This window comes from Oryctolagus cuniculus, chromosome 1 (assembly GCF_964237555.1).
Source record: "Oryctolagus cuniculus chromosome 1, mOryCun1.1, whole genome shotgun sequence".
Classification (NCBI taxonomy): Eukaryota; Metazoa; Chordata; class Mammalia; order Lagomorpha; family Leporidae; genus Oryctolagus; species Oryctolagus cuniculus.
Genome location: NC_091432.1, coordinates 132,179,774 through 132,251,862, shown reverse-complemented (window position 1 = coordinate 132,251,862; position 72,089 = coordinate 132,179,774).

The following is a 72,089-nucleotide window of genomic DNA, read 5'->3' as shown; positions in this document are numbered from 1 at the left end:
GTGTGTGTCTGTGTTTTCTGGACATTCTCTATGGACTTTAAGGTTTTGAATGCATTTTAGCAGGACCCTTTTTGTTTTCTGCTGGCAAACGCTAATTGGTTCCACCTGGAGTCAAATCCTCCACACAGTGCAGTTTTCTAGGAAGAAAGCACCAGAAACCTGAGAAAACATGATATTTGTATTTGTAAACATGACATTGGATTCATTCGCTGAACAGAAAGATTGTGCTTTTCTCCAAAACCACTTTCACGGTGATTTTTGGTTAAATTATACTTCAAAAATACAACAATTTGTCCAGATACTCCTGGATGAAAACAAAACTATCTGGTGATTTGTAGCTATCTCAATCCCAGATCTTGCTACAGCCTCTGTGTGTGTTTGTGTTTTCTGGACATTCTCTATGGACTTTACGGTTTTGAATGCATTTTAGCAGGACCCTTTTTGTTTTCTGCTGGCAAACGCTAATTGGTTCCACCTGGAGTCAAATCCGCCACACATTCGAGTTTTCTAGGAAGAAATCTCCAGAAACCTGAGAAACCATGATATTTCTTTCTGTAAACATGACATTGGATACATTTCCCAAACAGGAAGATTGTGCTTTTCTCCAAAACCACTTTCACGGTGATTTTTGGTTAAATTTCACCCGAAATCCACAACAATTTGTCCAGATACTCCTGGATGAAAACAAAACTATCTGGTGTGTGGTGGATATCTCAATCCCAGATCTTGCTACAGCCTCTGTGTGTGTTTGTGTTTTCTGGACATTCTCTATGGACTTTACGGTTTTGAATGCATTTTAGCAGGACCCTTTTTGTTTTCTGCTGGCAAACGCTAATTGGTTCCACCTGGAGTCCCATCCTCCACACATTCGAGTTTTCTAGGAAGAAAGCTACAGAAACCTGAGAAAACATGATATTTGTATTTGTAAACATGACATTGGATTCATTTGCTGAACAGAAAGATTGTGCTTTTCTCCAAAACCACTTTCACGGTGATGTTTTGGTTAAATTTCACTTCAAAGCTACAACAATTTGTCCAGATACTCCTGGATGAAAACAAAACTATCTGGAGATTTGTAGCTATCTCAATCCCAGATCTTGCTACAGCCTCTGTGTGTGTCTGTGTTTTCTGGACATTCTCTATGGACTTTAAGGTTTTGAATGCATTTTAGCAGGACCCTTTTTGTTTTCAGCTGGCAAACGCTAATTGGTTCCACCTGGAGTCAAATTGTCCACACATCCGAGTTTTCCAGGAAGAGAGCTGCAGAAACCTGAGAAAACATGATATTTGTATTTGTAAACATGACATTGGATTCATTCGCTGAACAGAAAGATTGTGCTTTTCTCCAAAACCACTTTCACGGTGATTTTTGGTTAAATTATACTTCAAAAATACAACAATTTGTCCAGATACTCCTGGATGAAAACAAAACTATCTGGTGATTTGTAGCTATCTCAATCCCAGATCTTGCTACAGCCTCTGTGTGTGTTTGTGTTTTATGGACATTCTCTATGGACTTTACGGTTTTGAATGCATTTTAGCAGGACCCTTTTTGTTTTCTGCTGGCAAACGCTAATTGGTTCCACCTGGAGTCAAATCCGCCACACATTCGAGTTTTCTAGGAAGAAATCTCCAGAAACATGAGAAACCATGATATTTCTTTCTGTAAACATGACATTGGATACATTTCCCAAACAGGAAGATTGTGCTTTTCTCCAAAACCACTTTCACAGTGATTTTTTGGTTAAATTTCACCCGAAATCCACAACAATTTGTCCAGATACTCCTGGATGAAAACAAAACTATCTGGTGTGTGGTGGATATCTCAATTCCAGATCTTGCTACAGCCTCTGTGTGGGTCTGTGTTTTCTGGACATTCTCTATGGACTTTAAGGTTTTGAATGCATTTTAGCAGGACCCTTTTTGTTTTCTGCTGGCAAACGCTAATTGGTTCCACCTGGAGTCAAATCCTCCACACATTCGAGTTTTCTAGGAAGAACGCTCCAGAAACCTGAGAAAACATGATATTTGTATTTGTAAACATGACATTGGATTCATTCGCTGAACAGAAAGATTGTGCTTTTCTCCAAAACCACTTTCACGGTGATGTTTTGGTTAAATTTCACTTCAAAGCTACAACAATTTGTCCAGATACTCCTGGATGAAAACAAAACTATCTGGTGATTTGTAGCTATCTCAATCCCAGATCTTGCTACAGCCTCTGTGTGTGTCTGTGTTTTCTGGACATTCTCTATGGACTTTAAGGTTTTGAATGCATTTTAGCAGGACCCTTTTTGTTTTCTGCTGGCAAACGCTAATTGGTTCCACCTGGAGTCAAATCCTCCACACAGTGCAGTTTTCTAGGAAGAAAGCACCAGAAACCTGAGAAAACATGATATTTGTATTTGTAAACATGACATTGGATTCATTCGCTGAACAGAAAGATTGTGCTTTTCTCCAAAACCACTTTCACGGTGATGTTTTGGTTAAATTTCACTTCAAAGCTACAACAATTTGTCCAGATACTCCTGGATGAAAACAAAACTATCTGGTGATTTGTAGCTATCTCAATCCCAGATCTTGCTACAGCCTCTGTGTGTGTCTGTGTTTTCTGGACATTCTCTATGGACTTTAAGGTTTTGAATGCATTTTAGCAGGACCCTTTTTGTTTTCAGCTGGCAAACGCTAATTGGTTCCACCTGGAGTCAAATCCTCCACACAGTGCAGTTCTAGGAAGTAAGCTCCAGAAATCTGAGATAAGATGATATTTGTATTTGTAAACATGACATTGGATTCATTCGCTGAACAGAAAGATTGTGCTTTTCTCCAAAACCACTTTCACGGTGATTTTTTGATTAAATTATACTTCAAAAATACAACAATTTGTCCAGATACTCCTGGATGAAAACAAAACTATCTGGTGATTTGTAGCTATCTCAATCCCAGATCTTGCTACAGCCTCTGTGTGTGTTTGTGTTTTCTGGACATTCTCTATGGACTTTAAGGTTTTGAATGCATTTTAGCAGGACCCTTTTTGTTTTCTGCTGGCAAACGCTAATTGGTTCCACCTGGAGTCAAATCCTCCACACATTCGAGTTTTCTAGGAAGAAATCTCCAGAAACCTGAGAAACCATGATATTTCTTTCTGTAAACATGACATTGGATACATTTCCCAAACAGGAAGATTGTGCTTTTCTCCAAAACCACTTTCACGGTGATGTTTTGGTTAAATTTCACTTCAAAGCTACAACAATTTGTCCAGATACTCCTGGATGAAAACAAAACTATCTGGTGATTTTTAGCTATCTCAATCCCAGATCTTGCTACAGCCTCTGTGTGTGTCTGTGTTTTCTGGACATTCTCTATGGACTTTAAGGTTTTGAATGCATTTTAGCAGGACCCTTTTTGTTTTCTGCTGGCAAACGCTAATTGGTTCCACCTGGAGTCAAATCCTCCACACAGTGCAGTTCTTGGAAGTAAGCTCCAGAAATCTGAGATAAGATGATATTTGTATTTGTAAACATGACATTGGATTCATTCGCTGAACAGAAAGATTGTGCTTTTCTCCAAAACCACTTTCACGGTGATTTTTGGTTAAATTATACTTCAAAAATACAACAATTTGTCCAGATACTCCTGGATGAAAACAAAACTATCTGGTGATTTGTAGCTATCTCAATCCCAGATCTTGCTACAGCCTCTGTGTGTGTTTGTGTTTTCTGGACATTCTCTATGGACTTTACGGTTTTGAATGCATTTTAGCAGGACCCTTTTTGTTTTCAGCTGGCAAACGCTAATTGGTTCCACCTGGAGTCAAATCCGCCACACATTCGAGTTTTCTAGGAAGAAATCTCCAGAAACCTGAGAAACCATGATATTTCTTTCTGTAAACATGACATTGGATACATTTCCCAAACAGGAAGATTGTGCTTTTCTCCAAAACCACTTTCACGGTGATTTTTGGTTAAATTTCATCCGAAATCCACAACAATTTGTCCAGATACTCCTGGATGAAAACAAAACTATCTGGTGTGTGGTGGATATCTCAATCCCAGATCTTGCTACAGCCTCTGTGTGTGTTTGTGTTTTCTGGACATTCTCTATGGACTTTACGGTTTTGAATGCATTTTAGCAGGACCCTTTTTGTTTTCTGCTGGCAAACGCTAATTGGTTCCACCTTGAGTCAAATTGTCCACACATCCGAGTTTTCCAGGAAGAAAGCTGCAGAAACCTGAGAAAACATGATATTTGTATTTGTAAACATGACATTGGATTCATTCGCTGAACAGAAAGATTGTGCTTTTCTCCAAAACCACTTTCACGGTGATGTTTTGGTTAAATTTCACTTCAAAGCTACAACAATTTGTCCAGATACTCCTGGATGAAAACAAAACTATCTGGTGATTTTTAGCTATCTCAATCCCAGATCTTGCTACAGCCTCTGTGTGTGTCTGTGTTTTCTGGACATTCTCTATGGACTTTAAGGTTTTGAATGCATTTTAGCAGGACCCTTTTTGTTTTCTGCTGGCAAACGCTAATTGGTTCCACCTGGAGTCAAATCCTCCACACAGTGCAGTTTTCTAGGAAGAACGCTCCAGAAACCTGAGAAAACATGATATTTGTATTTGTAAACATGACATTGGATTCATTCGCTGAACAGAAAGATTGTGCTTTTCTCCAAACCACTTTCACGGTGATTTTTGGTTAAATTATACTTCAAAAATACAACAATTTGTCCAGATACTCCTGGATGAAAACAAAACTATCTGGTGTGTGGTGGATATCTCAATCCCAGATCTTGCTACAGCCTCTGTGTGTGTTTGTGTTTTCTGGACATTCTCTATGGACTTTACGGTTTTGAATGCATTTTAGCAGGACCCTTTTTGTTTTCTGCTGGCAAACGCTAATTGGTTCCACCTGGAGTCCCATCCTCCACACATTCGAGTTTTCTAGGAAGAAAGCTACAGAAACCTGAGAAAACATGATATTTGTATTTGTAAACATGACATTGGATTCATTTGCTGAACAGAAAGATTGTGCTTTTCTCCAAAACCACTTTCACGGTGATGTTTTGGTTAAATTTCACTTCAAAGCTACAACAATTTGTCCAGATACTCCTGGATGAAAACAAAACTATCTGGTGATTTGTAGCTATCTCAATCCCAGATCTTGCTACAGCCTCTGTGTGTGTCTGTGTTTTCTGGACATTCTCTATGGACTTTAAGGTTTTGAATGCATTTTAGCAGGACCCTTTTTGTTTTCTGCTGGCAAACGCTAATTGGTTCCACCTGGAGTCAAATCCTCCACACAGTGCAGTTTTCTAGGAAGAACGCTCCAGAAATCTGAGATAAGATGATATTTGTATTTGTAAACATGACATTGGATTCATTCGCTGAACAGAAAGATTGTGCTTTTCTCCAAACCACTTTCACAGTGATTTTTTGGTTAAATTTCACTTCAAAGTGACAACAATTTGTCCAGATACTCCTGGATGGAAACAAAACTATCTGGAGATTTTTAGCTATCTCAATCCCAGATCTTGCTACAGCCTCTGTGTGTGTTTGTGTTTTCTGGACATTCTCTATGGACTTTACGATTTTGAATGCATTTTAGCAGGACCCTTTTTGTTTTCTGCTGGCAAACGCTAATTGGTTCCACCTGGAGTCAAATTCTCCACACATCGGAGTTTTCCAGGAAGAAAGCTGCAGAAACCTGAGAAAACATGATATTTGTATTTGTAAACATGACATTGGATTCATTTGCTGAACAGAAAGATTGTGCTTTTCTCCAAAACCACTTTCACGGTGATGTTTTGGTTAAATTTCACTTCAAAGCTACAACAATTTGTCCAGATACTCCTGGATGAAAACAAAATTATCTGGTGATTTTTAGCTATCTCAATCCCAGATCTTGCTACAGCCTCTGTGTGTGTCTGTGTTTTCTGGACATTCTCTATGGACTTTAAGGTTTTGAATGCATTTTAGCAGGACCCTTTTTGTTTTCTGCTGGCAAACGCTAATTGGTTCCACCTGGAGTCAAATCCTCCACACAGTGCAGTTCTTGGAAGTAAGCTCCAGAAATCTGAGATAAGATGATATTTGTATTTGTAAACATGACATTGGATTCATTCGCTGAACAGAAAGATTGTGCTTTTCTCCAAAACCACTTTCACGGTGATTTTTGGTTAAATTATACTTCAAAAATACAACAATTTGTCCAGATACTCCTGGATGAAAACAAAACTATCTGGTGATTTGTAGCTATCTCAATCCCAGATCTTGCTACAGCCTCTGTGTGTGTTTGTGTTTTCTGGACATTCTCTATGGACTTTACGGTTTTGAATGCATTTTAGCAGGACCCTTTTTGTTTTCTGCTGGCAAACGCTAATTGGTTCCACCTGGAGTCAAATCCGCCACACATTCGAGTTTTCTAGGAAGAAATCTCCAGAAACCTGAGAAACCATGATATTTCTTTCTGTAAACATGACATTGGATACATTTCCCAAACAGGAAGATTGTGCTTTTCTCCAAAACCACTTTCACGGTGATTTTTGGTTAAATTTCACCCGAAATCCACAACAATTTGTCCAGATACTCCTGGATGAAAACAAAACTATCTGGTGTGTGGTGGATATCTCAATCCCAGATCTTGCTACAGCCTCTGTGTGTGTTTGTGTTTTCTGGACATTCTCTATGGACTTTACGGTTTTGAATGCATTTTAGCAGGACCCTTTTTGTTTTCTGCTGGCAAACGCTAATTGGTTCCACCTGGAGTCCCATCCTCCACACATTCGAGTTTTCTAGGAAGAAAGCTACAGAAACCTGAGAAAACATGATATTTGTATTTGTAAACATGACATTGGATTCATTTGCTGAACAGAAAGATTGTGCTTTTCTCCAAAACCACTTTCACGGTGATTTTTGGTTAAATTATACTTCAAAAATACAACAATTTGTCCAGATACTCCTGGATGAAAACAAAACTATCTGGTGATTTGTAGCTATCTCAATCCCAGATCTTGCTACAGCCTCTGTGTGTGTTTGTGTTTTCTGGACATTCTCTATGGACTTTAAGGTTTTGAATGCATTTTAGCAGGACCCTTTTTGTTTTCTGCTGGCAAACGCTAATTGGTTCCACCTGGAGTCAAATCCTCCACACATTCGAGTTTTCTAGGAAGAAATCTCCAGAAACCTGAGAAACCATGATATTTCTTTCTGTAAACATGACATTGGATACATTTCCCAAACAGGAAGATTGTGCTTTTCTCCAAAACCACTTTCACGGTGATGTTTTGGTTAAATTTCACTTCAAAGCTACAACAATTTGTCCAGATACTCCTGGATGAAAACAAAACTATCTGGTGATTTTTAGCTATCTCAATCCCAGATCTTGCTACAGCCTCTGTGTGTGTCTGTGTTTTCTGGACATTCTCTATGGACTTTAAGGTTTTGAATGCATTTTAGCAGGACCCTTTTTGTTTTCTGCTGGCAAACGCTAATTGGTTCCACCTGGAGTCAAATCCTCCACATAGTGCAGTTCTTGGAAGTAAGCTCCAGAAATCTGAGATAAGATGATATTTGTATTTGTAAACATGACATTGGATTCATTTGCTGAACAGAAAGATTGTGCTTTTCTCCAAAACCACTTTCACGGTGATGTTTTGGTTAAATTTCACTTCAAAGCTACAACAATTTGTCCAGATACTCCTGGATGAAAACAAAACTATCTGGTGATTTGTAGCTATCTCAATCCCAGATCTTGCTACAGCCTCTGTGTGTGTTTGTGTTTTCTGGACATTCTCTATGGACTTTACGGTTTTGAATGCATTTTAGCAGGACCCTTTTTGTTTTCAGCTGGCAAACGCTAATTGGTTCCACCTGGAGTCAAATCCGCCACACATTCGAGTTTTCTAGGAAGAAATCTCCAGAAACCTGAGAAACCATGATATTTCTTTCTGTAAACATGACATTGGATACATTTCCCAAACAGGAAGATTGTGCTTTTCTCCAAAACCACTTTCACGGTGATTTTTGGTTAAATTTCATCCGAAATCCACAACAATTTGTCCAGATACTCCTGGATGAAAACAAAACTATCTGGTGTGTGGTGGATATCTCAATCCCAGATCTTGCTACAGCCTCTGTGTGTGTTTGTGTTTTCTGGACATTCTCTATGGACTTTACGGTTTTGAATGCATTTTAGCAGGACCCTTTTTGTTTTCTGCTGGCAAACGCTAATTGGTTCCACCTTGAGTCAAATTGTCCACACATCCGAGTTTTCCAGGAAGAAAGCTGCAGAAACCTGAGAAAACATGATATTTGTATTTGTAAACATGACATTGGATTCATTCGCTGAACAGAAAGATTGTGCTTTTCTCCAAAACCACTTTCACGGTGATGTTTTGGTTAAATTTCACTTCAAAGCTACAACAATTTGTCCAGATACTCCTGGATGAAAACAAAACTATCTGGTGATTTTTAGCTATCTCAATCCCAGATCTTGCTACAGCCTCTGTGTGTGTCTGTGTTTTCTGGACATTCTCTATGGACTTTAAGGTTTTGAATGCATTTTAGCAGGACCCTTTTTGTTTTCTGCTGGCAAACGCTAATTGGTTCCACCTGGAGTCAAATCCTCCACACAGTGCAGTTTTCTAGGAAGAACGCTCCAGAAACCTGAGAAAACATGATATTTGTATTTGTAAACATGACATTGGATTCATTCGCTGAACAGAAAGATTGTGCTTTTCTCCAAACCACTTTCACAGTGATTTTTTGGTTAAATTTCACTTCAAAGTGACAACAATTTGTCCAGATACTCCTGGATGAAAACAAAACTATCTGGTGATTTGTAGCTATCTCAATCCCAGATCTTGCTACAGCCTCTGTGTGTGTCTGTGTTTTCTGGACATTTTCTATGGACTTTAAGGTTTTGAATGCATTTTAGCAGGACCCTTTTTGTTTTCTGCTGGCAAACGCTAATTGGTTCCACCTGGAGTCAAATCCGCCACACATTCGAGTTTTCTAGGAAGAAATCTCCAGAAACCTGAGAAACCATGATATTTCTTTCTGTAAACATGACATTGGATACATTTCCCAAACAGGAAGATTGTGCTTTTCTCCAAAACCACTTTCACGGTGATTTTTGGTTAAATTTCACCCGAAATCCACAACAATTTGTCCAGATACTCCTGGATGAAAACAAAACTATCTGGTGTGTGGTGGATATCTCAATCCCAGATCTTGCTACAGCCTCTGTGTGTGTTTGTGTTTTCTGGACATTCTCTATGGACTTTACGGTTTTGAATGCATTTTAGCAGGACCCTTTTTGTTTTCTGCTGGCAAACGCTAATTGGTTCCACCTGGAGTCCCATCCTCCACACATTCGAGTTTTCTAGGAAGAAAGCTACAGAAACCTGAGAAAACATGATATTTGTATTTGTAAACATGACATTGGATTCATTTGCTGAACAGAAAGATTGTGCTTTTCTCCAAAACCACTTTCACGGTGATGTTTTGGTTAAATTTCACTTCAAAGCTACAACAATTTGTCCAGATACTCCTGGATGAAAACAAAACTATCTGGTGATTTGTAGCTATCTCAATCCCAGATCTTGCTACAGCCTCTGTGTGGGTCTGTGTTTTCTGGACATTCTCTATGGACTTTAAGTTTTTGAATGCATTTTAGCAGGACCCTTTTTGTTTTCTGCTGGCAAACGCTAATTGGTTCCACCTGGAGTCAAATCCTCCACACAGTGCAGTTTTCTAGGAAGAAAGCACCAGAAACCTGAGAAAACATGATATTTGTATTTGTAAACATGACATTGGATTCATTCGCTGAACAGAAAGATTGTGCTTTTCTCCAAACAACTTTCACAGTGATTTTTTGGTTAAATTTCACTTCAAAGTGACAACAATTTGTCCAGATACTCCTGGATGAAAACAAAACTATCTGGAGATTTTTAGCTATCTCAATCCCAGATCTTGCTACAGCCTCTGTGTGTGTTTGTGTTTTCTGGACATTCTCTATGGACTTTACGATTTTGAATGCATTTTAGCAGGACCCTTTTTGTTTTCTGCTGGCAAACGCTAATTGGTTCCACCTGGAGTCAAATTCTCCACACATCGGAGTTTTCCAGGAAGAAAGCTGCAGAAACCTGAGAAAACATGATATTTGTATTTGTAAACATGACATTGGATTCATTTGCTGAACAGAAAGATTGTGCTTTTCTCCAAAACCACTTTCACGGTGATGTTTTGGTTAAATTTCACTTCAAAGCTACAACAATTTGTCCAGATACTCCTGGATGAAAACAAAACTATCTGGTGATTTTTAGCTATCTCAATCCCAGATCTTGCTACAGCCTCTGTGTGTGTCTGTGTTTTCTGGACATTCTCTATGGACTTTAAGGTTTTGAATGCATTTTAGCAGGACCCTTTTTGTTTTCTGCTGGCAAACGCTAATTGGTTCCACCTGGAGTCAAATCCTCCACACAGTGCAGTTCTTGGAAGTAAGCTCCAGAAATCTGAGATAAGATGATATTTGTATTTGTAAACATGACATTGGATTCATTCGCTGAACAGAAAGATTGTGCTTTTCTCCAAAACCACTTTCACGGTGATTTTTGGTTAAATTATACTTCAAAAATACAACAATTTGTCCAGATACTCCTGGATGAAAACAAAACTATCTGGTGATTTGTAGCTATCTCAATCCCAGATCTTGCTACAGCCTCTGTGTGTGTTTGTGTTTTCTGGACATTCTCTATGGACTTTACGGTTTTGAATGCATTTTAGCAGGACCCTTTTTGTTTTCTGCTGGCAAACGCTAATTGGTTCCACCTGGAGTCAAATCCGCCACACATTCGAGTTTTCTAGGAAGAAATCTCCAGAAACCTGAGAAACCATGATATTTCTTTCTGTAAACATGACATTGGATACATTTCCCAAACAGGAAGATTGTGCTTTTCTCCAAAACCACTTTCACGGTGATTTTTGGTTAAATTTCACCCGAAATCCACAACAATTTGTCCAGATACTCCTGGATGAAAACAAAACTATCTGGTGTGTGGTGGATATCTCAATCCCAGATCTTGCTACAGCCTCTGTGTGTGTTTGTGTTTTCTGGACATTCTCTATGGACTTTACGGTTTTGAATGCATTTTAGCAGGACCCTTTTTGTTTTCTGCTGGCAAACGCTAATTGGTTCCACCTGGAGTCAAATCCGCCACACATTCGAGTTTTCTAGGAAGAAATCTCCAGAAACATGAGAAACCATGATATTTCTTTCTGTAAACATGACATTGGATACATTTCCCAAACAGGAAGATTGTGCTTTTCTCCAAAACCACTTTCACAGTGATTTTTTGGTTAAATTTCACCCGAAATCCACAACAATTTGTCCAGATACTCCTGGATGAAAACAAAAATTTCTGGTGTGTGGTGGATATCTCAATTCCAGATCTTGCTACAGCCTCTGTGTGTGTCTGTGTTTTCTGGACATTCTCTATGGACTTTAAGGTTTTGAATGCATTTTAGCAGGAACCTTTTTGTTTTCTGCTGGCAAACGCTAATTGGTTCCACCTGGAGTCAAATTGTCCACACATCCGAGTTTTCCAGGAAGAAAGCTGCAGAAACCTGAGAAAACATGATATTTGTATTTGTAAACATGACATTGGATTCATTTGCTGAACAGAAAGATTGTGCTTTTCTCCAAAACCACTTTCACGGTGATGTTTTGGTTAAATTTCACTTCAAAGCTACAACAATTTGTCCAGATACTCCTGGATGAAAACAAAACTATCTGGTGATTTTTAGCTATCTCAATCCCAGATCTTGCTACAGCCTCTGTGTGTGTCTGTGTGTTCTGGACATTCTCTATGGACTTTAAGGTTTTGAATGCATTTTAGCAGGACCCTTTTTGTTTTCAGCTGGCAAACGCTAATTGGTTCCACCTGGAGTCAAATCCTCCACACATTCGAGTTTTCTAGGAAGAACGCTCCAGAAACCTGAGAAAACATGATATTTGTATTTGTAAACATGACATTGGATTCATTCGCTGAACAGAAAGATTGTGCTTTTCTCCAAAACCACTTTCACAGTGATGTTTTGGTTAAATTTCACTTCAAAGCTACAACAATTTGTCCAGATACTCCTGGATGAAAACAAAACTATCTGGTGATTTTTAGCTATCTCAATCCCAGATCTTGCTACAGCCTCTGTGTGTGTCTGTGTTTTCTGGACATTCTCTATGGACTTTAAGGTTTTGAATGCATTTTAGCAGGACCCTTTTTGTTTTCTGCTGGCAAACGCTAATTGGTTCCACCTGGAGTCAAATCCTCCACACAGTGCAGTTTTCTAGGAAGAAAGCACCAGAAACCTGAGAAAACATGATATTTGTATTTGTAAACATGACATTGGATTCATTCGCTGAACAGAAAGATTGTGCTTTTCTCCAAAACCACTTTCACGGTGATGTTTTGGTTAAATTTCACTTCAAAGCTACAACAATTTGTCCAGATACTCCTGGATGAAAACAAAACTATCTGGTGATTTGTAGCTATCTCAATCCCAGATCTTGCTACAGCCTCTGTGTGTGTCTGTGTTTTCTGGACATTCTCTATGGACTTTAAGGTTTTGAATGCATTTTAGCAGGACCCTTTTTGTTTTCAGCTGGCAAACGCTAATTGGTTCCACCTGGAGTCAAATCCTCCACACAGTGCAGTTCTAGGAAGTAAGCTCCAGAAATCTGAGATAAGATGATATTTGTATTTGTAAACATGACATTGGATTCATTCGCTGAACAGAAAGATTGTGCTTTTCTCCAAAACCACTTTCACGGTGATTTTTTGATTAAATTATACTTCAAAAATACAACAATTTGTCCAGATACTCCTGGATGAAAACAAAACTATCTGGTGATTTGTAGCTATCTCAATCCCAGATCTTGCTACAGCCTCTGTGTGTGTTTGTGTTTTCTGGACATTCTCTATGGACTTTAAGGTTTTGAATGCATTTTAGCAGGACCCTTTTTGTTTTCTGCTGGCAAACGCTAATTGGTTCCACCTGGAGTCAAATCCTCCACACATTCGAGTTTTCTAGGAAGAAATCTCCAGAAACCTGAGAAACCATGATATTTCTTTCTGTAAACATGACATTGGATACATTTCCCAAACAGGAAGATTGTGCTTTTCTCCAAAACCACTTTCACGGTGATTTTTAGTTAAATTTCACCCGAAATCCACAACAATTTGTCCAGATACTCCTGGATGAAAACAAAACTATCTGGTGTGTGGTGGATATCTCAATCCCAGATCTTGCTACAGCCTCTGTGTGTGTTTGTGTTTTCTGGACATTCTCTATTGACTTTACGGTTTTGAATGCATTTTAGCAGGACCCTTTTTGTTTTCTGCTGGCAAACGCTAATTGGTTCCACCTTGAGTCAAATTGTCCACACATCCGAGTTTTCCAGGAAGAAAGCTGCAGAAACCTGAGAAAACATGATATTTGTATTTGTAAACATGACTTAGGATTCATTTGCTGAACAGAAAGATTGTGCTTTTCTCCAAAACCACTTTCACGGTGATGTTTTGGTTAAATTTCACTTCAAAGCTACAACAATTTGTCCAGATACTCCTGGATGAAAACAAAACTATCTGGTGATTTGTAGCTATCTCAATCCCAGATCTTGCTACAGCCTCTGTGTGTGTCTGTGTGTTCTGGACATTCTCTATGGACTTTAAGGTTTTGAATGCATTTTAGCAGGACCCTTTTTGTTTTCAGCTGGCAAACGCTAATTGGTTCCACCTTGAGTCAAATTGTCCACACATTCGAGTTTTCTAGGAAGAACGCTCCAGAAACCTGAGAAAACATGATATTTGTATTTGTAAACATGACATTGGATTCATTCGCTGAACAGAAAGATTGTGCTTTTCTCCAAACCACTTTCACGGTGATGTTTTGGTTAAATTTCACTTCAAAGCGACAGCAATTTGTCCAGATACTCCTGGATGAAAACAAAACTATCTGGTGATTTTTAGCTATCTCAATCCCAGATCTTGCTACAGCCTCTGTGTGTGTCTGTGTTTTCTGGACATTCTCTATGGACTTTAAGGTTTTGAATGCATTTTAGCAGGACCCTTTTTGTTTTCTGCTGGCAAACGCTAATTGGTTCCACCTGGAGTCAAATCCTCCACACAGTGCAGTTCTAGGAAGTAAGCTCCAGAAATCTGAGATAAGATGATATTTGTATTTGTAAACATGACATTGGATTCATTCGCTGAACAGAAAGATTGTGCTTTTCTCCAAAACCACTTTCACGGTGATGTTTTGGTTAAATTTCACTTCAAAGCTACAACAATTTGTCCAGATACTCCTGGATGAAAACAAAACTATCTGGTGATTTTTAGCTATCTCAATCCCAGATCTTGCTACAGCCTCTGTGTGTGTCTGTGTGTTCTGGACATTCTCTATGGACTTTAAGGTTTTGAATGCATTTTAGCAGGACCCTTTTTGTTTTCAGCTGGCAAACGCTAATTGGTTCCACCTGGAGTCAAATCCTCCACACATTCGAGTTTTCTAGGAAGAAATCTCCAGAAACCTGAGAAACCATGATATTTCTTTCTGTAAACATGACATTGGATACATTTCCCAAACAGGAAGATTGTGCTTTTCTCCAAAACCACTTTCACGGTGATTTTTAGTTAAATTTCACCCGAAATCCACAACAATTTGTCCAGATACTCCTGGATGAAAACAAAACTATCTGGTGTGTGGTGGATATCTCAATCCCAGATCTTGCTACAGCCTCTGTGTGTGTTTGTGTTTTCTGGACATTCTCTATTGACTTTACGGTTTTGAATGCATTTTAGCAGGACCCTTTTTGTTTTCTGCTGGCAAACGCTAATTGGTTCCACCTTGAGTCAAATTGTCCACACATCCGAGTTTTCCAGGAAGAAAGCTGCAGAAACCTGAGAAAACATGATATTTGTATTTGTAAACATGACTTAGGATTCATTTGCTGAACAGAAAGATTGTGCTTTTCTCCAAAACCACTTTCACGGTGATGTTTTGGTTAAATTTCACTTCAAAGCTACAACAATTTGTCCAGATACTCCTGGATGAAAACAAAACTATCTGGTGATTTGTAGCTATCTCAATCCCAGATCTTGCTACAGCCTCTGTGTGTGTCTGTGTGTTCTGGACATTCTCTATGGACTTTAAGGTTTTGAATGCATTTTAGCAGGACCCTTTTTGTTTTCTGCTGGCAAACGCTAATTGGTTCCACCTTGAGTCAAATTGTCCACACATTCGAGTTTTCTAGGAAGAACGCTCCAGAAACCTGAGAAAACATGATATTTGTATTTGTAAACATGACATTGGATTCATTCGCTGAACAGAAAGATTGTGCTTTTCTCCAAACCACTTTCACGGTGATGTTTTGGTTAAATTTCACTTCAAAGCGACAGCAATTTGTCCAGATACTCCTGGATGAAAACAAAACTATCTGGAGATTTTTAGCTATCTCAATCCCAGATCTTGCTACAGCCTCTGTGTGTGTCTGTGTTTTCTGGACATTCTCTATGGACTTTAAGGTTTTGAATGCATTTTAGCAGGACCCTTTTTGTTTTCAGCTGGCAAACGCTAATTGGTTCCACCTGGAGTCAAATCCTCCACACAGTGCAGTTCTAGGAAGTAAGCTCCAGAAATCTGAGATAAGATGATATTTGTATTTGTAAACATGACATTGGATTCATTCGCTGAACAGAAAGATTGTGCTTTTCTCCAAAACCACTTTCACGGTGATGTTTTGGATAAATTTCACTTCAAAGCTACAACAATTTGTCCAGATACTCCTGGATGAAAACAAAACTATCTGGTGATTTTTAGCTATCTCAATCCCAGATCTTGCTACAGCCTCTGTGTGTGTCTGTGTGTTCTGGACATTCTCTATGGACTTTAAGGTTTTGAATGCATTTTAGCAGGACCCTTTTTGTTTTCAGCTGGCAAACACTAATTGGTTCCACCTGGAGTCAAATCCTCCACACATTCGAGTTTTCTAGGAAGAACGCTCCAGAAACCTGAGAAAACATGATATTTGTATTTGTAAACATGACATTGGATTCATTCGCTGAACAGAAAGATTGTGCTTTTCTCCAAACCACTTTCACAGTGATTTTTTGGTTAAATTTCACTTCAAAGCGACAGCAATTTGTCCAGATACTCCTGGATGAAAACAAAACTATCTGGTGATTTGTAGCTATCTCAATCTCAGATCTTGCTACAGCCTCTGTGTGTGTTTGTGTTTTCTGGACATTCTCTATGGACTTTACGGTTTTGAATGCATTTTAGCAGGACCCTTTTTGTTTTCAGCTGGCAAACGCTAATTGGTTCCACCTTGAGTCAAATTGTCCACACATCCGAGTTTTCCAGGAAGAAAGCTCCAGAAACCTGAGAAAACATGATATTTGTATTTGTAAACATGACATTGGATTCATTCGCTGAACAGAAAGATTGTGCTTTTCTCCAAAACCACTTTCACGGTGATGTTTTGGTTAAATTTCACTTCAAAGCTACAACAATTTGTCCAGATACTCCTGGATGAAAACAAAACTATCTGGTGATTTGTAGCTATCTCAATCCCAGATCTTGCTACAGCCTCTGTGTGTGTCTGTGTTTTCTGGACATTCTCTATGGACTTTAAGGTTTTGAATGCATTTTAGCAGGACCCTTTTTGTTTTCTGCTGGCAAACGCTAATTGGTTCCACCTGGAGTCAAATCCTCCACACATTCGAGTTTTCTAGGAAGAAATCTCCAGAAACCTGAGAAACCATGACATTTCTTTCTGTAAACATGACATTGGATACATTTCCCAAACAGGAAGATTGTGCTTTTCTCCAAAACCACTTTCACGGTGATTTTTAGTTAAATTTCACCCGAAATCCACAACAATTTGTCCGGATACTCCTGGATGAAAACAAAACTATCTGGTGTGTGGTGGATATCTCAATCCCAGATCTTGCTACAGCCTCTGTGTGTGTTTGTGTTTTCTGGACATTCTCTATTGACTTTACGGTTTTGAATGCATTTTAGCAGGACCCTTTTTGTTTTCTGCTGGCAAACACTAATTGGTTCCACCTTGAGTCAAATTGTCCACACATTCGAGTTTTCTAGGAAGAACGCTCCAGAAACCTGAGAAAACATGATATTTGTATTTGTAAACATGACATTGGATTCATTCGCTGAACAGAAAGATTGTGCTTTTCTCCAAACCACTTTCACGGTGATGTTTTGGTTAAATTTCACTTCAAAGCGACAGCAATTTGTCCAGATACTCCTGGATGAAAACAAAACTATCTGGAGATTTTTAGCTATCTCAATCCCAGATCTTGCTACAGCCTCTGTGTGTGTCTGTGTTTTCTGGACATTCTCTATGGACTTTAAGGTTTTGAATGCATTTTAGCAGGACCCTTTTTGTTTTCAGCTGGCAAACGCTAATTGGTTCCACCTGGAGTCAAATCCTCCACACAGTGCAGTTCTAGGAAGTAAGCTCCAGAAATCTGAGATAAGATGATATTTGTATTTGTAAACATGACATTGGATTCATTCGCTGAACAGAAAGATTGTGCTTTTCTCCAAAACCACTTTCACGGTGATGTTTTGGTTAAATTTCAATTCAAAGCTACAACAATTTGTCCAGATACTCCTGGATGAAAACAAAACTATCTGGTGATTTTTAGCTATCTCAATCCCAGATCTTGCTACAGCCTCTGTGTGTGTCTGTGTGTTCTGGACATTCTCTATGGACTTTAAGGTTTTGAATGCATTTTAGCAGGACCCTTTTTGTTTTCAGCTGGCAAACACTAATTGGTTCCACCTGGAGTCAAATCCTCCACACATTCGAGTTTTCTAGGAAGAACGCTCCAGAAACCTGAGAAAACATGATATTTGTATTTGTAAACATGACATTGGATTCATTCGCTGAACAGAAAGATTGTGCTTTTCTCCAAACCACTTTCACAGTGATTTTTTGGTTAAATTTCACTTCAAAGCGACAGCAATTTGTCCAGATACTCCTGGATGAAAACAAAACTATCTGGTGATTTGTAGCTATCTCAATCTCAGATCTTGCTACAGCCTCTGTGTGTGTTTGTGTTTTCTGGACATTCTCTATGGACTTTACGGTTTTGAATGCATTTTAGCAGGACCCTTTTTGTTTTCAGCTGGCAAACGCTAATTGGTTCCACCTGGAGTCAAATCCTCCACACAGTGCAGTTTTCTAGGAAGAACGCTCCAGAAACCTGAGAAAACATGATATTTGTATTTGTAAACATGACATTGGATTCATTCGCTGAACAGAAAGATTGTGCTTTTCTCCAAACCACTTTCACAGTGATTTTTTGGTTAAATTTCACTTCAAAGCGACAACAATTTGTCCAGATACTCCTGGATGAAAACAAAACTATCTGGTGATTTTTAGCTATCTCAATCCCAGATCTTGCTACAGCCTCTGTGTGTGTTTGTGTTTTCTGGACATTCTCTATGGACTTTACGATTTTGAATGCATTTTAGCAGGACCCTTTTTGTTTTCTGCTGGCAAACGCTAATTGGTTCCACCTGGAGTCAAATTCTCCACACATCGGAGTTTTCCAGGAAGAAAGCTGCAGAAACCTGAGAAAACATGATATTTGTATTTGTAAACATGACATTGGATTCATTCGCTGAACAGAAAGATTGTGCTTTTCTCCAAAACCACTTTCACGGTGATGTTTTGGTTAAATTTCACTTCAAAGCTACAACAATTTGTCCAGATACTCCTGGATGAAAACAAAACTATCTGGTGATTTTTAGCTATCTCAATCCCAGATCTTGCTACAGCCTCTGTGTGTGTCTGTGTTTTCTGGACATTCTCTATGGACTTTAAGGTTTTGAATGCATTTTAGCAGGACCCTTTTTGTTTTCTGCTGGCAAATGCTAATTGGTTCCACCTGGAGTCAAATCCTCCACACATTCGAGTTTTCTAGGAAGAAAGCTGCAGAAACCTGAGAAAACATGATATTTGTATTTGTAAACATGACTTTGGATTCATTTGCTGAACAGAAAGATTGTGCTTTTCTCCAAAACAACTTTCACGGTGATTTTTGGTTAAATTTCATCCGAAATCCACAACAATTTGTCCAGATACTCCTGGATGAAAACAAAACTATCTGGTGTGTGGTGGATATCTCAATCCCAGATCTTGCTACAGCCTCTGTGTGTGTTTGTGTTTTCTGGACATTCTCTATGGACTTTACGGTTTTGAATGCATTTTAGCAGGACCCTTTTTGTTTTCTGCTGGCAAACGCTAATTGGTTCCACCTTGAGTCAAATTGTCCACACATCCGAGTTTTCCAGGAAGAAAGCTGCAGAAACCTGAGAAAACATGATATTTGTATTTGTAAACATGACATTGGATTCATTTGCTGAACAGAAAGATTGTGCTTTTCTCCAAAACCACTTTCACGGTGATGTTTTGGTTAAATTTCACTTCAAAGCTACAACAATTTGTCCAGATACTCCTGGATGAAAACAAAACTATCTGGTGATTTTTAGCTATCTCAATCCCAGATCTTGCTACAGCCTCTGTGTGTCTGTGTTTTCTGGACATTCTCTATGGACTTTACGATTTTGAATGCATTTTAGCAGGACCCTTTTTGTTTTCTGCTGGCAAACGCTAATTGGTTCCACCTGGAGTCAAATCCTCCACACAGTGCAGTTTTCTAGGAAGAACGCTCCAGAAACCTGAGAAAACATGATATTTGTATTTGTAAACATGACATTGGATTCATTCGCTGAACAGAAAGATTGTGCTTTTCTCCAAACCACTTTCACAGTGATTTTTTGGTTAAATTTCACTTCAAAGTGACAACAATTTGTCCAGATACTCCTGGATGAAAACAAAACTATCTGGTGATTTGTAGCTATCTCAATCCCAGATCTTGCTACAGCCTCTGTGTGTGTCTGTGTTTTCTGGACATTCTCTATGGACTTTAAGGTTTTGAATGCATTTTAGCAGGACCCTTTTTGTTTTCTGCTGGCAAACGCTAATTGGTTCCACCTGGAGTCAAATCCGCCACACATTCGAGTTTTCTAGGAAGAAATCTCCAGAAACCTGAGAAACCATGATATTTCTTTCTGTAAACATGACATTGGATACATTTCCCAAACAGGAAGATTGTGCTTTTCTCCAAAACCACTTTCACGGTGATTTTTGGTTAAATTTCACCCGAAATCCACAACAATTTGTCCAGATACTCCTGGATGAAAACAAAACTATCTGGTGTGTGGTGGATATCTCAATCCCAGATCTTGCTACAGCCTCTGTGTGTGTTTGTGTTTTCTGGACATTCTCTATGGACTTTACGGTTTTGAATGCATTTTAGCAGGACCCTTTTTGTTTTCTGCTGGCAAACGCTAATTGGTTCCACCTGGAGTCCCATCCTCCACACATTCGAGTTTTCTAGGAAGAAAGCTACAGAAACCTGAGAAAACATGATATTTGTATTTGTAAACATGACATTGGATTCATTTGCTGAACAGAAAGATTGTGCTTTTCTCCAAAACCACTTTCACGGTGATGTTTTGGTTAAATTTCACTTCAAAGCTACAACAATTTGTCCAGATACTCCTGGATGAAAACAAAACTATCTGGTGATTTTTAGCTATCTCAATCCCAGATCTTGCTACAGCCTCTGTGTGTGTCTGTGTTTTCTGGACATTCTCTATGGAGTTTAAGGTTTTGAATGCATTTTAGCAGGACCCTTTTTGTTTTCTGCTGGCAAACGCTAATTGGTTCCACCTGGAGTCAAATCCTCCACACAGTGCAGTTTTCTAGGAAGAACGCTCCAGAAACCTGAGAAAACATGATATTTGTATTTGTAAACATGACATTGGATTCATTCGCTGAACAGAAAGATTGTGCTTTTCTCCAAACCACTTTCACAGTGATTTTTTGGTTAAATTTCACTTCAAAGTGACAACAATTTGTCCAGATACTCCTGGATGAAAACAAAACTATCTGGAGATTTTTAGCTATCTCAATCCCAGATCTTGCTACAGCCTCTGTGTGTGTTTGTGTTTTCTGGACATTCTCTATGGACTTTACGATTTTGAATGCATTTTAGCAGGACCCTTTTTGTTTTCTGCTGGCAAACGCTAATTGGTTCCACCTGGAGTCAAATTCTCCACACATCGGAGTTTTCCAGGAAGAAAGCTGCAGAAACCTGAGAAAACATGATATTTGTATTTGTAAACATGACATTGGATTCATTCACTGAACAGAAATATTGTGCTTTTCTCCAAACCACTTTCACAGTGATTTTTTGGTTAAATTTCACTTCAAAGCTACAACAATTTGTCCAGATACTCCTGGATGAAAACAAAACTATCTGGTGATTTGTAGCTATCTCAATCTCAGATCTTGCTACAGCCTCTGTGTGTGTTTGTGTTTTCTGGACATTCTCTATGGACTTTACGATTTCGAATGCATTTTAGCAGGACCCTTTTTGTTTTCTGCTGGCAAACGCTAATTGGTTCCACTTTGAGTCAAATTCTCCACACATCGGAGTTTTCCAGGAAGAAAGCTGCAGAAACCTGAGAAAACATGATATTTGTATTTGTAAACATGACATTGGATTCATTCGCTGAACAGAAAGATTGTGCTTTTCTCCAAACCACTTTCACAGTGATTTTTTGGTTAAATTTCACTTCAAAGCGACAACAATTTGTCCAGATACTCCTGGATGAAAACAAAACTATCTGGTGATTTTTAGCTATCTCAATCTCAGATCTTGCTACAGCCTCTGTGTGTGTTTGTGTTTTCTGGACATTCTCTATGGACTTTAAGGTTTTGAATGCATTTTAGCAGGACCCTTTTTGTTTTCTGCTGGCAAACGCTAATTGGTTCCACCTGGAGTCAAATCCTCCACACATTCGAGTTTTCTAGGAAGAAATCTCCAGAAACATGAGAAACCATGATATTTGTATTTGTAAACATGACATTGGATTCATTCGCTGAACAGAAAGATTGTGCTTTTCTCCAAAACAACTTTCACGGTGATTTTTGGTTAAATTTCACCCGAAATCCACAACAATTTGTCCAGATACTCCTGGATGAAAACAAAACTATCTGGTGTGTGGTGGATATCTCAATTCCAGATCTTGCTACAGCCTCTGTGTGTGTTTGTGTTTTCTGGACATTCTCTATGGACTTTAAGGTTTTGAATGCATTTTAGCAGGACCCTTTTTGTTTTCTGCTGGCAAACGCTAATTGGTTCCACCTTGAGTCAAATTGTCCACACATCCGAGTTTTCCAGGAAGAAAGCTGCAGAAACCTGAGAAAACATGATATTTGTATTTGTAAACATGACATTGGATTCATTTGCTGAACAGAAAGATTGTGCTTTTCTCCAAAACCACTTTCACGGTGATGTTTTGGTTAAATTTCACTTCAAAGCTACAACAATTTGTCCAGATACTCCTGGATGAAAACAAAACTATCTGGTGATTTTTAGCTATCTCAATCCCAGATCTTGCTACAGCCTCTGTGTGTGTCTGTGTTTTCTGGACATTCTCTATGGACTTTAAGGTTTTGAATGCATTTTAGCAGGACCCTTTTTGTTTTCTGCTGGCAAACGCTAATTGGTTCCACCTGGAGTCAAATCCTCCACACAGTGCAGTTTTCTAGGAAGAACGCTCCAGAAACCTGAGAAAACATGATATTTGTATTTGTAAACATGACATTGGATTCATTCGCTGAACAGAAAGATTGTGCTTTTCTCCAAACCACTTTCACAGTGATTTTTTGGTTAAATTTCACTTCAAAGTGACAACAATTTGTCCAGATACTCCTGGATGAAAACAAAACTATCTGGAGATTTTTAGCTATCTCAATCCCAGATCTTGCTACAGCCTCTGTGTGTGTTTGTGTTTTCTGGACATTCTCTATGGACTTTACGATTTTGAATGCATTTTAGCAGGACCCTTTTTGTTTTCTGCTGGCAAACGCTAATTGGTTCCACCTGGAGTCAAATTCTCCACACATCGGAGTTTTCCAGGAAGAAAGCTGCAGAAACCTGAGAAAACATGATATTTGTATTTGTAAACATGACATTGGATTCATTCACTGAACAGAAATATTGTGCTTTTCTCCAAACCACTTTCACAGTGATTTTTTGGTTAAATTTCACTTCAAAGCTACAACAATTTGTCCAGATACTCCTGGATGAAAACAAAACTATCTGGTGATTTGTAGCTATCTCAATCTCAGATCTTGCTACAGCCTCTGTGTGTGTTTGTGTTTTCTGGACATTCTCTATGGACTTTAAGGTTTTGAATGCATTTTAGCAGGACCCTTTTTGTTTTCTGCTGGCAAACGCTAATTGGTTCCACTTTGAGTCAAATTCTCCACACATCGGAGTTTTCCAGGAAGAAAGCTGCAGAAACCTGAGAAAACATGATATTTGTATTTGTAAACATGACATTGGATTCATTCGCTGAACAGAAAGATTGTGCTTTTCTCCAAACCACTTTCACAGTGATTTTTTGGTTAAATTTCACTTCAAAGCGACAACAATTTGTCCAGATACTCCTGGATGAAAACAAAACTATCTGGTGATTTTTAGCTATCTCAATCTCAGATCTTGCTACAGCCTCTGTGTGTGTTTGTGTTTTCTGGACATTCTCTATGGACTTTAAGGTTTTGAATGCATTTTAGCAGGACCCTTTTTGTTTTCTGCTGGCAAACGCTAATTGGTTCCACCTGGAGTCCCATCCTCCACACATTCGAGTTTTCTAGGAAGAAAGCTACAGAAACCTGAGAAAACATGATATTTGTATTTGTAAACATGACATTGGATTCATTCGCTGAACAGAAAGATTGTGCTTTTCTCCAAAACCACTTTCACGGTGATGTTTTGGTTAAATTTCACTTCAAAGCTACAACAATTTGTCCAGATACTCCTGGATGAAAACAAAACTATCTGGTGATTTTTAGCTATCTCAATCCCAGATCTTGCTACAGCCTCTGTGTGTGTCTGTGTTTTCTGGACATTCTCTATGGACTTTACGGTTTTGAATGCATTTTAGCAGGACCCTTTTTGTTTTCTGCTGGCAAACGCTAATTGGTTCCACCTGGAGTCAAATCCTCCACACATTCGAGTTTTCTAGGAAGAAATCTCCAGAAACCTGAGAAAACATGATATTTGTATTTGTAAACATGACATTGGATTCATTCGCTGAACAGAAAGATTGTGCTTTTCTCCAAAACAACTTTCACGGTGATTTTTGGTTAAATTTCACCCGAAATCCACAACAATTTGTCCAGATACTCCTGGATGAAAACAAAACTATCTGGTGTGTGGTGGATATCTCAATTCCAGATCTTGCTACAGCCTCTGTGTGTGTTTGTGTTTTCTGGACATTCTCTATGGACTTTAAGGTTTTGAATGCATTTTAGCAGGACCCTTTTTGTTTTCTGCTGGCAAACGCTAATTGGTTCCACCTTGAGTCAAATTGTCCACACATCCGAGTTTTCCAGGAAGAAAGCTGCAGAAACCTGAGAAAACATGATATTTGTATTTGTAAACATGACATTGGATTCATTTGCTGAACAGAAAGATTGTGCTTTTCTCCAAAACCACTTTCACGGTGATGTTTTGGTTAAATTTCACTTCAAAGCTACAACAATTTGTCCAGATACTCCTGGATGAAAACAAAACTATCTGGTGATTTTTAGCTATCTCAATCCCAGATCTTGCTACAGCCTCTGTGTGTGTCTGTGTTTTCTGGACATTCTCTATGGACTTTAAGGTTTTGAATGCATTTTAGCAGGACCCTTTTTGTTTTCTGCTGGCAAACGCTAATTGGTTCCACCTGGAGTCAAATCCTCCACACAGTGCAGTTTTCTAGGAAGAACGCTCCAGAAACCTGAGAAAACATGATATTTGTATTTGTAAACATGACATTGGATTCATTCGCTGAACAGAAAGATTGTGCTTTTCTCCAAACCACTTTCACAGTGATTTTTTGGTTAAATTTCACTTCAAAGTGACAACAATTTGTCCAGATACTCCTGGATGAAAACAAAACTATCTGGAGATTTTTAGCTATCTCAATCCCAGATCTTGCTACAGCCTCTGTGTGTGTTTGTGTTTTCTGGACATTCTCTATGGACTTTACGATTTTGAATGCATTTTAGCAGGACCCTTTTTGTTTTCTGCTGGCAAACGCTAATTGGTTCCACCTGGAGTCAAATTCTCCACACATCGGAGTTTTCCAGGAAGAAAGCTGCAGAAACCTGAGAAAACATGATATTTGTATTTGTAAACATGACATTGGATTCATTCACTGAACAGAAATATTGTGCTTTTCTCCAAACCACTTTCACAGTGATTTTTTGGTTAAATTTCACTTCAAAGCTACAACAATTTGTCCAGATACTCCTGGATGAAAACAAAACTATCTGGTGATTTTTAGCTATCTCAATCCCAGATCTTGCTACAGCCTCTGTGTGTGTTTGTGTTTTCTGGACATTCTCTATGGACTTTACGATTTTGAATGCATTTTAGCAGGACCCTTTTTGTTTTCTGCTGGCAAACACTAATTGGTTCCACCTGGAGTCAAATCCGCCACACATTCGAGTTTTCTAGGAAGAAATCTCCAGAAACCTGAGAAACCATGATATTTCTTTCTGTAAACATGACATTGGATACATTTCCCAAACAGGAAGATTGTGCTTTTCTCCAAAACCACTTTCACGGTGATTTTTGGTTAAATTTCACCCGAAATCCACAACAATTTGTCCAGATACTCCTGGATGAAAACAAAACTATCTGGTGTGTGGTGGATATCTCAATCCCAGATCTTGCTACAGCCTCTGTGTGTGTTTGTGTTTTCTGGACATTCTCTATGGACTTTACGGTTTTGAATGCATTTTAGCAGGACCCTTTTTGTTTTCTGCTGGCAAACGCTAATTGGTTCCACCTGGAGTCCCATCCTCCACACATTCGAGTTTTCTAGGAAGAAAGCTACAGAAACCTGAGAAAACATGATATTTGTATTTGTAAACATGACATTGGATTCATTTGCTGAACAGAAAGATTGTGCTTTTCTCCAAAACCACTTTCACGGTGATGTTTTGGTTAAATTTCACTTCAAAGCTACAACAATTTGTCCAGATACTCCTGGATGAAAACAAAACTATCTGGTGATTTTTAGCTATCTCAATCCCAGATCTTGCTACAGCCTCTGTGTGTGTCTGTGTTTTCTGGACATTCTCTATGGACTTTAAGGTTTTGAATGCATTTTAGCAGGACCCTTTTTGTTTTCTGCTGGCAAACGCTAATTGGTTCCACCTGGAGTCAAATTGTCCACACATCCGAGTTTTCCAGGAAGAAAGCTGCAGAAACCTGAGAAAACATGATATTTGTATTTGTAAACATGACATTGGATTCATTCGCTGAACAGAAAGATTGTGCTTTTCTCCAAAACCACTTTAACGGTGATTTTTGGTTAAATTATACTTCAAAAATACAACAATTTGTCCAGATACTCCTGGATGAAAACAAAACTATCTGGTGATTTGTAGCTATCTCAATCCCAGATCTTGCTACAGCCTCTGTATGTGTTTGTGTTTTCTGGACATTCTCTATGGACTTTACGGTTTTGAATGCATTTTAGCAGGACCCTTTTTGTTTTCTGCTGGCAAACGCTAATTGGTTCCACCTGGAGTCAAATCCGCCACACATTCGAGTTTTCTAGGAAGAAATCTCCAGAAACCTGAGAAACCATGGTATTTCTTTCTGTAAACATGACATTGGATACATTTCCCAAACAGGAAGATTGTGCTTTTCTCCAAAACCACTTTCACGGTGATTTTTTGGTTAAATTTCACCCGAAATCCACAACAATTTGTCCAGATACTCCTGGATGAAAACAAAACTATCTGGTGTGTAGTGGATATCTCAATTCCAGATCTTGCTACAGCCTCTGTGTGTGTCTGTGTTTTCTGGACATTCTCTATGGACTTTACGGTTTTGAATGCATTTTAGCAGGACCCTTTTTGTTTTCTGCTGGCAAACGCTAATTGGTTCCACCTGGAGTCAAATTGTCCACACATCCGAGTTTTCCAGGAAGAAAGCTGCAGAAACCTGAGAAAACATGATATTTGTATTTGTAAACATTACATTGGGTTCATTTGCTGAACAGAAAGATTGTGCTTTTCTCCAAAACAACTTTCACGGTGATTTTTGGTTAAATTTCACCCGAAATCCACAACAATTTGTCCAGATACTCCTGGATGAAAACAAAACTATCTGGTGATTTTTAGCTATCTCAATCTCAGATCTTGCTACAGCCTCTGTGTGTGTTTGTGTTTTCTGGACATTCTCTATGGACTTTACGATTTCGAATGCATTTTAGCAGGACCCTTTTTGTTTTCTGCTGGCAAACGCTAATTGGTTCCACTTTGAGTCAAATTCTCCACACATCGGAGTTTTCCAGGAAGAAAGCTGCAGAAACCTGAGAAAACATGATATTTGTATTTGTAAACATGACATTGGATTCATTCGCTGAACAGAAAGATTGTGCTTTTCTCCAAACCACTTTCACAGTGATTTTTTGGTTAAATTTCACTTCAAAGCGACAACAATTTGTCCAGATACTCCTGGATGAAAACAAAACTATCTGGTGATTTTTAGCTATCTCAATCTCAGATCTTGCTACAGCCTCTGTGTGTGTTTGTGTTTTCTGGACATTCTCTATGGACTTTACGATTTTGAATGCATTTTAGCAGGACCCTTTTTGTTTTCTGCTGGCAAACGCTAATTGGTTCCACCTTGAGTCAAATTGTCCACACATCCGAGTTTTCCAGGAAGAAAGCTGCAGAAACCTGAGAAAACATGATATTTGTATTTGTAAACATGACATTGGATTCATTCGTTGAACAGAAAGATTGTGCTTTTCTCCAAAACAACTTTCACGGTGATTTTTGGTTAAATTATACTTCAAAAATACAACAATTTGTCCAGATACTCCTGGATGAAAACAAAACTATCTGGTGATTTGTAGCTATCTCAATCCCAGATCTTGCTACAGCCTCTGTATGTGTTTGTGTTTTCTGGACATTCTCTATGGACTTTACGGTTTTGAATGCATTTTAGCAGGACCCTTTTTGTTTTCTGCTGGCAAACGCTAATTGGTTCCACCTGGAGTCAAATCCGCCACACATTCGAGTTTTCTAGGAAGAAATCTCCAGAAACCTGAGAAACCATGGTATTTCTTTCTGTAAACATGACATTGGATACATTTCCCAAACAGGAAGATTGTGCTTTTCTCCAAAACCACTTTCACGGTGATTTTTTGGTTAAATTTCACCCGAAATCCACAACAATTTGTCCAGATACTCCTGGATGAAAACAAAACTATCTGGTGTGTAGTGGATATCTCAATTCCAGATCTTGCTACAGCCTCTGTGTGTGTCTGTGTTTTCTGGACATTCTCTATGGACTTTACGGTTTTGAATGCATTTTAGCAGGACCCTTTTTGTTTTCTGCTGGCAAACGCTAATTGGTTCCACCTGGAGTCAAATTGTCCACACATCCGAGTTTTCCAGGAAGAAAGCTGCAGAAACCTGAGAAAACATGATATTTGTATTTGTAAACATTACATTGGGTTCATTTGCTGAACAGAAAGATTGTGCTTTTCTCCAAAACAACTTTCACGGTGATTGTTGGTTAAATTTCACCCGAAATCCACAACAATTTGTCCAGATACTCCTGGATGAAAACAAAACTATCTGGTGATTTTTAGCTATCTCAATCTCAGATCTTGCTACAGCCTCTGTGTGTGTTTGTGTTTTCTGGACATTCTCTATGGACTTTACGATTTCGAATGCATTTTAGCAGGACCCTTTTTGTTTTCTGCTGGCAAACGCTAATTGGTTCCACTTTGAGTCAAATTCTCCACACATCGGAGTTTTCCAGGAAGAAAGCTGCAGAAACCTGAGAAAACATGATATTTGTATTTGTAAACATGACATTGGATTCATTCGCTGAACAGAAAGATTGTGCTTTTCTCCAAACCACTTTCACAGTGATTTTTTGGTTAAATTTCACTTCAAAGCGACAACAATTTGTCCAGATACTCCTGGATGAAAACAAAACTATCTGGTGATTTTTAGCTATCTCAATCTCAGATCTTGCTACAGCCTCTGTGTGTGTTTGTGTTTTCTGGACATTCTCTATGGACTTTACGATTTTGAATGCATTTTAGCAGGACCCTTTTTGTTTTCTGCTGGCAAACGCTAATTGGTTCCACCTTGAGTCAAATTGTCCACACATCCGAGTTTTCCAGGAAGAAAGCTGCAGAAACCTGAGAAAACATGATATTTGTATTTGTAAACATGACATTGGATTCATTCGCTGAACAGAAAGATTGTGCTTTTCTCCAAAACCACTTTCACAGTGATTTTTTGGTTAAATTTCACTTCAAAGCTACAACAATTTGTCCAGATACACCTGGATGAAAACAAAACTATCTGGTGATTTTTAGCTATCTCAATCCCAGACCTTGCTACAGCCTCTGTGTGTGTCTGTGTTTTCTGGACATTCTCTATGGACTTTATGATTTTGAATGCATTTTAGCAGGACCCTTTTTGTTTTCTGCTGGCAAACGCTAATTGGTTCCACCTTGAGTCAAATTCTCCACACATCCGAGTTTTCCAGGAAGAAAGCTCCAGAAACCTGAGAAAACATGATATTTGTATTTGTAAACATGACATTGGATTCATTTGCTGAACAGAAAGATTGTGCTTTTCTCCAAAACCACTTTCACGGTGATTTTTGGTTAAATTTCACCCTAAATGCACAACAATTTGTCCAGATACTCCTGGATGAAAACAAAACTATCTGGTGTGTGGTGGATATCTCAATCCCAGATCTTGCTACAGCCTCTGTGTGTGTTTGTGTTTTCTGGACATTCTCTATGGACTTTACGGTTTTGAATGCATTTTAGCAGGACCCTTTTTGTTTTCTGCTGGCAAACGCTAATTGGTTCCACCTTGAGTCAAATTGTCCACACATCCGAGTTTTCCAGGAAGAAAGCTGCAGAAACCTGAGAAAACATGATATTTGTATTTGTAAACATGACATTGGATTCATTTGCTGAACAGAAAGATTGTGCTTTTCTCCAAAACCACTTTCACGGTGATGTTTTGGTTAAATTTCACTTCAAAGCTACAACAATTTGTCCAGATACTCCTGGATGAAAACAAAACTATCTGGTGATTTTTAGCTATCTCAATCCCAGATCTTGCTACAGCCTCTGTGTGTGTCTGTGTTTTCTGGACATTCTCTATGGACTTTAAGGTTTTGAATGCATTTTAGCAGGACCCTTTTTGTTTTCTGCTGGCAAACGCTAATTGGTTCCACCTGGAGTCAAATCCTCCACACAGTGCAGTTTTCTAGGAAGAACGCTCCAGAAACCTGAGAAAACATGATATTTGTATTTGTAAACATGACATTGGATTCATTCGCTGAACAGAAAGATTGTGCTTTTCTCCAAACCACTTTCACAGTGATTTTTTGGTTAAATTTCACTTCAAAGTGACAACAATTTGTCCAGATACTCCTGGATGAAAACAAAACTATCCGGAGATTTTTAGCTATCTCAATCCCAGATCTTGCTACAGCCTCTGTGTGTGTTTGTGTTTTCTGGACATTCTCTATGGACTTTACGATTTTGAATGCATTTTAGCAGGACCCTTTTTGTTTTCTGCTGGCAAACGCTAATTGGTTCCACCTGGAGTCAAATCCGCCACACAATCGAGTTTTCTAGGAAGAAATCTCCAGAAACCTGAGAAACCATGATATTTCTTTCTGTAAACATGACATTGGATAGATTGCCCAAACAGGAAGATTGTGCTTTTCTCCAAAACCACTTTCACGGTGATTTTTGGTTAAATTTCACCCGAAATCCACAACAATTTGTCCAGATACTCCTGGATGAAAACAAAACTATCTGGTGTGTGGTGGATATCTCAATCCCAGATCTTGCTACAGCCTCTGTGTGTGTTTGTGTTTTCTGGACATTCTCTATGGACTTTAAGGTTTTGAATGCATTTTAGCAGGACCCTTTTTGTTTTCTGCTGGCAAACGCTAATTGGTTCCACCTGGAGTCAAATCCTCCACACAGTGCAGTTTTCTAGGAAGAACGCTCCAGAAACCTGAGAAAACATGATATTTGTATTTGTAAACATGACATTGGATTCATTCGCTGAACAGAAAGATTGTGCTTTTCTCCAAACCACTTTCACAGTGATTTTTTGGTTAAATTTCACTTCAAAGTGACAACAATTTGTCCAGATACTCCTGGATGAAAACAAAACTATCTGGAGATTTTTAGCTATCTCAATCCCAGATCTTGCTACAGCCTCTGTGTGTGTTTGTGTTTTCTGGACATTCTCTATGGACTTTACGATTTTGAATGCATTTTAGCAGGACCCTTTTTGTTTTCTGCTGGCAAACGCTAATTGGTTCCACCTGGAGTCAAATTCTCCACACATCGGAGTTTTCCAGGAAGAAAGCTGCAGAAACCTGAGAAAACATGATATTTGTATTTGTAAACATGACATTGGATTCATTCACTGAACAGAAATATTGTGCTTTTCTCCAAACCACTTTCACAGTGATTTTTTGGTTAAATTTCACTTCAAAGCTACAACAATTTGTCCAGATACTCCTGGATGAAAACAAAACTATCTGGTGATTTTTAGCTATCTCAATCCCAGATCTTGCTACAGCCTCTGTGTGTGTTTGTGTTTTCTGGACATTCTCTATGGACTTTACGATTTTGAATGCATTTTAGCAGGACCCTTTTTGTTTTCTGCTGGCAAACACTAATTGGTTCCACCTGGAGTCAAATCCGCCACACATTCGAGTTTTCTAGGAAGAAATCTCCAGAAACCTGAGAAACCATGATATTTCTTTCTGTAAACATGACATTGGATACATTTCCCAAACAGGAAGATTGTGCTTTTCTCCAAAACCACTTTCACGGTGATTTTTGGTTAAATTTCACCCGAAATCCACAACAATTTGTCCAGATACTCCTGGATGAAAACAAAACTATCTGGTGATTTGTAGCTATCTCAATCCCAGATCTTGCTACAGCCTCTGTGTGTGTTTGTGTTTTCTGGACATTCTCTATGGACTTTACGGTTTTGAATGCATTTTAGCAGGACCCTTTTTGTTTTCTGCTGGCAAACGCTAATTGGTTCCACCTGGAGTCAAATCCTCCACACATTCGAGTTTTCTAGGAAGAAAGCTACAGAAACCTGAGAAAACATGATATTTGTATTTGTAAACATGACATTGGATTCATTTGCTGAACAGAAAGATTGTGCTTTTCTCCAAAACCACTTTCACGGTGATGTTTTGGTTAAATTTCACTTCAAAGCTACAACAATTTGTCCAGATACTCCTGGATGAAAACAAAACTATCTGGTGATTTTTAGCTATCTCAATCCCAGATCTTGCTACAGCCTCTGTGTGTGTCTGTGTTTTCTGGACATTCTCTATGGACTTTAAGGTTTTGAATGCATTTTAGCAGGACCCTTTTTGTTTTCAGCTGGCAAACGCTAATTGGTTCCACCTGGAGTCAAATTGTCCACACATCCGAGTTTTCCAGGAAGAAAGCTGCAGAAACCTGAGAAAACATGATATTTGTATTTGTAAACATGACATTGGATTCATTCGCTGAACAGAAAGATTGTGCTTTTCTCCAAAACAACTTTCACGGTGATTTTTGGTTAAATTATACTTCAAAAATACAACAATTTGTCCAGATACTCCTGGATGAAAACAAAACTATCTGGTGATTTGTAGCTATCTCAATCCCAGATCTTGCTACAGCCTCTGTATGTGTTTGTGTTTTCTGGACATTCTCTATGGACTTTACGGTTTTGAATGCATTTTAGCAGGACCCTTTTTGTTTTCTGCTGGCAAACGCTAATTGGTTCCACCTGGAGTCAAATCCGCCACACATTCGAGTTTTCTAGGAAGAAATCTCCAGAAACCTGAGAAACCATGGTATTTCTTTCTGTAAACATGACATTGGATACATTTCCCAAACAGGAAGATTGTGCTTTTCTCCAAAACCACTTTCACGGTGATTTTTTGGTTAAATTTCACCCGAAATCCACAACAATTTGTCCAGATACTCCTGGATGAAAACAAAACTATCTGGTGTGTAGTGGATATCTCAATTCCAGATCTTGCTACAGCCTCTGTGTGTGTCTGTGTTTTCTGGACATTCTCTATGGACTTTACGGTTTTGAATGCATTTTAGCAGGACCCTTTTTGTTTTCTGCTGGCAAACGCTAATTGGTTCCACCTGGAGTCAAATTGTCCACACATCCGAGTTTTCCAGGAAGAAAGCTGCAGAAACCTGAGAAAACATGATATTTGTATTTGTAAACATTACATTGGGTTCATTTGCTGAACAGAAAGATTGTGCTTTTCTCCAAAACAACTTTCACGGTGATTTTTGGTTAAATTTCACCCGAAATCCACAACAATTTGTCCAGATACTCCTGGATGAAAACAAAACTATCTGGTGATTTTTAGCTATCTCAATCTCAGATCTTGCTACAGCCTCTGTGTGTGTTTGTGTTTTCTGGACATTCTCTATGGACTTTACGATTTCGAATGCATTTTAGCAGGACCCTTTTTGTTTTCTGCTGGCAAACGCTAATTGGTTCCACTTTGAGTCAAATTCTCCACACATCGGAGTTTTCCAGGAAGAAAGCTGCAGAAACCTGAGAAAACATGATATTTGTATTTGTAAACATGACATTGGATTCATTCGCTGAACAGAAAGATTGTGCTTTTCTCCAAACCACTTTCACAGTGATTTTTTGGTTAAATTTCACTTCAAAGCGACAACAATTTGTCCAGATACTCCTGGATGAAAACAAAACTATCTGGTGATTTTTAGCTATCTCAATCTCAGATCTTGCTACAGCCTCTGTGTGTGTTTGTGTTTTCTGGACATTCTCTATGGACTTTACGATTTTGAATGCATTTTAGCAGGACCCTTTTTGTTTTCTGCTGGCAAACGCTAATTGGTTCCACCTTGAGTCAAATTGTCCACACATCCGAGTTTTCCAGGAAGAAAGCTGCAGAAATCTGAGAAAACATGATATTTGTATTTGTAAACATGACATTGGATTCATTCGCTGAACAGAAAGATTGTGCTTTTCTCCAAAACCACTTTCACAGTGATTTTTTGGTTAAATTTCACTTCAAAGCTACAACAATTTGTCCAGATACACCTGGATGAAAACAAAACTATCTGGTGATTTTTAGCTATCTCAATCCCAGACCTTGCTACAGCCTCTGTGTGTGTCTGTGTTTTCTGGACATTCTCTATGGACTTTATGATTTTGAATGCATTTTAGCAGGACCCTTTTTGTTTTCTGCTGGCAAACGCTAATTGGTTCCACCTTGAGTCAAATTCTCCACACATCCGAGTTTTCCAGGAAGAAAGCTCCAGAAACCTGAGAAAACATGATATTTGTATTTGTAAACATGACATTGGATTCATTTGCTGAACAGAAAGATTGTGCTTTTCTCCAAAACCACTTTCACGGTGATTTTTGGTTAAATTTCACCCTAAATGCACAACAATTTGTCCAGATACTCCTGGATGAAAACAAAACTATCTGGTGTGTGGTGGATATCTCAATCCCAGATCTTGCTACAGCCTCTGTGTGTGTTTGTGTTTTCTGGACATTCTCTATGGACTTTACGGTTTTGAATGCATTTTAGCAGGACCCTTTTTGTTTTCTGCTGGCAAACGCTAATTGGTTCCACCTTGAGTCAAATTGTCCACACATCCGAGTTTTCCAGGAAGAAAGCTGCAGAAACCTGAGAAAACATGATATTTGTATTTGTAAACATGACATTGGATTCATTCGCTGAACAGAAAGATTGTGCTTTTCTCCAAAACCACTTTCACGGTGATGTTTTGGTTAAATTTCACTTCAAAGCTACAACAATTTGTCCAGATACTCCTGGATGAAAACAAAACTATCTGGTGATTTTTAGCTATCTCAATCCCAGATCTTGCTACAGCCTCTGTGTGTGTCTGTGTTTTCTGGACATTCTCTATGGACTTTAAGGTTTTGAATGCATTTTAGCAGGACCCTTTTTGTTTTCTGCTGGCAAACGCTAATTGGTTCCACCTGGAGTCAAATCCTCCACACAGTGCAGTTTTCTAGGAAGAACGCTCCAGAAACCTGAGAAAACATGATATTTGTATTTGTAAACATGACATTGGATTCATTCGCTGAACAGAAAGATTGTGCTTTTCTCCAAACCACTTTCACAGTGATTTTTTGGTTAAATTTCACTTCAAAGTGACAACAATTTGTCCAGATACTCCTGGATGAAAACAAAACTATCCGGAGATTTTTAGCTATCTCAATCCCAGATCTTGCTACAGCCTCTGTGTGTGTTTGTGTTTTCTGGACATTCTCTATGGACTTTACGATTTTGAATGCATTTTAGCAGGACCCTTTTTGTTTTCTGCTGGCAAACGCTAATTGGTTCCACCTGGAGTCAAATCCGCCACACAATCGAGTTTTCTAGGAAGAAATCTCCAGAAACCTGAGAAACCATGATATTTCTTTCTGTAAACATGACATTGGATAGATTTCCCAAACAGGAAGATTGTGCTTTTCTCCAAAACCACTTTCACGGTGATTTTTGGTTAAATTTCACCCGAAATCCACAACAATTTGTCCAGATACTCCTGGATGAAAACAAAACTATCTGGTGTGTGGTGGATATCTCAATCCCAGATCTTGCTACAGCCTCTGTGTGTGTTTGTGTTTTCTGGACATTCTCTATGGACTTTACGGTTTTGAATGCATTTTAGCAGGACCCTTTTTGTTTTCTGCTGGCAAACGCTAATTGGTTCCACCTGGAGTCCCATCCTCCACACATTCGAGTTTTCTAGGAAGAAAGCTACAGAAACCTAAGAAAACATGATATTTGTATTTGTAAACATGACATTGGATTCATTCGCTGAACAGAAAGATTGTGCTTTTCTCCAAAACCACTTTCACGGTGATGTTTTGGTTAAATTTCACTTCAAAGCTACAACAATTTGTCCAGATACTCCTGGATGAAAACAAAACTATCTGGTGATTTTTAGCTATCTCAATCCCAGATCTTGCTACAGCCTCTGTGTGTGTCTGTGTTTTCTGGACATTCTCTATGGACTTTAAGGTTTTGAATGCATTTTAGCAGGACCCTTTTTGTTTTCTGCTGGCAAACGCTAATTGGTTCCACCTTGAGTCAAATCCTCCACACATTCGAGTTTTCTAGGAAGAAATCTCCAGAAACCTGAGAAAACATGATATTTGTATTTGTAAACATGACATTGGATTCATTTGCTGAACAGAAAGATTGTGCTTTTCTTCAAAACAACTTTCACGGTGATTTTTGGTTAAATTTCACCCGAAATCCACAACAATTTGTCCAGATACTCCTGGATGAAAACAAAACTATCTGGTGTGTGGTGGATATCTCAATTCCAGATCTTGCTACAGCCTCTGTGTGTGTTTGTGTTTTCTGGACATTCTCTATGGACTTTACGGTTTTGAATGCATTTTAGCAGGACCCTTTTTGTTTTCTGCTGGCAAACGCTAATTGGTTCCACCTTGAGTCAAATTGTCCACACATCCGAGTTTTCCAGGAAGAAAGCTGCAGAAACCTGAGAAAACATGATATTTGTATTTGTAAACATGACATTGGATTCATTTGCTGAACAGAAAGATTGTGCTTTTCTCCAAAACCACTTTCACGGTGATGTTTTGGTTAAATTTCACTTCAAAGCTACAACAATTTGTCCAGATACTCCTGGATGAAAACAAAACTATCTGGTGATTTTTAGCTATCTCAATCCCAGATCTTGCTACAGCCTCTGTGTGTGTCTGTGTTTTCTGGACATTCTCTATGGACTTTAAGTTTTTGAACGCATTTTAGCAGGACCCTTTTTGTTTTCTGCTGGCAAACGCTAATTGGTTCCACCTGGAGTCAAATCCTCCACACAGTGCAGTTTTCTAGGAAGAACGCTCCAGAAACCTCAGAAAACATGATATTTGTATTTGTAAACATGACATTGGATTCATTCGCTGAACAGAAAGATTGTGCTTTTCTCCAAAACCACTTTCACGGTGATTTTTGGTTAAATTTCACTTCAAAGTGACAACAATTTGTCAAGATACTCCTGGATGAAAACAAAACTATCCGGAGATTTTTAGCTATCTCAATCCCAGATCTTGCTACAGCCTCTGTGTGTGTTTGTGTTTTCTGGACATTCTCTATGCACTTTACGATTTTGAATGCATTTTAGCAGGACCCTTTTTGTTTTCTGCTGGCAAACGCTAATTGGTTCCACCTGGAGTCAAATCCGCCACACATTCGAGTTTTCTAGGAAGAAATCTCCAGAAACCTGAGAAACCATGATATTTCTTTCTGTAAACATGACATTGGATACATTTCCCAAACAGGAAGATTGTGCTTTTCTCCAAAACCACTTTCACGGTGATTTTTGGTTAAATTTCACCCGAAATCCACAACAATTTGTCCAGATACTCCTGGATGAAAACAAAACTATCCGGAGATTTTTAGCTATCTCAATCCCAGATCTTGCTACAGCCTCTGTGTGTGTTTGTGTTTTCTGGACATTCTCTATGGACTTTACGATTTTGAATGCATTTTAGCAGGACCCTTTTTGTTTTCTGCTGGCAAACGCTAATTGGTTCCACCTGGAGTCAAATCCGCCACACAATCGAGTTTTCTAGGAAGAAATCTCCAGAAACCTGAGAAACCATGATATTTCTTTCTGTAAACATGACATTGGATACATTTCCCAAACAGGAAGATTGTGCTTTTCTCCAAAACCACTTTCACGGTGATTTTTGGTTAAATTTCACCCGAAATCCACAACAATTTGTCCAGATACTCCTGGATGAAAACAAAACTATCTGGTGTGTGGTGGATATCTCAATCCCAGATCTTGCTACAGCCTCTGTGTGTGTTTGTGTTTTCTGGACATTCTCTATGGACTTTACGGTTTTGAATGCATTTTAGCAGGACCCTTTTTGTTTTCTGCTGGCAAACGCTAATTGGTTCCACCTGGAGTCCCATCCTCCACACATTCGAGTTTTCTAGGAAGAAAGCTACAGAAACCTAAGAAAACATGATATTTGTATTTGTAAACATGACATTGGATTCATTTGCTGAACAGAAAGATTGTGCTTTTCTCCAAAACCACTTTCACGGTGATGTTTTGGTTAAATTTCACTTCAAAGCTACAACAATTTGTCCAGATACTCCTGGATGAAAACAAAACTATCTGGTGATTTTTAGCTATCTCAATCCCAGATCTTGCTACAGCCTCTGTGTGTGTCTGTGTTTTCTGGACATTCTCTATGGACTTTAAGGTTTTGAATGCATTTTAGCAGGACCCTTTTTGTTTTCTGCTGGCAAACGCTAATTGGTTCCACCTGGAGTCAAATCCTCCACACATTCGAGTTTTCTAGGAAGAAATCTCCAGAAACCTGAGAAAACATGATATTTGTATTTGTAAACATGACATTGGATTCATTTGCTGAACAGAAAGATTGTGCTTTTCTCCAAAACCACTTTCACGGTGATTTTTGGTTAAATTTCACCCGAAATCCACAACAATTTGTCCAGATACTCCTGGATGAAAACAAAACTATCTGGTGTGTGGTGGATATCTCAATTATAGATCTTGCTACAGCCTCTGTGTGTGTTTGTGTTTTCTGGACATTCTCTATGGACTTTACGGTTTTGAATGCATTTTAGCAGGACCCTTTTTGTTTTCTGCTGGCAAACGCTAATTGGTTCCACCTTGAGTCAAATTCTCCACACATCCGAGTTTTCCAGGAAGAAAGCTGCAGAAACCTGAGAAAACATGATATTTGTATTTGTAAACATGACATTGGATTCATTTGCTGAACAGAAAGATTGTGCTTTTCTCCAAAACCACTTTCACGGTGATGTTTTGGTTAAATTTCACTTCAAAGCTACAACAATTTGTCCAGATACTCCTGGATGAAAACAAAACTATCTGGTGATTTTTAGCTATCTCAATCCCAGATCTTGCTACAGCCTCTGTGTGTGTCTGTGTTTTCTGGACATTCTCTATGGACTTTAAGGTTTTGAATGCATTTTAGCAGGACCCTTTTTGTTTTCTGCTGGCAAACGCTAATTGGTTCCACCTGGAGTCAAATCCTCCACACAGTGCAGTTTTCTAGGAAGAACGCTCCAGAAACCTGAGAAAACATGATATTTGTATTTGTAAACATGACATTGGATTCATTCGCTGAACAGAAAGATTGTGCTTTTCTCCAAAACCACTTTCACGGTGATTTTTGGTTAAATTTCACTTCAAAGTGACAACAATTTGTCCAGATACTCCTGGATGAAAACAAAACTATCTGGAGATTTTTAGCTATCTCAATCCCAGATCTTGCTACAGCCTCTGTGTGTGTTTGTGTTTTCTGGACATTCTCTATGGACTTTACGATTTTGAATGCATTTTAGCAGGACCCTTTTTGTTTTCTGCTGGCAAACGCTAATTGGTTCCACCTGGAGTCAAATTCTCCACACATCGGAGTTTTCCAGGAAGAAAGCTGCAGAAACCTGAGAAAACATGATATTTGTATTTGTAAACATGACATTGGATTCATTTGCTGAACAGAAAGATTGTGCTTTTCTCCAAAACCACTTTCACGGTGATGTTTTGGTTAAATTTCACTTCAAAGCTACAACAATTTGTCCAGATACTCCTGGATGAAAACAAAACTATCTGGTGATTTTTAGCTATCTCAATCCCAGATCTTGCTACAGCCTCTGTGTGTGTCTGTGTGTTCTGGACATTCTCTATGGACTTTAAGGTTTTGAATGCATTTTAGCAGGACCCTTTTTGTTTTCTGCTGGCAAACGCTAATTGGTTCCACCTGGAGTCAAATCCGCCACACATTCGAGTTTTCTAGGAAGAAATCTCCAGAAACCTGAGAAACCATGATATTTCTTTCTGTAAACATGACATTGGATACATTTCCCAAACAGGAAGATTGTGCTTTTCTCCAAAACCACTTTCACGGTGATTTTTGGTTAAATTTCACCTGAAATCCACAACAATTTGTCCAGATACTCCTGGATGAAAACAAAACTATCTGGTGTGTGGTGGATATCTCAATCCCAGATCTTGCTACAGCCTCTGTGTGTGTTTGTGTTTTCTGGACATTCTCTATGGACTTTACGGTTTTGAATGCATTTTAGCAGGACCCTTTTTGTTTTCTGCTGGCAAACGCTAATTGGTTCCACCTGGAGTCCCATCCTCCACACATTCGAGTTTTCTAGGAAGAAAGCTACAGAAACCTAAGAAAACATGATATTTGTATTTGTAAACATGACATTGGATTCATTTGCTGAACAGAAAGATTGTGCTTTTCTCCAAAACCACTTTCACGGTGATGTTTTGGTTAAATTTCACTTCAAAGCTACAACAATTTGTCCAGATACTCCTGGATGAAAACAAAACTATCTGGTGATTTTTAGCTATCTCAATCCCAGATCTTGCTACAGCCTCTGTGTGTGTCTGTGTTTTCTGGACATTCTCTATGGACTTTAAGGTTTTGAATGCATTTTAGCAGGACCCTTTTTGTTTTCTGCTGGCAAACGCTAATTGGTTCCACCTGGAGTCAAATCCTCCACACATTCGAGTTTTCTAGGAAGAAATCTCCAGAAACCTGAGAAAACATGATATTTGTATTTGTAAACATGACATTGGATTCATTTGCTGAACAGAAAGATTGTGCTTTTCTCCAAAACAACTTTCACGGTGATTTTTGGTTAAATTTCACCCGAAATCCACAACAATTTGTCCAGATACTCCTGGATGAAAACAAAACTATCTGGTGTGTGGTGGATATCTCAATTATAGATCTTGCTACAGCCTCTGTGTGTGTTTGTGTTTTCTGGACATTCTCTATGGACTTTACGGTTTTGAATGCATTTTAGCAGGACCCTTTTTGTTTTCTGCTGGCAAACGCTAATTGGTTCCACCTTGAGTCAAATTCTCCACACATCCGAGTTTTCCAGGAAGAAAGCTGCAGAAACCTGAGAAAACATGATATTTGTATTTGTAAACATGACATTGGATTCATTTGCTGAACAGAAAGATTGTGCTTTTCTCCAAAACCACTTTCACGGTGATGTTTTGGTTAAATTTCACTTCAAAGCTACAACAATTTGTCCAGATACTCCTGGATGAAAGCAAAACTATCTGGTGATTTTTAGCTATCTCAATCCCAGATCTTGCTACAGCCTCTGTGTGTGTCTGTGTTTTCTGGACATTCTCTATGGACTTTAAGGTTTTGAATGCATTTTAGCAGGACCCTTTTTGTTTTCTGCTGGCAAACGCTAATTGGTTCCACCTGGAGTCAAATCCTCCACACAGTGCAGTTTTCTAGGAAGAACGCTCCAGAAACCTGAGAAAACATGATATTTGTATTTGTAAACATGACATTGGATTCATTCGCTGAACAGAAAGATTGTGCTTTTCTCCAAAACCACTTTCACGGTGATTTTTGGTTAAATTTCACTTCAAAGTGACAACAATTTGTCCAGATACTCCTGGATGAAAACAAAACTATCTGGAGATTTTTAGCTATCTCAATCCCAGATCTTGCTACAGCCTCTGTGTGTGTTTGTGTTTTCTGGACATTCTCTATGGACTTTACGATTTTGAATGCATTTTAGCAGGACCCTTTTTGTTTTCTGCTGGCAAACGCTAATTGGTTCCACCTGGAGTCAAATTCTCCACACATCGGAGTTTTCCAGGAAGAAAGCTGCAGAAACCTGAGAAAACATGATATTTGTATTTGTAAACATGACATTGGATTCATTTGCTGAACAGAAAGATTGTGCTTTTCTCCAAAACCACTTTCACGGTGATGTTTTGGTTAAATTTCACTTCAAAGCTACAACAATTTGTCCAGATACTCCTGGATGAAAACAAAACTATCTGGTGATTTTTAGCTATCTCAATCCCAGATCTTGCTACAGCCTCTGTGTGTGTCTGTGTGTTCTGGACATTCTCTATGGACTTTAAGGTTTTGAATGCATTTTAGCAGGACCCTTTTTGTTTTCTGCTGGCAAACGCTAATTGGTTCCACCTGGAGTCAAATCCGCCACACATTCGAGTTTTCTACGAAGAAATCTCCAGAAACCTGAGAAACCATGATATTTCTTTCTGTAAACATGACATTGGATACATTTCCCAAACAGGAAGATTGTGCTTTTCTCCAAAACCACTTTCACGGTGATTTTTGGTTAAATTTCACCCGAAATCCACAACAATTTGTCCAGATACTCCTGGATGAAAACAAAACTATCTGGTGTGTGGTGGATATCTCAATCCCAGATCTTGCTACAGCCTCTGTGTGTGTTTGTGTTTTCTGGACATTCTCTATGGACTTTAAGGTTTTGAATGCATTTTAGCAGGACCCTTTTTGTTTTCTGCTGGCAAACGCTAATTGGTTCCACCTGGAGTCCCATCCTCCACACATTCGAGTTTTCTAGGAAGAAAGCTACAGAAACCTGAGAAAACATGATATTTGTATTTGTAAACATGACATTGGATTCATTTGCTGAACAGAAAGATTGTGCTTTTCTCCAAAACCACTTTCACGGTGATGTTTTGGTTAAATTTCACTTCAAAGCTACAACAATTTGTCCAGATACTCCTGGATGAAAACAAAACTATCTGGTGATTTTTAGCTATCTCAATCCCAGATCTTGCTACAGCCTCTGTGTGTGTCTGTGTTTTCTGGACATTCTCTATGGACTTTAAGGTTTTGAATGCATTTTAGCAGGACCCTTTTTGTTTTCTGCTGGCAAACGCTAATTGGTTCCACCTGGAGTCAAATCCTCCACACAGTGCAGTTTTCTAGGAAGAACGCTCCAGAAACCTGAGAAAACATGATATTTGTATTTGTAAACATGACATTGGATTCATTCGCTGAACAGAAAGATTGTGCTTTTCTCCAAACCACTTTCACAGTGATTTTTTGGTTAAATTTCACTTCAAAGTGACAACAATTTGTCCAGATACTCCTGGATGAAAACAAAACTATCTGGAGATTTTTAGCTATCTCAATCTCAGATCTTGCTACAGCCTCTGTGTGTGTTTGTGTTTTCTGGACATTCTCTATGGACTTTACGATTTTGAATGCATTTTAGCAGGACCCTTTTTGTTTTCTGCTGGCAAACGCTAATTGGTTCCACCTGGAGTCAAATTCTCCACACATCGGAGTTTTCCAGGAAGAAAGCTGCAGAAACCTGAGAAAACATGATATTTGTATTTGTAAACATGACATTGGATTCATTTGCTGAACAGAAAGATTGTGCTTTTCTCCAAAACCACTTTCACGGTGATGTTTTGGTTAAATTTCACTTCAAAGCTACAACAATTTGTCCAGATACTCCTGGATGAAAACAAAACTATCTGGTGATTTTTAGCTATCTCAATCCCAGATCTTGCTACAGCCTCTGTGTGTGTCTGTGTTTTCTGGACATTCTCTATGGACTTTAAGGTTTTGAATGCATTTTAGCAGGACCCTTTTTGTTTTCTGCTGGCAAACGCTAATTGGTTCCACCTGGAGTCAAATCCTCCACACATTCGAGTTTTCTAGGAAGAAATCTCCAGAAACCTGAGAAAACATGATATTTGTATTTGTAAACATGACATTGGATTCATTTGCTGAACAGAAAGATTGTGCTTTTCTCCAAAACAACTTTCACGGTGATTTTTGTTAAATTTCACCCGAAATCCACAACAATTTGTCCAGATACTCCTGGATGAAAACAAAACTATCTGGTGTGTGGTGGATATCTCAATTATAGATCTTGCTACAGCCTCTGTGTGTGTTTGTGTTTTCTGGACATTCTCTATGGACTTTACGGTTTTGAATGCATTTTAGCAGGACCCTTTTTGTTTTCTGCTGGCAAACGCTAATTGGTTCCACCTTGAGTCAAATTCTCCACACATCCGAGTTTTCCAGGAAGAAAGCTGCAGAAACCTGAGAAAACATGATATTTGTATTTGTAAACATGACATTGGATTCATTTGCTGAACAGAAAGATTGTGCTTTTCTCCAAAACCACTTTCACGGTGATGTTTTGGTTAAATTTCACTTCAAAGCTACAACAATTTGTCCAGATACTCCTGGATGAAAACAAAACTATCTGGTGATTTTTAGCTATCTCAATCCCAGATCTTGCTACAGCCTCTGTGTGTGTCTGTGTTTTCTGGACATTCTCTATGGACTTTAAGGTTTTGAATGCATTTTAGCAGGACCCTTTTTGTTTTCTGCTGGCAAACGCTAATTGGTTCCACCTGGAGTCAAATCCTCCACACAGTGCAGTTTTCTAGGAAGAACGCTCCAGAAACCTGAGAAAACATGATATTTGTATTTGTAAACATGACATTGGATTCATTCGCTGAACAGAAAGATTGTGCTTTTCTCCAAAACCACTTTCACGGTGATTTTTGGTTAAATTTCACTTCAAAGTGACAACAATTTGTCCAGATACTCCTGGATGAAAACAAAACTATCTGGAGATTTTTAGCTATCTCAATCCCAGATCTTGCTACAGCCTCTGTGTGTGTTTGTGTTTTCTGGACATTCTCTATGGACTTTACGATTTTGAATGCATTTTAGCAGGACCCTTTTTGTTTTCTGCTGGCAAACGCTAATTGGTTCCACCTGGAGTCAAATTCTCCACACATCGGAGTTTTCCAGGAAGAAAGCTGCAGAAACCTGAGAAAACATGATATTTGTATTTGTAAACATGACATTGGATTCATTTGCTGAACAGAAAGATTGTGCTTTTCTCCAAAACCACTTTCACGGTGATGTTTTGGTTAAATTTCACTTCAAAGCTACAACAATTTGTCCAGATACTCCTGGATGAAAACAAAACTATCTGGTGATTTTTAGCTATCTCAATCCCAGATCTTGCTACAGCCTCTGTGTGTGTCTGTGTGTTCTGGACATTCTCTATGGACTTTAAGGTTTTGAATGCATTTTAGCAGGACCCTTTTTGTTTTCTGCTGGCAAACGCTAATTGGTTCCACCTGGAGTCAAATCCGCCACACATTCGAGTTTTCTAGGAAGAAATCTCCAGAAACCTGAGAAACCATGATATTTCTTTCTGTAAACATGACATTGGATACATTTCCCAAACAGGAAGATTGTGCTTTTCTCCAAAACCACTTTCACGGTGATTTTTGGTTAAATTTCACCCGAAATCCACAACAATTTGTCCAGATACTCCTGGATGAAAACAAAACTATCTGGTGTGTGGTGGATATCTCAATCCCAGATCTTGCTACAGCCTCTGTGTGTGTTTGTGTTTTCTGGACATTCTCTATGGACTTTAAGGTTTTGAATGCATTTTAGCAGGACCCTTTTTGTTTTCTGCTGGCAAACGCTAATTGGTTCCACCTGGAGTCCCATCCTCCACACATTCGAGTTTTCTAGGAAGAAAGCTACAGAAACCTGAGAAAACATGATATTTGTATTTGTAAACATGACATTGGATTCATTTGCTGAACAGAAAGATTGTGCTTTTCTCCAAAACCACTTTCACGGTGATGTTTTGGTTAAATTTCACTTCAAAGCTACAACAATTTGTCCAGATACTCCTGGATGAAAACAAAACTATCTGGTGATTTTTAGCTATCTCAATCCCAGATCTTGCTACAGCCTCTGTGTGTGTCTGTGTTTTCTGGACATTCTCTATGGACTTTAAGGTTTTGAATGCATTTTAGCAGGACCCTTTTTGTTTTCTGCTGGCAAACGCTAATTGGTTCCACCTGGAGTCAAATCCTCCACACAGTGCAGTTTTCTAGGAAGAACGCTCCAGAAACCTGAGAAAACATGATATTTGTATTTGTAAACATGACATTGGATTCATTCGCTGAACAGAAAGATTGTGCTTTTCTCCAAACCACTTTCACAGTGATTTTTTGGTTAAATTTCACTTCAAAGTGACAACAATTTGTCCAGATACTCCTGGATGAAAACAAAACTATCTGGAGATTTTTAGCTATCTCAATCTCAGATCTTGCTACAGCCTCTGTGTGTGTTTGTGTTTTCTGGACATTCTCTATGGACTTTACGATTTTGAATGCATTTTAGCAGGACCCTTTTTGTTTTCTGCTGGCAAACGCTAATTGGTTCCACCTGGAGTCAAATTCTCCACACATCGGAGTTTTCCAGGAAGAAAGCTGCAGAAACCTGAGAAAACATGATATTTGTATTTGTAAACATGACATTGGATTCATTTGCTGAACAGAAAGATTGTGCTTTTCTCCAAAACCACTTTCACGGTGATGTTTTGGTTAAATTTCACTTCAAAGCTACAACAATTTGTCCAGATACTCCTGGATGAAAACAAAACTATCTGGTGATTTTTAGCTATCTCAATCCCAGATCTTGCTACAGCCTCTGTGTGTGTCTGTGTTTTCTGGACATTCTCTATGGACTTTAAGGTTTTGAATGCATTTTAGCAGGACCCTTTTTGTTTTCTGCTGGCAAACGCTAATTGGTTCCACCTGGAGTCAAATCCTCCACACAGTGCAGTTTTCTAGGAAGAACGCTCCAGAAACCTGAGAAAACATGATATTTGTATTTGTAAACATGACATTGGATTCATTCGCTGAACAGAAAGATTGTGCTTTTCTCCAAACCACTTTCACAGTGATTTTTTGGTTAAATTTCACTTCAAAGTGACAACAATTTGTCCAGATACTCCTGGATGAAAACAAAACTATCTGGAGATTTTTAGCTATCTCAATCTCAGATCTTGCTACAGCCTCTGTGTGTGTTTGTGTTTTCTGGACATTCTCTATGGACTTTACGATTTTGAATGCATTTTAGCAGGACCCTTTTTGTTTTCTGCTGGCAAACGCTAATTGGTTCCACCTGGAGTCAAATTCTCCACACATCGGAGTTTTCCAGGAAGAAAGCTGCAGAAACCTGAGAAAACATGATATTTGTATTTGTAAACATGACATTGGATTCATTTGCTGAACAGAAAGATTGTGCTTTTCTCCAAAACCACTTTCACGGTGATGTTTTGGTTAAATTTCACTTCAAAGCTACAACAATTTGTCCAGATACTCCTGGATGAAAACAAAACTATCTGGTGATTTTTAGCTATCTCAATCCCAGATCTTGCTACAGCCTCTGTGTGTGTCTGTGTTTTCTGGACATTCTCTATGGACTTTAAGGTTTTGAATGCATTTTAGCAGGACCCTTTTTGTTTTCTGCTGGCAAACGCTAATTGGTTCCACCTGGAGTCAAATCCTCCACACAGTGCAGTTCTTGGAAGTAAGCTCCAGAAATCTGAGATAAGATGATATTTGTATTTGTAAACATGACATTGGATTCATTCGCTGAACAGAAAGATTGTGCTTTTCTCCAAAACCACTTTCACGGTGATTTTTGGTTAAATTATACTTCAAAAATACAACAATTTGTCCAGATACTCCTGGATGAAAACAAAACTATCTGGTGATTTGTAGCTATCTCAATCCCAGATCTTGCTACAGCCTCTGTGTGTGTTTGTGTTTTCTGGACATTCTCTATGGACTTTACGATTTTGAATGCATTTTAGCAGGACCCTTTTTGTTTTCTGCTGGCAAACACTAATTGGTTCCACCTGGAGTCAAATCCGCCACACATTCGAGTTTTCTAGGAAGAAATCTCCAGAAACCTGAGAAACCATGATATTTCTTTCTGTAAACATGACATTGGATACATTTCCCAAACAGGAAGATTGTGCTTTTCTCCAAAACCACTTTCACGGTGATTTTTGGTTAAATTTCACCCGAAATCCACAACAATTTGTCCAGATACTCCTGGATGAAAACAAAACTATCTGGTGTGTGGTGGATATCTCAATCCCAGATCTTGCTACAGCCTCTGTGTGTGTTTGTGTTTTCTGGACATTCTCTATGGACTTTACGGTTTTGAATGCATTTTAGCAGGACCCTTTTTGTTTTCTGCTGGCAAACGCTAATTGGTTCCACCTGGAGTCCCATCCTCCACACATTCGAGTTTTCTAGGAAGAAAGCTACAGAAACCTGAGAAAACATGATATTTGTATTTGTAAACATGACATTGGATTCATTTGCTGAAAAGAAAGATTGTGCTTTTCTCCAAAACCACTTTCACGGTGATGTTTTGGTTAAATTTCACTTCAAAGCTACAACAATTTGTCCAGATACTCCTGGATGAAAACAAAACTATCTGGAGATTTTTAGCTATCTCAATCCCAGATCTTGCTACAGCCTCTGTGTGTGTCTGTGTTTTCTGGACATTCTCTATGGACTTTAAGGTTTTGAATGCATTTTAGCAGGACCCTTTTTGTTTTCAGCTGGCAAACGCTAATTGGTTCCACCTGGAGTCAAATTGTCCACACATCCGAGTTTTCCAGGAAGAAAGCTGCAGAAACCTGAGAAAACATGATATTTGTATTTGTAAACATGACATTGGATTCATTCGCTGAACAGAAAGATTGTGCTTTTCTCCAAAACAACTTTCACGGTGATTTTTGGTTAAATTATACTTCAAAAATACAACAATTTGTCCAGATACTCCTGGATGAAAACAAAACTATCTGGTGATTTGTAGCTATCTCAATCCCAGATCTTGCTACAGCCTCTGTGTGTGTTTGTGTTTTCTGGACATTCTCTATGGACTTTACGGTTTTGAATGCATTTTAGCAGGACCCTTTTTGTTTTCTGCTGGCAAACGCTAATTGGTTCCACCTGGAGTCAAATCCGCCACACATTCGAGTTTTCTAGGAAGAAATCTCCAGAAACCTGAGAAACCATGATATTTCTTTCTGTAAACATGACATTGGATACATTTCCCAAACAGGAAGATTGTGCTTTTCTCCAAAACCACTTTCACGGTGATTTTTTGGTTAAATTTCACTTCAAAGCTACAACAATTTGTCCAGATACTCCTGGATGAAAACAAAACTATCTGGTGATTTTTAGCTATCTCAATCCCAGATCTTGCTACAGCCTCTGTGTGTGTCTGTGTTTTCTGGACATTCTCTATGGACTTTAAGGTTTTGAATGCATTTTAGCAGGACCCTTTTTGTTTTCTGCTGGCAAACGCTAATTGGTTCCACCTGGAGTCAAATCCTCCACACAGTGCAGTTTTCTAGGAAGAACGCTCCAGAAACCTGAGAAAACATGATATTTGTATTTGTAAACATGACATTGGATTCATTCGCTGAACAGAAAGATTGTGCTTTTCTCCAAACCACTTTCACAGTGATTTTTTGGTTAAATTTCACTTCAAAGTGACAACAATTTGTCCAGATACTCCTGGATGAAAACAAAACTATCTGGAGATTTTTAGCTATCTCAATCTCAGATCTTGCTACAGCCTCTGTGTGTGTTTGTGTTTTCTGGACATTCTCTATGGACTTTACGATTTTGAATGCATTTTAGCAGGACCCTTTTTGTTTTCTGCTGGCAAACGCTAATTGGTTCCACCTGGAGTCAAATTCTCCACACATCGGAGTTTTCCAGGAAGAAAGCTGCAGAAACCTGAGAAAACATGATATTTGTATTTGTAAACATGACATTGGATTCATTTGCTGAACAGAAAGATTGTGCTTTTCTCCAAAACCACTTTCACGGTGATGTTTTGGTTAAATTTCACTTCAAAGCTACAACAATTTGTCCAGATACTCCTGGATGAAAACAAAACTATCTGGTGATTTTTAGCTATCTCAATCCCAGATCTTGCTACAGCCTCTGTGTGTGTCTGTGTTTTCTGGACATTCTCTATGGACTTTAAGGTTTTGAATGCATTTTAGCAGGACCCTTTTTGTTTTCTGCTGGCAAACGCTAATTGGTTCCACCTGGAGTCAAATCCTCCACACAGTGCAGTTTTCTAGGAAGAACGCTCCAGAAACCTGAGAAAACATGATATTTGTATTTGTAAACATGACATTGGATTCATTCGCTGAACAGAAAGATTGTGCTTTTCTCCAAACCACTTTCACAGTGATTTTTTGGTTAAATTTCACTTCAAAGTGACAACAATTTGTCCAGATACTCCTGGATGAAAACAAAACTATCTGGAGATTTTTAGCTATCTCAATCTCAGATCTTGCTACAGCCTCTGTGTGTGTTTGTGTTTTCTGGACATTCTCTATGGACTTTACGATTTTGAATGCATTTTAGCAGGACCCTTTTTGTTTTCTGCTGGCAAACGCTAATTGGTTCCACCTGGAGTCAAATTCTCCACACATCGGAGTTTTCCAGGAAGAAAGCTGCAGAAACCTGAGAAAACATGATATTTGTATTTGTAAACATGACATTGGATTCATTTGCTGAACAGAAAGATTGTGCTTTTCTCCAAAACCACTTTCACGGTGATGTTTTGGTTAAATTTCACTTCAAAGCTACAACAATTTGTCCAGATACTCCTGGATGAAAACAAAACTATCTGGTGATTTTTAGCTATCTCAATCCCAGATCTTGCTACAGCCTCTGTGTGTGTCTGTGTTTTCTGGACATTCTCTATGGACTTTAAGGTTTTGAATGCATTTTAGCAGGACCCTTTTTGTTTTCTGCTGGCAAACGCTAATTGGTTCCACCTGGAGTCAAATCCTCCACACAGTGCAGTTCTTGGAAGTAAGCTCCAGAAATCTGAGATAAGATGATATTTGTATTTGTAAACATGACATTGGATTCATTCGCTGAACAGAAAGATTGTGCTTTTCTCCAAAACCACTTTCACGGTGATTTTTGGTTAAATTTCACCCGAAATCCACAACAATTTGTCCAGATACTCCTGGATGAAAACAAAACTATCTGGTGTGTAGTGGATATCTCAATTCCAGATCTTGCTACAGCCTCTGTGTGTGTCTGTGTTTTCTGGACATTCTCTATGGACTTTACGGTTTTGAATGCATTTTAGCAGGACCCTTTTTGTTTTCTGCTGGCAAACGCTAATTGGTTCCACCTGGAGTCAAATTGTCCACACATCCGAGTTTTCCAGGAAGAAAGCTGCAGAAACCTGAGAAAACATGATATTTGTATTTGTAAACATTACATTGGGTTCATTTGCTGAACAGAAAGATTGTGCTTTTCTCCAAAACAACTTTCACGGTGATGTTTTGGTTAAATTTCACTTCAAAGCTACAACAATTTGTCCAGATACTCCTGGATGAAAACAAAACTATCTGGTGATTTGTAGCTATCTCAATCCCAGATCTTGCTACAGCCTCTGTGTGTGTCTGTGTTTTCTGGACATTCTCTATGGACTTTAAGGTTTTGAATGCATTTTAGCAGGACCCTTTTTGTTTTCTGCTGGCAAACGCTAATTGGTTCCACCTGGAGTCAAATCCTCCACACAGTGCAGTTCTTGGAAGTAAGCTCCAGAAATCTGAGATAAGATGATATTTGTATTTGTAAACATGACATTGGATTCATTCGCTGAACAGAAAGATTGTGCTTTTCTCCAAAACCACTTTCACGGTGATTTTTGGTTAAATTATACTTCAAAAATACAACAATTTGTCCAGATACTCCTGGATGAAAACAAAACTATCTGGTGATTTGTAGCTATCTCAATCCCAGATCTTGCTACAGCCTCTGTGTGTGTTTGTGTTTTCTGGACATTCTCTATGGACTTTACGGTTTTGAATGCATTTTAGCAGGACCCTTTTTGTTTTCTGCTGGCAAACACTAATTGGTTCCACCTGGAGTCAAATCCGCCACACATTCGAGTTTTCTAGGAAGAAATCTCCAGAAACCTGAGAAACCATGATATTTCTTTCTGTAAACATGACATTGGATACATTTCCCAAACAGGAAGATTGTGCTTTTCTCCAAAACCACTTTCACGGTGATTTTTGGTTAAATTTCACCCGAAATCCACTACAATTTGTCCAGATACTCCTGGATGAAAACAAAACTATCTGGTGTGTGGTGGATATCTCAATCCCAGATCTTGCTACAGCCTCTGTGTGTGTTTGTGTTTTCTGGACATTCTCTATGGACTTTACGGTTTTGAATGCATTTTAGCAGGACCCTTTTTGTTTTCTGCTGGCAAACGCTAATTGGTTCCACCTGGAGTCCCATCCTCCACACATTCGAGTTTTCTAGGAAGAAAGCTACAGAAACCTGAGAAAACATGATATTTGTATTTGTAAACATGACATTGGATTCATTTGCTGAAAAGAAAGATTGTGCTTTTCTCCAAAACCACTTTCACGGTGATGTTTTGGTTAAATTTCACTTCAAAGCTACAACAATTTGTCCAGATACTCCTGGATGAAAACAAAACTATCTGGAGATTTTTAGCTATCTCAATCCCAGATCTTGCTACAACCTCTGTGTGTGTCTGTGTTTTCTGGACATTCTCTATGGACTTTAAGGTTTTGAATGCATTTTAGCAGGACCCTTTTTGTTTTCAGCTGGCAAACGCTAATTGGTTCCACCTGGAGTCAAATTGTCCACACATCCGAGTTTTCCAGGAAGAAAGCTGCAGAAACCTGAGAAAACATGATATTTGTATTTGTAAACATGACATTGGATTCATTCGCTGAACAGAAAGATTGTGCTTTTCTCCAAAACAACTTTCACGGTGATTTTTGGTTAAATTATACTTCAAAAATACAACAATTTGTCCAGATACTCCTGGATGAAAACAAAACTATCTGGTGATTTGTAGCTATCTCAATCCCAGATCTTGCTACAGCCTCTGTGTGTGTTTGTGTTTTCTGGACATTCTCTATGGACTTTACGGTTTTGAATGCATTTTAGCAGGACCCTTTTTGTTTTCTGCTGGCAAACGCTAATTGGTTCCACCTGGAGTCAAATCCGCCACACATTCGAGTTTTCTAGGAAGAAATCTCCAGAAACCTGAGAAACCATGATATTTCTTTCTGTAAACATGACATTGGATACATTTCCCAAACAGGAAGATTGTGCTTTTCTCCAAAACCACTTTCACGGTGATTTTTTGGTTAAATTTCACCCGAAATCCACAACAATTTGTCCAGATACTCCTGGATGAAAACAAAACTATCTGGTGTGTGGTGGATATCTCAATTCCAGATCTTGCTACAGCCTCTGTGTGTGTCTGTGTTTTCTGGACATTCTCTATGGACTTTACGGTTTTGAATGCATTTTAGCAGGACCCTTTTTGTTTTCTGCTGGCAAACGCTAATTGGTTCCACCTTGAGTCAAATTGTCCACACATCCGAGTTTTCCAGGAAGAAAGCTGCAGAAACCTGAGAAAACATGATATTTGTATTTGTAAACATGACATTGGATTCATTCGCTGAACAGAAAGATTGTGCTTTTCTCCAAAACCACTTTCACGGTGATGTTTTGGTTAAATTTCACTTCAAAGCTACAACAATTTGTCCAGATACTCCTGGATGAAAACAAAACTATCTGGTGATTTTTAGCTATCTCAATCCCAGATCTTGCTACAGCCTCTGTGTGTGTCTGTGTTTTCTGGACATTCTCTATGGACTTTAAGGTTTTGAATGCATTTTAGCAGGACCCTTTTTGTTTTCTGCTGGCAAACGCTAATTGGTTCCACCTGGAGTCAAATCCTCCACACATTCGAGTTTTCTAGGAAGAAATCTACAGAAACCTGAGAAACCATGATATTTCTTTCTGTAAACATGACATTGGATAGATTTCCCAAACAGGAAGATTGTGCTTTTCTCCAAAACCACTTTCACGGTGATTTTTGGTTAAATTTCACCCGAAATCCACAACAATTTGTCCAGATACTCCTGGATGAAAACAAAACTATCTGGTGTGTGGTGGATATCTCAATCCCAGATCTTGCTACAGCCTCTGTGTGTGTTTGTGTTTTCTGGACATTCTCTATGGACTTTACGGTTTTGAATGCATTTTAGCAGGACCCTTTTTGTTTTCTGCTGGCAAACGCTAATTGGTTCCACCTGGAGTCCCATCCTCCACACATTCGAGTTTTCTAGGAAGAAAGCTACAGAAACCTAAGAAAACATGATATTTGTATTTGTAAACATGACATTGGATTCATTTGCTGAACAGAAAGATTGTGCTTTTCTCCAAAACCACTTTCACGGTGATGTTTTGGTTAAATTTCACTTCAAAGCTACAACAATTTGTCCAGATACTCCTGGATGAAAACAAAACTATCTGGTGATTTTTAGCTATCTCAATCCCAGATCTTGCTACAGCCTCTGTGTGTGTCTGTGTTTTCTGGACATTCTCTATGGACTTTAAGTTTTTGAATGCATTTTAGCAGGACCCTTTTTGTTTTCTGCTGGCAAACGCTAATTGGTTCCACCTGGAGTCAAATCCTCCACACAGTGCAGTTTTCTAGGAAGAACGCTCCAGAAACCTGAGAAAACATGATATTTGTATTTGTAAACATGACATTGGATTCATTCGCTGAACAGAAAGATTGTGCTTTTCTCCAAAACCACTTTCACGGTGATTTTTGGTTAAATTTCACTTCAAAGTGACAACAATTTGTCCAGATACTCCTGGATGAAAACAAAACTATCCGGAGATTTTTAGCTATCTCAATCCCAGATCTTGCTACAGCCTCTGTGTGTGTTTGTGTTTTCTGGACATTCTCTATGCACTTTACGATTTTGAATGCATTTTAGCAGGACCCTTTTTGTTTTCTGCTGGCAAACGCTAATTGGTTCCACCTGGAGTCAAATCCGCCACACATTCGAGTTTTCTAGGAAGAAATCTCCAGAAACCTGAGAAACCATGATATTTCTTTCTGTAAACATGACATTGGATACATTTCCCAAACAGGAAGATTGTGCTTTTCTCCAAAACCACTTTCACGGTGATTTTTTGGTTAAATTTCACCCGAAATCCACAACAATTTGTCCAGATACTCCTGGATGAAAACAAAACTATCTGGTGTGTAGTGGATATCTCAATCCCAGATCTTGCTACAGCCTCTGTGTGTGTCTGTGTTTTCTGGACATTCTCTATGGACTTTACGGTTTTGAATGCATTTTAGCAGGACCCTTTTTGTTTTCTGCTGGCAAACGCTAATTGGTTCCACCTTGAGTCAAATTGTCCACACATCCGAGTTTTCCAGGAAGAAAGCTGCAGAAACCTGAGAAAACATGATATTTGTATTTGTAAACATTACATTGGGTTCATTTGCTGAACAGAAAGATTGTGCTTTTCTCCAAAACAACTTTCACGGTGATTTTTGGTTAAATTTCACCCGAAATCCACAACAATTTGTCCAGATACTCCTGGATGAAAACAAAACTATCTGGTGATTTTTAGCTATCTCAATCTCAGATCTTGCTACAGCCTCTGTGTGTGTTTGTGTTTTCTGGACATTCTCTATGGACTTTACGATTTCGAATGCATTTTAGCAGGACCCTTTTTGTTTTCTGCTGGCAAACGCTAATTGGTTCCACCTTGAGTCAAATTCTCCACACATCGGAGTTTTCCAGGAAGAAAGCTGCAGAAACCTGAGAAAACATGATATTTGTATTTGTAAACATGACATTGGATTCATTCGCTGAACAGAAAGATTGTGCTTTTCTCCAAAACCACTTTCACAGTGATTTTTTGGTTAAATTTCACTTCAAAGCTACAACAATTTGTCTAGATACTCCTGGATGAAAACAAAATTATCTGGTGATTTTTAGCTATCTCAATCTCAGATCTTGCTATAGCCTCTGTGTGTGTTTGTGTTTTCTGGACATTCTCTATGGACTTTATGATTTTGAATGCATTTTAGCAGGACCCTTTTTGTTTTCTGCTGGCAAACGCTAATTGGTTCCACCTTGAGTCAAATTCTCCACACATCCGAGTTTTCCAGGAAGAAAGCTCCAGAAACCTGAGAAAACATGATATTTGTATTTGTAAACATGACATTGGATTCATTTGCTGAACAGAAAGATTGTGCTTTTCTCCAAAACCACTTTCACGGTGATGTTTTGGTTAAATTTCACTTCAAAGCTACAACAATTTGTCCAGATACTCCTGGATGAAAACAAAACTATCTGGTGATTTTTAGCTATCTCAATCCCAGATCTTGCTACAGCCTCTGTGTGTGTCTGTGTTTTCTGGACATTCTCTATGGACTTTAAGGTTTTGAATGCATTTTAGCAGGACCCTTTTTGTTTTCTGCTGGCAAACGCTAATTGGTTCCACCTGGAGTCAAATCCTCCACACAGTGCAGTTTTCTAGGAAGAACGCTCCAGAAACCTGAGAAAACATGATATTTGTATTTGTAAACATGACATTGGATTCATTCGCTGAACAGAAAGATTGTGCTTTTCTCCAAACCACTTTCACAGTGATTTTTTGGTTAAATTTCACTTCAAAGTGACAACAATTTGTCCAGATACTCCTGGATGAAAACAAAACTATCCGGAGATTTTTAGCTATCTCAATCCCAGATCTTGCTACAGCCTCTGTGTGTGTTTGTGTTTTCTGGACATTCTCTATGGACTTTACGATTTTGAATGCATTTTAGCAGGACCCTTTTTGTTTTCTGCTGGCAAACGCTAATTGGTTCCACCTGGAGTCAAATCCGCCACACAATCGAGTTTTCTAGGAAGAAATCTCCAGAAACCTGAGAAACCATGATATTTCTTTCTGTAAACATGACATTGGATAGATTTCCCAAACAGGAAGATTGTGCTTTTCTCCAAAACCACTTTCACGGTGATTTTTGGTTAAATTTCACCCGAAATCCACAACAATTTGTCCAGATACTCCTGGATGAAAACAAAACTATCTGGTGTGTGGTGGATATCTCAATCCCAGATCTTGCTACAGCCTCTGTGTGTGTTTGTGTTTTCTGGACATTCTCTATGGACTTTACGGTTTTGAATGCATTTTAGCAGGACCCTTTTTGTTTTCTGCTGGCAAACGCTAATTGGTTCCACCTGGAGTCCCATCCTCCACACATTCGAGTTTTCTAGGAAGAAAGCTACAGAAACCTAAGAAAACATGATATTTGTATTTGTAAACATGACATTGGATTCATTTGCTGAACAGAAAGATTGTGCTTTTCTCCAAAACCACTTTCACGGTGATGTTTTGGTTAAATTTCACTTCAAAGCTACAACAATTTGTCCAGATACTCCTGGATGAAAACAAAACTATCTGGTGATTTTTAGCTATCTCAATCCCAGATCTTGCTACAGCCTCTGTGTGTGTCTGTGTTTTCTGGACATTCTCTATGGACTTTAAGGTTTTGAATGCATTTTAGCAGGACCCTTTTTGTTTTCTGCTGGCAAACGCTAATTGGTTCCACCTGGAGTCAAATCCTCCACACATTCGAGTTTTCTAGGAAGAAATCTCCAGAAACCTGAGAAAACATGATATTTGTATTTGTAAACATGACATTGGATTCATTTGCTGAACAGAAAGATTGTGCTTTTCTTCAAAACAACTTTCACGGTGATTTTTGGTTAAATTTCACCCGAAATCCACAACAATTTGTCCAGATACTCCTGGATGAAAACAAAACTATCTGGTGTGTGGTGGATATCTCAATCCCAGATCTTGCTACAGCCTCTGTGTGTGTTTGTGTTTTCTGGACATTCTCTATGGACTTTACGGTTTTGAATGCATTTTAGCAGGACCCTTTTTGTTTTCTGCTGGCAAACGCTAATTGGTTCCACCTTGAGTCAAATTGTCCACACATCCGAGTTTTCCAGGAAGAAAGCTGCAGAAACCTGAGAAAACATGATATTTGTATTTGTAAACATGACATTGGATTCATTTGCTGAACAGAAAGATTGTGCTTTTCTCCAAAACCACTTTCACGGTGATGTTTTGGTTAAATTTCACTTCAAAGCTACAACAATTTGTCCAGATACTCCTGGATGAAAACAAAACTATCTGGTGATTTTTAGCTATCTCAATCCCAGATCTTGCTACAGCCTCTGTGTGTGTCTGTGTGTTCTGGACATTCTCTATGGACTTTAAGGTTTTGAATGCATTTTAGCAGGACCCTTTTTGTTTTCTGCTGGCAAACGCTAATTGGTTCCACCTGGAGTCAAATCCTCCACACAGTGCAGTTTTCTAGGAAGAACGCTCCAGAAACCTGAGAAAACATGATATTTGTATTTGTAAACATGACATTGGATTCATTCGCTGAACAGAAAGATTGTGCTTTTCTCCAAACCACTTTCACAGTGATTTTTTGGTTAAATTTCACTTCAAAGTGACAACAATTTGTCCAGATACTCCTGGATGAAAACAAAACTATCCGGAGATTTTTAGCTATCTCAATCCCAGATCTTGCTACAGCCTCTGTGTGTGTTTGTGTTTTCTGGACATTCTCTATGGACTTTACGATTTTGAATGCATTTTAGCAGGACCCTTTTTGTTTTCTGCTGGCAAACGCTAATTGGTTCCACCTGGAGTCAAATCCGCCACACAATCGAGTTTTCTAGGAAGAAATCTCCAGAAACCTGAGAAACCATGATATTTCTTTCTGTAAACATGACATTGGATAGATTTCCCAAACAGGAAGATTGTGCTTTTCTCCAAAACCACTTTCACGGTGATTTTTGGTTAAATTTCACCCGAAATCCACAACAATTTGTCCAGATACTCCTGGATGAAAACAAAACTATCTGGTGTGTGGTGGATATCTCAATCCCAGATCTTGCTACAGCCTCTGTGTGTGTTTGTGTTTTCTGGACATTCTCTATGGACTTTACGGTTTTGAATGCATTTTAGCAGGACCCTTTTTGTTTTCTGCTGGCAAACGCTAATTGGTTCCACCTGGAGTCCCATCCTCCACACATTCGAGTTTTCTAGGAAGAAAGCTACAGAAACCTAAGAAAACATGATATTTGTATTTGTAAACATGACATTGGATTCATTTGCTGAACAGAAAGATTGTGCTTTTCTCCAAAACCACTTTCACGGTGATGTTTTGGTTAAATTTCACTTCAAAGCTACAACAATTTGTCCAGATACTCCTGGATGAAAACAAAACTATCTGGTGATTTTTAGCTATCTCAATCCCAGATCTTGCTACAGCCTCTGTGTGTGTCTGTGTTTTCTGGACATTCTCTATGGACTTTAAGGTTTTGAATGCATTTTAGCAGGACCCTTTTTGTTTTCTGCTGGCAAACGCTAATTGGTTCCACCTGGAGTCAAATCCTCCACACATTCGAGTTTTCTAGGAAGAAATCTCCAGAAACCTGAGAAAACATGATATTTGTATTTGTAAACATGACATTGGATTCATTTGCTGAACAGAAAGATTGTGCTTTTCTTCAAAACAACTTTCACGGTGATTTTTGGTTAAATTTCACCCGAAATCCACAACAATTTGTCCAGATACTCCTGGATGAAAACAAAACTATCTGGTGTGTGGTGGATATCTCAATCCCAGATCTTGCTACAGCCTCTGTGTGTGTTTGTGTTTTCTGGACATTCTCTATGGACTTTACGGTTTTGAATGCATTTTAGCAGGACCCTTTTTGTTTTCTGCTGGCAAACGCTAATTGGTTCCACCTTGAGTCAAATTGTCCACACATCCGAGTTTTCCAGGAAGAAAGCTGCAGAAACCTGAGAAAACATGATATTTGTATTTGTAAACATGACATTGGATTCATTTGCTGAACAGAAAGATTGTGCTTTTCTCCAAAACCACTTTCACGGTGATGTTTTGGTTAAATTTCACTTCAAAGCTACAACAATTTGTCCAGATACTCCTGGATGAAAACAAAACTATCTGGTGATTTTTAGCTATCTCAATCCCAGATCTTGCTACAGCCTCTGTGTGTGTCTGTGTTTTCTGGACATTCTCTATGGACTTTAAGGTTTTGAATGCATTTTAGCAGGACCCTTTTTGTTTTCTGCTGGCAAACGCTAATTGGTTCCACCTGGAGTCAAATCCTCCACACAGTGCAGTTTTCTAGGAAGAACGCTCCAGAAACCTGAGAAAACATGATATTTGTATTTGTAAACATGACATTGGATTCATTCGCTGAACAGAAAGATTGTGCTTTTCTCCAAAACCATTTTCACGGTGATTTTTGGTTAAATTTCACTTCAAAGTGACAACAATTTGTCCAGATACTCCTGGATGAAAACAAAACTATCCGGAGATTTTTAGCTATCTCAATCCCAGATCTTGCTACAGCCTCTGTGTGTGTTTGTGTTTTCTGGACATTCTCTATGCACTTTACGATTTTGAATGCATTTTAGCAGGACCCTTTTTGTTTTCTGCTGGCAAACGCTAATTGGTTCCACCTGGAGTCAAATCCGTCACACATTCGAGTTTTCTAGGAAGAAATCTCCGGAAACCTGAGAAACCATGATATTTCTTTCTGTAAACATGACATTGGATACATTTCCCAAACAGGAAGATTGTGCTTTTCTCCAAAACCACTTTCACGGTGATTTTTGGTTAAATTTCACCCGAAATCCACAACAATTTGTCCAGATACTCCTGGATGAAAACAAAACTATCCGGAGATTTTTAGCTATCTCAATCCCAGATCTTGCTACAGCCTCTGTGTGTGTTTGTGTTTTCTGGACATTCTCTATGGACTTTACGATTTTGAATGCATTTTAGCAGGACCCTTTTTGTTTTCTGCTGGCAAACGCTAATTGGTTCCACCTGGAGTCAAATCCGCCACACATTCGAGTTTTCTAGGAAGAAATCTCCAGAAACCTGAGAAACCATGATATTTCTTTCTGTAAACATGACATTGGATACATTTCCCAAACAGGAAGATTGTGCTTTTCTCCAAAACCACTTTCACGGTGATTTTTGGTTAAATTTCACCCGAAATCCACAACAATTTGTCCAGATACTCCTGGATGAAAACAAAACTATCTGGTGTGTGGTGGATATCTCAATCCCAGATCTTGCTACAGCCTCTGTGTGTGTTTGTGTTTTCTGGACATTCTCTATGGACTTTACGGTTTTGAATGCATTTTAGCAGGACCCTTTTTGTTTTCTGCTGGCAAACGCTAATTGGTTCCACCTGGAGTCCCATCCTCCACACATTCGAGTTTTCTAGGAAGAAAGCTACAGAAACCTAAGAAAACATGATATTTGTATTTGTAAACATGACATTGGATTCATTTGCTGAACAGAAAGATTGTGCTTTTCTCCAAAACCACTTTCACGGTGATGTTTTGGTTAAATTTCACTTCAAAGCTACAACAATTTGTCCAGATACTCCTGGATGAAAACAAAACTATCTGGTGATTTTTAGCTATCTCAATCCCAGATCTTGCTACAGCCTCTGTGTGTGTCTGTGTTTTCTGGACATTCTCTATGGACTTTAAGGTTTTGAATGCATTTTAGCAGGACCCTTTTTGTTTTCTGCTGGCAAACGCTAATTGGTTCCACCTGGAGTCAAATCCTCCACACATTCGAGTTTTCTAGGAAGAAATCTCCAGAAACCTGAGAAAACATGATATTTGTATTTGTAAACATGACATTGGATTCATTTGCTGAACAGAAAGATTGTGCTTTTCTCCAAAACAACTTTCACGGTGATTTTTGGTTAAATTTCACCCGAAATCCACAACAATTTGTCCAGATACTCCTGGATGAAAACAAAACTATCTGGTGTGTGGTGGATATCTCAATTATAGATCTTGCTACAGCCTCTGTGTGTGTTTGTGTTTTCTGGACATTCTCTATGGACTTTACGGTTTTGAATGCATTTTAGCAGGACCCTTTTTGTTTTCTGCTGGCAAACGCTAATTGGTTCCACCTTGAGTCAAATTCTCCACACATCCGAGTTTTCCAGGAAGAAAGCTGCAGAAACCTGAGAAAACATGATATTTGTATTTGTAAACATGACATTGGATTCATTTGCTGAACAGAAAGATTGTGCTTTTCTCCAAAACCACTTTCACGGTGATGTTTTGGTTAAATTTCACTTCAAAGCTACAACAATTTGTCCAGATACTCCTGGATGAAAACAAAACTATCTGGTGATTTTTAGCTATCTCAATCCCAGATCTTGCTACAGCCTCTGTGTGTGTCTGTGTGTTCTGGACATTCTCTATGGACTTTAAGGTTTTGAATGCATTTTAGCAGGACCCTTTTTGTTTTCTGCTGGCAAACGCTAATTGGTTCCACCTGGAGTCAAATCCTCCACACAGTGCAGTTTTCTAGGAAGAACGCTCCAGAAACCTGAGAAAACATGATATTTGTATTTGTAAACATGACATTGGATTCATTCGCTGAACAGAAAGATTGTGCTTTTCTCCAAAACCACTTTCACGGTGATTTTTGGTTAAATTTCACTTCAAAGTGACAACAATTTGTCCAGATACTCCTGGATGAAAACAAAACTATCTGGAGATTTTTAGCTATCTCAATCCCAGATCTTGCTACAGCCTCTGTGTGTGTTTGTGTTTTCTGGACATTCTCTATGGACTTTACGATTTTGAATGCATTTTAGCAGGACCCTTTTTGTTTTCTGCTGGCAAACGCTAATTGGTTCCACCTGGAGTCAAATTCTCCACACATCGGAGTTTTCCAGGAAGAAAGCTGCAGAAACCTGAGAAAACATGATATTTGTATTTGTAAACATGACATTGGATTCATTTGCTGAACAGAAAGATTGTGCTTTTCTCCAAAACCACTTTCACGGTGATGTTTTGGTTAAATTTCACTTCAAAGCTACAACAATTTGTCCAGATACTCCTGGATGAAAACAAAACTATCTGGTGATTTTTAGCTATCTCAATCCCAGATCTTGCTACAGCCTCTGTGTGTGTCTGTGTGTTCTGGACATTCTCTATGGACTTTAAGGTTTTGAATGCATTTTAGCAGGACCCTTTTTGTTTTCTGCTGGCAAACGCTAATTGGTTCCACCTGGAGTCAAATCCGCCACACATTCGAGTTTTCTAGGAAGAAATCTCCAGAAACCTGAGAAACCATGATATTTCTTTCTGTAAACATGACATTGGATACATTTCCCAAACAGGAAGATTGTGCTTTTCTCCAAAACCACTTTCACGGTGATTTTTGGTTAAATTTCACCCGAAATCCACAACAATTTGTCCAGATACTCCTGGATGAAAACAAAACTATCTGGTGTGTGGTGGATATCTCAATCCCAGATCTTGCTACAGCCTCTGTGTGTGTTTGTGTTTTCTGGACATTCTCTATGGACTTTACGGTTTTGAATGCATTTTAGCAGGACCCTTTTTGTTTTCTGCTGGCAAACGCTAATTGGTTCCACCTGGAGTCCCATCCTCCACACATTCGAGTTTTCTAGGAAGAAAGCTACAGAAACCTGAGAAAACATGATATTTGTATTTGTAAACATGACATTGGATTCATTTGCTGAACAGAAAGATTGTGCTTTTCTCCAAAACCACTTTCACGGTGATGTTTTGGTTAAATTTCACTTCAAAGCTACAACAATTTGTCCAGATACTCCTGGATGAAAACAAAACTATCTGGTGATTTTTAGCTATCTCAATCCCAGATCTTGCTACAGCCTCTGTGTGTGTCTGTGTTTTCTGGACATTCTCTATGGACTTTAAGGTTTTGAATGCATTTTAGCAGGACCCTTTTTGTTTTCTGCTGGCAAACGCTAATTGGTTCCACCTGGAGTCAAATCCTCCACACAGTGCAGTTTTCTAGGAAGAACGCTCCAGAAACCTGAGAAAACATGATATTTGTATTTGTAAACATGACATTGGATTCATTCGCTGAACAGAAAGATTGTGCTTTTCTCCAAACCACTTTCACAGTGATTTTTTGGTTAAATTTCACTTCAAAGTGACAACAATTTGTCCAGATACTCCTGGATGAAAACAAAACTATCTGGAGATTTTTAGCTATCTCAATCTCAGATCTTGCTACAGCCTCTGTGTGTGTTTGTGTTTTCTGGACATTCTCTATGGACTTTACGATTTTGAATGCATTTTAGCAGGACCCTTTTTGTTTTCTGCTGGCAAACGCTAATTGGTTCCACCTGGAGTCAAATTCTCCACACATCGGAGTTTTCCAGGAAGAAAGCTGCAGAAACCTGAGAAAACATGATATTTGTATTTGTAAACATGACATTGGATTCATTTGCTGAACAGAAAGATTGTGCTTTTCTCCAAAACCACTTTCACGGTGATGTTTTGGTTAAATTTCACTTCAAAGCTACAACAATTTGTCCAGATACTCCTGGATGAAAACAAAACTATCTGGTGATTTTTAGCTATCTCAATCCCAGATCTTGCTACAGCCTCTGTGTGTGTCTGTGTTTTCTGGACATTCTCTATGGACTTTAAGGTTTTGAATGCATTTTAGCAGGACCCTTTTTGTTTTCTGCTGGCAAACGCTAATTGGTTCCACCTGGAGTCAAATCCTCCACACATTCGAGTTTTCTAGGAAGAAATCTCCAGAAACCTGAGAAAACATGATATTTGTATTTGTAAACATGACATTGGATTCATTTGCTGAACAGAAAGATTGTGCTTTTCTCCAAAACAACTTTCACGGTGATTTTTGGTTAAATTTCACCCGAAATCCACAACAATTTGTCCAGATACTCCTGGATGAAAACAAAACTATCTGGTGTGTGGTGGATATCTCAATTATAGATCTTGCTACAGCCTCTGTGTGTGTTTGTGTTTTCTGGACATTCTCTATGGACTTTACGGTTTTGAATGCATTTTAGCAGGACCCTTTTTGTTTTCTGCTGGCAAACGCTAATTGGTTCCACCTTGAGTCAAATTCTCCACACATCCGAGTTTTCCAGGAAGAAAGCTGCAGAAACCTGAGAAAACATGATATTTGTATTTGTAAACATGACATTGGATTCATTTGCTGAACAGAAAGATTGTGCTTTTCTCCAAAACCACTTTCACGGTGATGTTTTGGTTAAATTTCACTTCAAAGCTACAACAATTTGTCCAGATACTCCTGGATGAAAACAAAACTATCTGGTGATTTTTAGCTATCTCAATCCCAGATCTTGCTACAGCCTCTGTGTGTGTCTGTGTGTTCTGGACATTCTCTATGGACTTTAAGGTTTTGAATGCATTTTAGCAGGACCCTTTTTGTTTTCTGCTGGCAAACGCTAATTGGTTCCACCTGGAGTCAAATCCGCCACACATTCGAGTTTTCTAGGAAGAAATCTCCAGAAACCTGAGAAACCATGATATTTCTTTCTGTAAACATGACATTGGATACATTTCCCAAACAGGAAGATTGTGCTTTTCTCCAAAACCACTTTCACGGTGATTTTTGGTTAAATTTCACCTGAAATCCACAACAATTTGTCCAGATACTCCTGGATGAAAACAAAACTATCTGGTGTGTGGTGGATATCTCAATCCCAGATCTTGCTACAGCCTCTGTGTGTGTCTGTGTTTTCTGGACATTCTCTATGGACTTTACGGTTTTGAATGCATTTTAGCAGGACCCTTTTTGTTTTCTGCTGGCAAACGCTAATTGGTTCCACCTGGAGTCCCATCCTCCACACATTCGAGTTTTCTAGGAAGAAAGCTACAGAAACCTGAGAAAACATGATATTTGTATTTGTAAACATGACATTGGATTCATTTGCTGAACAGAAAGATTGTGCTTTTCTCCAAAACCACTTTCACGGTGATGTTTTGGTTAAATTTCACTTCAAAGCTACAACAATTTGTCCAGATACTCCTGGATGAAAACAAAACTATCTGGTGATTTTTAGCTATCTCAATCCCAGATCTTGCTACAGCCTCTGTGTGTGTCTGTGTTTTCTGGACATTCTCTATGGACTTTAAGGTTTTGAATGCATTTTAGCAGGACCCTTTTTGTTTTCTGCTGGCAAACGCTAATTGGTTCCACCTGGAGTCAAATCCTCCACACAGTGCAGTTTTCTAGGAAGAACGCTCCAGAAACCTGAGAAAACATGATATTTGTATTTGTAAACATGACATTGGATTCATTCGCTGAACAGAAAGATTGTGCTTTTCTCCAAACCACTTTCACAGTGATTTTTTGGTTAAATTTCACTTCAAAGTGACAACAATTTGTCCAGATACTCCTGGATGAAAACAAAACTATCTGGAGATTTTTAGCTATCTCAATCTCAGATCTTGCTACAGCCTCTGTGTGTGTTTGTGTTTTCTGGACATTCTCTATGGACTTTACGATTTTGAATGCATTTTAGCAGGACCCTTTTTGTTTTCTGCTGGCAAACGCTAATTGGTTCCACCTGGAGTCAAATTCTCCACACATCGGAGTTTTCCAGGAAGAAAGCTGCAGAAACCTGAGAAAACATGATATTTGTATTTGTAAACATGACATTGGATTCATTTGCTGAACAGAAAGATTGTGCTTTTCTCCAAAACCACTTTCACGGTGATGTTTTGGTTAAATTTCACTTCAAAGCTACAACAATTTGTCCAGATACTCCTGGATGAAAACAAAACTATCTGGTGATTTTTAGCTATCTCAATCCCAGATCTTGCTACAGCCTCTGTGTGTGTCTGTGTTTTCTGGACATTCTCTATGGACTTTAAGGTTTTGAATGCATTTTAGCAGGACCCTTTTTGTTTTCAGCTGGCAAACGCTAATTGGTTCCACCTGGAGTCAAATTGTCCACACATCCGAGTTTTCCAGGAAGAAAGCTGCAGAAACCTGAGAAAACATGATATTTGTATTTGTAAACATGACATTGGATTCATTCGCTGAACAGAAAGATTGTGCTTTTCTCCAAAACAACTTTCACGGTGATTTTTGGTTAAATTATACTTGAAAAATACAACAATTTGTCCAGATACTCCTGGATGAAAACAAAACTATCTGGTGATTTTTAGCTATCTCAATCCCCGATCTTGCTACAGCCTCTGTGTGTGTTTGTGTTTTCTGGACATTCTCTATGGACTTTAAGGTTTTGAATGCATTTTAGCAGGACCCTTTTTGTTTTCTGCTGGCAAACGCTAATTGGTTCCACCTGGAGTCAAATCCGCCACACATTCGAGTTTTCTAGGAAGAAATCTCCAGAAACCTGAGAAACCATGATATTTCTTTCTGTAAACATGACATTGGATACATTTCCCAAACAGGAAGATTGTGCTTTTCTCCAAAACCACTTTCACGGTGATTTTTTGGTTAAATTTCACCCGAAATCCACAACAATTTGTCCAGATACTCCTGGATGAAAACAAAACTATCTGGTGTGTGGTGGATATCTCAATTCCAGATCTTGCTACAGCCTCTGTGTGTGTCTGTGTTTTCTGGACATTCTCTATGGACTTTAAGGTTTTGAATGCATTTTAGCAGGACCCTTTTTGTTTTCTGCTGGCAAACGCTAATTGGTTCCACCTTGAGTCAAATTGTCCACACATCCGAGTTTTCCAGGAAGAAAGCTGCAGAAACCTGAGAAAACATGATATTTGTATTTGTAAACATGACATTGGATTCATTCGCTGAACAGAAAGATTGTGCTTTTCTCCAAAACCACTTTCACGGTGATGTTTTGGTTAAATTTCACTTCAAAGCTACAACAATTTGTCCAGATACTCCTGGATGAAAACAAAACTATCTGGTGATTTTTAGCTATCTCAATCCCAGATCTTGCTACAGCCTCTGTGTGTGTCTGTGTTTTCTGGACATTCTCTATGGACTTTAAGGTTTTGAATGCATTTTAGCAGGACCCTTTTTGTTTTCTGCTGGCAAACGCTAATTGGTTCCACCTGGAGTCAAATCCTCCACACATTCGAGTTTTCTAGGAAGAAATCTACAGAAACCTGAGAAAACATGATATTTGTATTTGTAAACATGACATTGGATTCATTTGCTGAACAGAAAGATTGTGCTTTTCTCCAAAACCACTTTCACGGTGATTTTTGGTTAAATTTCATCCGAAATCCACAACAATTTGTCCAGATACTCCTGGATGAAAACAAAACTATCTGGTGTGTGGTGGATATCTCAATCCCAGATCTTGCTACAGCCTCTGTGTGTGTTTGTGTTTTCTGGACATTCTCTATGGACTTTACGGTTTTGAATGCATTTTAGCAGGACCCTTTTTGTTTTCTGCTGGCAAACGCTAATTGGTTCCACCTGGAGTCAAATTCTCCACACATCGGAGTTTTCCAGGAAGAAAGCTGCAGAAACCTGAGAAAACATGATATTTGTATTTGTAAACATGACATTGGATTCATTTGCTGAACAGAAAGATTGTGCTTTTCTCCAAAACCACTTTCACGGTGATGTTTTGGTTAAATTTCACTTCAAAGCTACAACAATTTGTCCAGATACTCCTGGATGAAAACAAAACTATCTGGTGATTTTTAGCTATCTCAATCCCAGATCTTGCTACAGCCTCTGTGTGTGTCTGTGTTTTCTGGACATTCTCTATGGACTTTAAGGTTTTGAATGCATTTTAGCAGGACCCTTTTTGTTTTCTGCTGGCAAACGCTAATTGGTTCCACCTGGAGTCAAATCCTCCACACATTCGAGTTTTCTAGGAAGAAATCTCCAGAAACCTGAGAAAACATGATATTTGTATTTGTAAACATGACATTGGATTCATTTGCTGAACAGAAAGATTGTGCTTTTCTCCAAAACAACTTTCACGGTGATTTTTGGTTAAATTTCACCCGAAATCCACAACAATTTGTCCAGATACTCCTGGATGAAAACAAAACTATCTGGTGTGTGGTGGATATCTCAATTATAGATCTTGCTACAGCCTCTGTGTGTGTTTGTGTTTTCTGGACATTCTCTATGGACTTTACGGTTTTGAATGCATTTTAGCAGGACCCTTTTTGTTTTCTGCTGGCAAACGCTAATTGGTTCCACCTTGAGTCAAATTCTCCACACATCCGAGTTTTCCAGGAAGAAAGCTGCAGAAACCTGAGAAAACATGATATTTGTATTTGTAAACATGACATTGGATTCATTTGCTGAACAGAAAGATTGTGCTTTTCTCCAAAACCACTTTCACGGTGATGTTTTGGTTAAATTTCACTTCAAAGCTACAACAATTTGTCCAGATACTCCTGGATGAAAACAAAACTATCTGGTGATTTTTAGCTATCTCAATCCCAGATCTTGCTACAGCCTCTGTGTGTGTCTGTGTGTTCTGGACATTCTCTATGGACTTTAAGGTTTTGAATGCATTTTAGCAGGACCCTTTTTGTTTTCTGCTGGCAAACGCTAATTGGTTCCACCTGGAGTCAAATCCGCCACACATTCGAGTTTTCTAGGAAGAAATCTCCAGAAACCTGAGAAACCATGATATTTCTTTCTGTAAACATGACATTGGATACATTTCCCAAACAGGAAGATTGTGCTTTTCTCCAAAACCACTTTCACGGTGATTTTTGGTTAAATTTCACCTGAAATCCACAACAATTTGTCCAGATACTCCTGGATGAAAACAAAACTATCTGGTGTGTGGTGGATATCTCAATCCCAGATCTTGCTACAGCCTCTGTGTGTGTCTGTGTTTTCTGGACATTCTCTATGGACTTTACGGTTTTGAATGCATTTTAGCAGGACCCTTTTTGTTTTCTGCTGGCAAACGCTAATTGGTTCCACCTGGAGTCCCATCCTCCACACATTCGAGTTTTCTAGGAAGAAAGCTACAGAAACCTGAGAAAACATGATATTTGTATTTGTAAACATGACATTGGATTCATTTGCTGAACAGAAAGATTGTGCTTTTCTCCAAAACCACTTTCACGGTGATGTTTTGGTTAAATTTCACTTCAAAGCTACAACAATTTGTCCAGATACTCCTGGATGAAAACAAAACTATCTGGTGATTTTTAGCTATCTCAATCCCAGATCTTGCTACAGCCTCTGTGTGTGTCTGTGTTTTCTGGACATTCTCTATGGACTTTAAGGTTTTGAATGCATTTTAGCAGGACCCTTTTTGTTTTCTGCTGGCAAACGCTAATTGGTTCCACCTGGAGTCAAATCCTCCACACAGTGCAGTTTTCTAGGAAGAACGCTCCAGAAACCTGAGAAAACATGATATTTGTATTTGTAAACATGACATTGGATTCATTCGCTGAACAGAAAGATTGTGCTTTTCTCCAAACCACTTTCACAGTGATTTTTTGGTTAAATTTCACTTCAAAGTGACAACAATTTGTCCAGATACTCCTGGATGAAAACAAAACTATCTGGAGATTTTTAGCTATCTCAATCTCAGATCTTGCTACAGCCTCTGTGTGTGTTTGTGTTTTCTGGACATTCTCTATGGACTTTACGATTTTGAATGCATTTTAGCAGGACCCTTTTTGTTTTCTGCTGGCAAACGCTAATTGGTTCCACCTGGAGTCAAATTCTCCACACATCGGAGTTTTCCAGGAAGAAAGCTGCAGAAACCTGAGAAAACATGATATTTGTATTTGTAAACATGACATTGGATTCATTTGCTGAACAGAAAGATTGTGCTTTTCTCCAAAACCACTTTCACGGTGATGTTTTGGTTAAATTTCACTTCAAAGCTACAACAATTTGTCCAGATACTCCTGGATGAAAACAAAACTATCTGGTGATTTTTAGCTATCTCAATCCCAGATCTTGCTACAGCCTCTGTGTGTGTCTGTGTTTTCTGGACATTCTCTATGGACTTTAAGGTTTTGAATGCATTTTAGCAGGACCCTTTTTGTTTTCAGCTGGCAAACGCTAATTGGTTCCACCTGGAGTCAAATTGTCCACACATCCGAGTTTTCCAGGAAGAAAGCTGCAGAAACCTGAGAAAACATGATATTTGTATTTGTAAACATGACATTGGATTCATTCGCTGAACAGAAAGATTGTGCTTTTCTCCAAAACAACTTTCACGGTGATTTTTGGTTAAATTATACTTGAAAAATACAACAATTTGTCCAGATACTCCTGGATGAAAACAAAACTATCTGGTGATTTGTAGCTATCTCAATCCCAGATCTTGCTACAGCCTCTGTGTGTGTTTGTGTTTTCTGGACATTCTCTATGGACTTTACGGTTTTGAATGCATTTTAGCAGGACCCTTTTTGTTTTCTGCTGGCAAACGCTAATTGGTTCCACCTGGAGTCAAATCCGCCACACATTCGAGTTTTCTAGGAAGAAATCTCCAGAAACCTGAGAAAGCATGATATTTCTTTCTGTAAACATGACATTGGATACATTTCCCAAACAGGAAGATTGTGCTTTTCTCCAAAACCACTTTCACGGTGATTTTTTGGTTAAATTTCACCCGAAATCCACAACAATTTGTCCAGATACTCCTGGATGAAAACAAAACTATCTGGTGTGTGGTGGATATCTCAATTCCAGATCTTGCTACAGCCTCTGTGTGTGTCTGTGTTTTCTGGACATTCTCTATGGACTTTAAGGTTTTGAATGCATTTTAGCAGGACCCTTTTTGTTTTCTGCTGGCAAACGCTAATTGGTTCCACCTTGAGTCAAATTGTCCACACATCCGAGTTTTCCAGGAAGAAAGCTGCAGAAACCTGAGAAAACATGATATTTGTATTTGTAAACATGACATTGGATTCATTCGCTGAACAGAAAGATTGTGCTTTTCTCCAAAACCACTTTCACGGTGATGTTTTGGTTAAATTTCACTTCAAAGCTACAACAATTTGTCCAGATACTCCTGGATGAAAACAAAACTATCTGGTGATTTTTAGCTATCTCAATCCCAGATCTTGCTACAGCCTCTGTGTGTGTCTGTGTTTTCTGGACATTCTCTATGGACTTTAAGGTTTTGAATGCATTTTAGCAGGACCCTTTTTGTTTTCTGCTGGCAAACGCTAATTGGTTCCACCTGGAGTCAAATCCTCCACACATTCGAGTTTTCTAGGAAGAAATCTACAGAAACCTGAGAAAACATGATATTTGTATTTGTAAACATGACATTGGATTCATTTGCTGAACAGAAAGATTGTGCTTTTCTCCAAAACCACTTTCAC